Consider the following 72,089-nt stretch of genomic DNA (forward strand, 5'->3'; position numbering starts at 1 on the left):
AATTCATACAGGAGAGCTGATGCGCATCCTTTGGTGTCCCAAAAGTAAAGCCTTAAATGTGATGTGTGTGTGAGTGTGAGAACAGTGAGAATGTCTTAATCTCTTAAAGGCCTCTGTTTATCTCAGGTCTTTTTAAGTCTATATAAGGTCATCTCAGTTTTAAAGTGCAATCCATAACTAAGACTTGGAAGTTAACTAAAGAAATAGTTTATTTTAAAAAATAAATAAATAAATCAGTCTAAGGATACAGGATACGCATGCATGCTCTAGAGCTTACATAAATGCTGAAAATAAAAGTAGTGTATTTCTTATTTCTTTCTTTGACAGGCCCAATTCTTATTTGTATCAATTTTATTCATCAGTTTCTTTTTGCATTCATCATTCTTCTTTCTCGCACTGCTAATCCACTCTGCTTTCATCCTCTTCCCTTATTACTTACACATTCCATTTTACCTCCATTCGCTCCTTACTTTTGTAAATGTGAGGGAGATAACTCGCTCTTGTGACAAATCCCTCCCTTTCTGAGTGAACGTGATTTTACCAATGTTGCTGGAACAACATTCCAATCAACCAATCAGATTTAAAGGGGTGGTTGAACATGATTCCACTTTTCTAACTTTAGTGTGTAATGCTGCTGGTTCAGTGTTTGGGTAGTTTTTGTGTCACCCAGATCTAGGGTGGCCAACTTCATAAGGAAACTACGGGACAATTGTGGTTAGACTGGGGATGGTTAACACTTTTTGTTTCAGCACCTATAACTCACTGATTTTTTTTAGCTTGAGTTCTCAAAATTTTATACAAAGTACCCACATTTGTCTACTTCAAATAGGAACAATTCAACCCTCTACAAGAAAATCACAGACCTCGTGAGTACATGGTGTTCCTTTGTTACAACCTACCCCACTAGGATGTAAAAAAAAAACTAGAGATTTAAAAACATCAAAACTAGAGATTTCATCACCATGAGTGACAGCATGCTAAAACAGACCAAGACAGTGTCAGTAGAAGTAATCCTTACACAGATCTAAGATGTACCATCGCTTACACCATCCACAGAGAAATCTTATAATGGACAGCCCATCCCAAATCAGTTCAAACAAGAGTCAGACAAAGTTACAAAGTTCTTTTGATGCCATCAGGTAAAACTGATTCTGCTTCCAGCCTGGAAATTCTGTCATCATTTTTTACTCACGCTCTTGTCAATCTGGAGAACACAAAAGGATTTCAAGCACTGTATACAATGAAAGAGAAAAGAGACTGTGGTCTATCAATCTACATTTTCAAGGACCAATAACTTTTTGGCTCATATGGCTTCAAAAGATTTGGACTACTTTTATGATATTGTTTTACTTGACATCCCCAGTGTTTTGTGTTCCACACTAGTTTCGAACAACATGAACATGAATGGGATTGGGACATGAATGGGATTCAAAATTCAAAATGCCATGTCAAAATGTTAATTTTTGGATGAACTGTCCCTTAAACACAATATCCTCAGCCGGTGCACAATATCCTCAGCCGGTGGTTTGGCGGCAGAGACGGTCATGCGAGTAGCTCGGCAGCTTTCCCGGCAGTCATGATAACAGATTGCATCCATACGTGGAGGATGACAAGCTCAGTGGAGCTCTGAGCCTTTACTGTTAGGGGAAGCAAATGAGCAGTGATGCAATCATGAGACAAGCCCACTGTGTGTGAGGAGAGAGGGATAAAGAGGAGGAAATGGAAGGATTGGCAGGGAAAAAGAAGAAAATTGCTTCTTTATCAGAAAGACATAGAGGTGGGTCAGAATGTTAAGTCTGTTGTGAAATCAGCAAGAGGAGACTGTAAGAATCATGTGTACTACTAACTTGTTTGTGTGCCTTAGTAGCATCGAACTCCACGCACCGCCACATTGTAACTTTGTTTATTTGTCATTTTGTCCTCCCATTCCCAAGAGGGGGTGGGAGAGAGACAGAACAACAGTGATGACAGTACAGAAAATAATTATCCCTTATCTCAAAGGGACGGAGTCTCAGAAGGTTACGTGGTGTTTTAGGAAAATAAACAACAGTTTGAAATTATGCACAGAATTTGTCTGTGTTTAAATAACAATATATTATGCACTTCAATGGTGCCGCCAATTTTCATCAAAACAAACTCGAGTACACTCATCTAAAAGACAATTGCCCTTCATCTCTTTTCCATGCAGAGCAGCGGGAAGTGATTGTGAAACTGTAACTCTAATAGTAGTACGCTTCCAGCACAAAACTTTTTCAAAAAAATGATGTCGTTGTTTTGTTTATTTTTCAGCTTGCTACCCATCTCCCGAAAGACTGTGAGCAAGAGTGTGTACTGATTAACAGTCAGCCTGAAGGCACCACTCCCAGAGTCTGCCAAGTAATCAGTTTCATATGAATGCCAGCATGACACCTGAAGCAAGCAAACATCACCCTGAGATTAGACCCAACTCAGCCGTTATGGAGCTCCTGGATGCGTAACGAAAGTGATGTGCTTAGCTTCTGAAAGTCTATTAGTTCAAATTAATGCAAAGAAATAGATATAATCTATTAAAAAAAGATAGAGGAGCTTTCTAAATGACCTTTGTTTTGTTTCAGATTAACTGTGTATGTCCTGTGTTCACTGAGCTTGAGCTTATATGTCACAGATGAATGAAGAGGTTAATCTCAGCTCTCATCTCAACCCTAATCTCCAAAGCCTGGAGCAGAGCAAAAACACTCTACTATTCCACTCAATCTCTCCTTAATCATCAAGGTCAGTGTTTGTGGCAAACCCCTTCTCAAAAGAAACTCAGAAAATCAGAGAACCAGCGAGACTAGGGGAGGATCAGACAGTTATGCATGTTACAACAAAATTCATATCTGAATTCCCCATCCTCAGCACATCCCCATTGATCACCATATTCAGCAGATGGATGTGTGTGACTGATCGTACTACTATACATTTCTGCTGAGAAAGAAAGAAAGAAAGAAAGAAAGGTGTGAGTAAAAAAAAAATACAAACTAACGCTTCTGTCCTACTGTCATTATTATTATTTTCTCACTCCATAAGACATTGATTCATCCACGGGGGTGATTCGTGGGGGGAGTCGTGATTGTTTAGAGCTTTTAGAGTCGTCCATAATGGTATATCCTTTATTAGCGATCGACCGATATATCGGCCGGCTGATATATCGGGCCGATATTTGCGTTTTTTTTATGTGTATCGGAATCGGCCGATACGCGACTGCTGCGTTCACCGATAGTTTTTTCCCGGCACAGAAAAATTTACTTTTTAGGTAAATTAAAAAATTAAGTAAAAATGTACTTTTTAAGTTACTTGTTTTTTTTTATGTGTATCGGAATCGGCCGATATATCGACCGATATATCGGTCGGCTGATATATCGGGCCGATATTTGCGTTTTTTTATGTGTATCGGAATCGGCCGATACGCGACTGCTGCGTTCACCGATAGTTTTTTCCCGGCACAGAAAAATTTACTTTTTAGGTAAATTAAAAAATTAAGTAAAAATGTTCTTTTTAAGTTACTTTTAAAATGAAGTACAGTGTGCACTGTGCACTTTATGGTTGCTACAGTGTGCAATAGTGTAATTATTTCATTTATGCTTACATTTTTTTTTTGTTCAACCTCATGTTTTTACTATTTGTTAAATATTGTTTTTTTAAAGTTAAATTAATGTTACTTTTGTTAAATTGAGACCTGAAACATTTGTTGACATCATGTAATTTCTATGAAGTAAATTTAGCGAGCAAAATGTATCGGCTCCAAATATCGGCTCAAGAAAATCGGCAACCCGTATCGGTCATCAGCTAAGGCTGATGGGAAAAAAATCGGTATCGGTATCGCCACTAAAACATCCGTATCGGTCGATCCCTATCCCTTATGGACTCGCAGAGATTGTCTTTCTATAAATCTTTATTTGAATTGATCTGAAAAATAAAAAGACATTTGGGGCAGCATGATGGTGAGGAAGACAATTTTCATTTTTGGGTGAACTATCCCTTTTGGGACCGTTCACACCAAGGTGGATAGGCCTAACTATGACAATAAAGTTTGTTTTTTGCTCTTAGAACTTTTTGGCTGTTTTAAGGCCGTGATGCAGGTTAACCACCACTGTCGATTAATGGGTACATAAATCTATATCATTTTTAAAATGTCTCAAAAATAGTCTTAAAGGCCAGTTTTTTTTTATTAAGTTTTTGGTATTAACAGGGTTTTTTTTATGCAATTTGGTGATGATGTCACGTTGGGGAGAAGTGGAGGAAAGGTAGCCTCAGCCTAGTATTAGAAATAGAATTATGGCGACGGACTGGGATGAAGAAGAGGTGGCAAGAGCAAACATATGATTGATGGCCCCCAGCCGTATAATTTAGAAGGGGGGAAATGAGGAATTGCAACAACTGTTTTTATTTCACAGTTTGTTCTCAACCAGATAATAGGCCTAGGCTATTAAAACCAAATAATTATAATTTAATAAAGATCAAAAAACATTTAAAAAAAAAGTTTAAAGGGGCAACATTTTAATAACATAAAATTTACTATGACCAAATTCAATTTTCTATCAGTGATGAAAGAAACGGAGTCCAGATGAGACATTGGCAAAACTAAGTCCTGGCTAGGACAGATGCATATTGTAGCATGTTCTACAGTCTGAGCGCCCAGTGCTAACTCTAGTAATTATAGTCATGGAGACAGATGTGCAGAGCAGATGATGTTGGGGTAGGCTACACATTGTTGACCTTTTCCACGTATTGTACATGTCCATTAGACAGTTTCATGCATAAATAATACAACCATTAGCAAGCAGGACAGCAAGTCAGGGTCATCATGCTCTTAGTTTGATCTTTTCACCTCTAAGTAACACAGCTGCTTCCTGCTATTATGTAACTGCCGTGTTTATGTGTCCCATCAGAGCTGCATGTGTTTCGCAGCCAACCGTAGTGCGAATTGATCGTAAGGAATTTTCAATTGTAGTTAGCTGGCTAAGGCAATTTGCTCCATGAAGCGCTTCCGACTCAAATAGCATATCTGGCTGCACACTCGTGGATTTATTTTGGGCGGGAATGATCATGAATACAACCCAATTGCCTCGGTCGGGAGTCCCAGAGAAAATGACAGGAAAATTATTCTAAAATGATATTCAAACATCGCAGCTCTTGTTTTAGCACAGATAAACAGGATGTCGCATGCAAAAGGAAAATGAGGTGAAAAGTAACGTGCCAGACGAGACTAATTGGTCAAAAGAAGCTAAAAAAAAAAAGAGGGAGAATAGTAGCTATAATTTGACGCTACCAAAATACAATTATTGATATTGCACTGTTTTTCACAAGCAGACTCTTGCTCTTTTATTCCCACAAAACACATTAAGAATATATCAGAGAAAAGCCTGCAATTAACTGCAGTTATTTGTTTTCTGCTTCTCAAGGAGAATACAGATATGATCTTTGTTGCCAAATCTAACCGAAATGGGTTTTAAGACATTTATAAACTGGCATTCACTGACAGAATATCGCATAAAGATGATGTATTATTCAACAGATGTCTCCACCATTTTACTCCGCCAGATATTGATGTGTTGGCCCTCCATATCCCAATTAATGGAGTCACCACAGACATTTATCCACAAATGTTTAGCATGCTGTTTATAGATGTTATCCTTTAGCAGTAAACAAATTCTGTTCCACTACTAATGAGAAATCAAGATTTGCACATCAATTCTGCAGACCGACTTAGGGATTCACAGCATAGGCCTAAATGCAAAGGACTCCGAAGAAAACACAAAGACCAGGATCTAGCTGGTCAGTGATCAAAGGGTGCTGCTCACTGACAGCAATGAGCGTGTGCCGTCTGGGACGATACGTGCAAACATCATTGAAAGGAATGTAATAACACTAAAGGATCAGAAATATCGGCCTTTAAAGCCTGAAGGACAAGGACATCCCAATGAGCAGTTGGAGGAGACCTATGGTAATCTAAGACTGTCTTTTCAATCCACTTCTAAACTACACAAGAGAATGGCCGCAAAAACAGCAAACACCAGAAACAGCTCTGTGAGGTTTGTTGTTCGCCGTTGACCATGATGGATTGGACCGGATCACAGCTGTGAGTCAAGCTGCATCCAAAAACAAGCAATAGACGTCAGAGACTGTTTGGACATCCGGACCGCCAGACAATCTCTAGAGATAAACAGGAGTGTGTTTCCAACATTCAATAATCGGTGGGGCTGAAGTGTGATGGAGGTCATTTATTTTATTTTATATAGCTGCAATGATTGACTGTGGTTGAAAAGATGCAGACACATGTTATTGATGTGATCAAGGATCTGGAGGCACGCTGCCTCCTACTGGTAAAACTACGGCACAGCATTGTATGCTAGATGCATTTTAAAAAGACATTAAATGTCAACTGAAATAAATGCAAGAAACAGGCAAATATGAAAAAGTATTTTTTAATCATCCATAGTGTTAAATATACACAAGGCAAACTATACAACAGTACCGAAAAAACAAAAACATTTCTATGTACAAGGCATTAAAATGCCATTTTAGTAACATTCAACAACAAAAACCTAATGACCTAATATATTGAACTGATAGAATGGTTTGTAGGCCTACTCTATCAGCTTTTGAAACATTGATCAGGGTCACTCGTTTGTATTTTGGTTTACTGATTTTTACATTTCCAAAAGGAATAACATGGTTTGTAAAATAAAGAACAGTTGAACATACAATGGAAAACATTTATATAAGTGTAAATTTACACACAAAGACTTTATTTAAAAAGATTACGATATAACATTAAATATAATTATTTACAATGTTTAAAACATTACATAAATTCCCCTTCAGCTTGCTTCAAAAACCCCTCCAACTTCTCCAGACTCGCTGTGGGGATCGACGCAACTTCAAAGAAAACCCTGTAATAAAAAATAAATCAATACATGCATAAACCAAGACATAATCAAATGCCACAATCTGGAGTATTTTAATATAAACAAACTGCTTCGTTAGTCAAATGCTTTCAAGAAATCAACATCTGCTCTAGGCAGGATTATGTCAAAATGCCAATCAGGTTTGGCAATAGCATCAAAACAACAGTCATGCTCAGAGATAAGAAAATGGAGTCAACATTTTCTAAACATGAATTTTGATTAAACTTTTCAACTATAGTACAATTTGCTCCAAATGTTGTTGGTTTTTTGGTATTTTTCTGCAAGGCCGACAAACTTTAAAAATCACATGATTTATATAGTAAAACAGTGAAATGTGCTGTAGGGTAAAACTTGAGAAACAAACCAGAAATGTTTAGACCATAAACCTACACAGCAAGAATCCTACAGTTCATTTGAACTGTTGAGATAAGCAATTTCTCTGAATATTGCTGTATAGCACTTTGGGGTAATTTTTTTTTAAATCTATTTAACAATTTTATGTATTTCCAAACATTAATTTTGCCATTAATTATAATAATCCAGTGAGATTTTTGTATGCACAAGGAGACTGACAACAGCTGGTATGATCTGATCTCACTTTTTTTTTTAAAGAAATAAATATGTTTATTCAGCAAGGATGCATTAAATTAATCAAAAGTGACAGTAAAGACATTTATAATTTTACAAAAGATTCTATTTCAAATAAACTTTCTAGTCATCAAAGAATCCTGACAAAAATAAATTGTATAACAACAACTGTTTTCAACTGATAATTAGAAATGTTTCTTGAGCAGCAAATCAGCATATTAGAATGATTTCTGAAGGATCATGTGACACTGAAGACTGGAGTAATGATGCTGAAAATTCAGCTTTGATATCACAGAAATAAATAACATTGTAAAATGTATTACAATTTAAAAAGTTTGCTATTTTAATATTATTTATTATTATAATATTAATATTATTATTTTAACATTATAGTTTTTACTGGATTTTGTATCAAATAAATGCAGCCTTGGAGCATAGAGACTAAATGCAGCATAAGAGACTTCTTTTAAAAACATTTTTTTTTTAAATCTTAAAATCCCAAACATTTGACCAGCAATATGTATAAAAATAAAAAGCTAACTTTAAAAGCAAATGATTTTAGATTAAAAAAAAAATAGCTCTGAAACTTTAGAAACAGAAACCAACCAACCAGATGTGTGTGTGTGTGTGTGTGTCTTGCCAGTTAAAAGCAAAAACAAAAAAAGTACTATGAAACTTTAGACTCAGCAAACAAACTTGACCTGAAACTGAACTATTTCAATGGTTGAGATAAACAATGTTATTAGTGTTGTATTTTGGGGTAAATAAATATATATATATAAAAAAAAAAAAACTATGCATGTACACAAAGAACATGCTCTTCTGATTAAAAATACACAATTTAAAACTGCATTGCTGACTTACTTGTGCGCATACTTGCTCCGAACAACGGCGAGTTTGCTGTCCGGCGGGCTGCTGAGCATGTTTTGGAGTTTTCTGACCACAGGTGCCAGATCCTCCACACTGTATCCAGAGTGGAACTGCAAACACTGTGTCTGGAAACAGAAGTGGAGCATCAGTCAAAATCTGCATAAGTGAAGTATATCCAGATATCTATGAATCTCAGAGGTGTCTAATGAGCGTTACATAAGGAATGTGTGACTAAGACGCTTGCCAAATATTTCATGATGTGAGAAATAAATGCCCTTAAGCTGTCAATAAATTAAAGATAAGACGGAAACGACATCCGGTGAGAATGTAAATGAATTTATGAATGTTTGTGTGTGTGGTTGTTTCAAGGTAATTTAATCCGTAGAGCCACTTAGGACAAAAAGCAATCACTCAAATGTTGGTAAACAGTCCAGCTTCACTTTCATTAACCAAAATACCCGTGTCCTCAACCCACAACTTAGTTTGAGCGTGAATGTGTGTGTGAGAGAACATAAATTAGCATCCATAATGAGCAGTCACTAGCCTATCACAGAGCTGTCTATCCTTAAGCTCATTTATAGTGCTATCAGAAGAGCACAGAATTTCCAAATATCAGCACACAAGGACACTGAACTCATTGTGAAAGTGCATGTATGTGTGTATCACCAAGGAACGGTGGCATTTTGTGAAAATAAATGGAATAAATTCATGAGCTCTGTGCTTGCGCAAATGTGCATACATTATAAAAGCATAAAGGTAAACACGTACCCATCCTCCCAGATCCTTAGTAACTAGAGCGATGAGCAGACAGGCAGAGGCGAGCAAAGACGCTCTCACGGGCACAAACTCCATCTCCAACAAACTCAGCTCACAAATAAAGCGTGCCAGAGTCAATGTGTCCATACCTGCGTTCACACACTGCCAGGAGACGAGAGACGGTAAATTATCACACGAATCGATACAATGGAAAACTGCAGAGAGAGAATTAAAGTTTATCCATTTACAAAAACGCACACACACTGAATCCGTAGCAGTGCCAGTGCCTCCAGGCCCTGCAGAAAGATTACACACAGCTCATCCAACCCGCCAAGATTCTGAAGGTTACATTCTTGGCAAATTCAGCACAAAATTACTAAAGGACGTGCTCCGGTGAGCCATAACAAAAAAAGCATTTCAATGTAAACATTTATTTCCTTGATTCTTGAATGCTTTATTCTTTAAAGGAATAGTTAAATCGAAACTTTTTGTAATTATTTCCTTATCCCCATGTTTTTCTAAACCTGTGTGCGTTTATTTTTTTTCTGTGGTGCACAGAAAAACTTATCCCTAAAGCAGCTCATAGAGACTATTGGTGTAACGCTCCAAAAATGGGTGAAAAAAAAAGAAAAATTAAATAATCAATAAACAGAAAAAAATGAATGTTATCATATGGTAACCATCACTATAAAACATCTTTATTAATGAAAGATTTGTTACTGAAAACGTTATTTTAACATACATTACGGTAATATTTTTTTAAACTCTCTGGGCGCATTCATTAAATCAAAAATACCGAAAACCAGAATTAAAATTAGAATTTAAAATAACTCTTCTAATGTATTTCTGAATAAATTTATAATACAATATATTTATGTGATGCACAGTTAAATTTTCAGTATCATTACTTCAGTGTCACATGATCATTCAGATCATTTTGCAGAAGAAACATTTCTTATTATAATCTATATTTCTGACCCCAAACGTTTGGGGAACAACAGTGAGGGTGACAAAGTAAACCATCCCTATTTTTGAAAGCATTTTACTAATGTATCAGAAACCACATTCAAGCAAAGGGGTAGTATGTCTAGCAAGTCTATTGGTATGCTATATAAGTGATCTGTTGTGTGCATGCATGCTTTTCTCCAGAAAACTAATTGAATATAACGGTATTAATTGATAATGCGCAGTAAAGAAGCTTATTACTTTGTAAAAAGGGCAATTAGTAAATGTAGACATTCTGCCAAAAAAAAAAAAAAAAAAAAAAAAAACATTGTTAAATCATGGAGCTTTGACTAAAGCTCAATTAATTCAAGCTGTTGAAAATGGGAATGATCAGACAGCAACCAGTGACAACTGGTCACACACACACACACACACACACACACACACACACACACACAAATTCTTCAGAGAATACAAGGGAGAAAAAAACAGGCTACACCTGACAAACACAAAGACATCCAATGAATGCTTCCCTGCATGGTCTGTCTCTCTGACTTTGAAAAAGACACACACACAGGGTGTTAATCCTAGTGTGTGTAAGGTGACTCCAAAGGAGTTCCACCTGTCTTTTCACTGAGGGGATATGCATGTGTTGTCTCTCACCTTGGCATAACGACGGAGGAAGCGGTATGGAACCGGAATATTGATGTCAAAGTTCAGCGCCTGCAGGATGCTGATCTCCATGGCGATGAGCTGGGAGCGCTTGTAAGCATCGTCACAAATATACAGGAAATCATCCACGCAAGGAGGAGCCCGCTCCTGTAAGGACCAACCAGAGACAGGATGGGTAACAACTGGCAAATCACAATTTTTTGCAGCATGCAGTATGAATTTTGTGCACAGTATGCAAAAATACAGCACACAGTGCAGATCATCTTGACTTGGATTTCAGAGAGTGGTGGATTTTTCTGTACCTCGTCGATTAACTTCTTCACAATGTGCGAGCCATTTAAATTTGTGTGGATTCTGATTGGCTGTCAGTGTTTTATAGTTCAACAGCTGAAAAAAATAGTTCTGAAAGTGATCCCAACGATATTGTTCCTTGTAACTTTTTCATTATAGTTGTGATCTAAAATCTACAATTTTTTAAGATGGAGAAATATTTTTAGAACTATATCTTTATCGTTATAATCCTTCAGTGGAGATTGATAACATATGACACATTAAAGTAATATCACATGACCAAGAGTGCTGTTTTCCTGGATCATGAATCATCACGATTGAAAATGTGACACTAATTTCATACAATAGTTCAATAACAAATAGTTAATATTAATGTCTAAAGACGCATGTTTCTTTACTGAATGATTCAGCGTTTTGAACAAATCAGCTGACTCAAAGATTCAATGTCCCATTCATAAACTACTGCTTCATTCTTGAATGGATCAGCCGTTTGAACAAATCATTTTAATGAATGATTCACTGACTCACTCATTTAGACGTTCAATTGCTGCCCCCCGCTGATGGTTTAGCTTCATGTTTAAAACAATCTTTTTTTCCCCAACTTTCTTATTTGTATATTCCCAAAAATATTTTAAAAAATCTTATAACCTTATTTAATGCAGTTGTATTTTTAAATGTGTAAATGATTTAATTTTGATTGTCCAAAGGACAAGCACTTGACTAGGCTTAATGCCAAGCCAGTGGTTTAAAGTATTTTGTGTACTGTTTCACATGCTTTCTTTTTTTTTTTTTTAAGCAGTTTACACAGAATAATATACAACAGGTGTCATTACAAATATATTCCATATCTATCCAAAAAATCTGCGTGACAAAAAGAGCAGATAAAAAATTTTGGACAAAATATATACATTTTAGAAATCAAAGGCAGGGTAGGCAATTTGTTCCAGAAACATTCTTTGTTATGCTGGTTGAAAGTCTCTTTGCAAGCTATGTGGTCTAAATATATATATATATATATATATATATATATATATATAATAAAAAAGATTCATTTGTGTTCCGAAGTTGAAGTCTTATGGGTTTGGAACGACATGAGGGCGAGTAATTAATGTCAGAATTTTCATTTTTCGGTGACCTATCCCTTTAATTATTATTAGATAAGATTGAGTCATTGACCTTTCGAATGATATATTAATATATATATATATACGCTGTAATGATTAACAACATTTCTATGAGGTTCTGTAAGTGTGCGTGTGAGATAATGGGAGAATGACTAAGTCCTTTAGTAATTACAACTAAGTCCAGAATCCCAGAGTCTAAACGAATGACTTTCAGCTATCATGAGAGAGCATATGTCTTACCTCAAATTTAGAAGCAATGAGCATGGCAGTGGAACCAATGAGCTGTAAAGACTCCCGCTTGACCGGGCTCACGGCCAGATAATGATCAGTCACTTTCACAGCCAGGTAAAGAGTCTCATGATTCAGCTCAAAATTCTCCTGCAGAATAAAGAGCAGAAATAAAGTCACATCAGTGCTTAAAGCACCAAAAGCCAACAAAATTCCACAAGACTTATCACATTTGAAACGATGCCTGGAACTGGAAGCTATTAAACATCAACAGTTACCTGGACCTCAACCAGCCAGTCCACCAGAATGGCTCTCATATTGGTGTTTAGAGTTGGTTGATCAGCCATGTAATCATGCAAGACAAACTTTTCCTGCAAATAAAAGAAATAAGAAGTTTTAGCTTGCAATTCCCTGTTCCTCTACTTGTAAAATCATTAATAAACACTACTAAACCAACCTCTCTGCTCTTAAGGTAGTCAAAAATATCTTTGGCATACTCTGCTGTGTGCGTGGAGTCACTAAGTTGCTCGGAATCAATGTCAAACTCTGGAGGAACCTGAAAGACAATAGATACAATGATGGTGTTTTTAAATCTGTAAACAAGGGGGGGGGGAAAACATCCAAAGGTTTGTTAACCCCTAAAATATTAAAGAACGTAATATGTCCCAGCTATCAACTAATTCATGCTAATTCTGTCATCACACCAATGCACCAAACCAGGGTAGGGTTGCACCAGCCGTTCGGAAGTTCTTTCTTAAAATGGAACGTAAAGCCCACACTAGAGTCTTAGTACCTACTAGGTAGTTTGTAACTCTGTACGTTATTCCGTTGCACCATTTGTTCTTAAGGCAGAACGTAGAGTAGGTTGTAAGCTCTCTGTAAAGTAATGCGTAGTCGCATAATATGATGTTTACTCTCAATGATCCAATAGCAGCCTTCAAGTACATTTGCAGAAGCTGTTAATGCTGGGATTTCAGTTTATCCTTCATTTTAACTTCTTTTGCTTCACTTATCTAACAATAAAAATATGTTTCCATTTTATAAGACACTTTTATAAGAGAGTTTTTAAAAAGCAAATAACACTCAAAAACTGTATTTGAAACAAAATTAATAAGAATAAACAAGTGATGATACAAAAAAAATAATAAATTACATTTATTAATTATGATTTTGTTTGACATGCACAACACATGGGACAGATGCACTCAGCGGTGCGCTGTAGGACGGGTTCGTGTTGATGAGCCGCTAACAAAGTGATCTACTCTCTCTTAAATGTAAGCGAGTGTAAATGTCAGCATTTTCATATGTCTAAAGAATTTAAGTCTGTCGGGTATTTTATTCCTAACGTTACTCCTGATCAGAGGCCTCCGTAAATATTTATTTTATAAATAGAGTTAGGCTTCAACTAATTTGAATGGTGCAATGCAAACGGCCCCAGGGCCTTACCTCTGGAGGCAGGAGGTGTGGAGGAATTGATGGTTTAGGAGAGGGCTCTTCCAGTTTCTCAAATGACTCCACATCCTTCAGTTCCTCCAACTTTTCCTCTGAACTAACCACAGATCTGACAAAAGGAAAAATAAGAAATCTGCAAATTCTGGTACAATCATCTCAAAGCACTCTCCATATATGGTAGGTTAAAAGACAAAGATGTAATAAAAATATGACTTACTTTAAATTGACATCATTCTTAGAAAGTACTGAAATCTTCTTCTGCAGCTTCTTAACAGGATCCTTCTTTTTGATGGGATTGCTTAGCTCAATCTTGTGTGCCTTTAATAAAAGTGCATTTGATTTTTAAGAGCACATTTGTCTTGAATTTAAAATTCAGCCTGAATGTCAGCCAAAACTGTACTTCAGGTTTAATTTGTTAAAATAAGCATAAGTCACCAAATCAATCAACTTGTTTGAATCTGAGACACGGAGAGAATAAATACAAGGTGTTAGACAACAGTGAATAGAGCCATCATTATAATTTGCATCCGAGAGCACCTCACTTGGAAACCCAGAACCACTAAAGGAGTGCCCATCAGAGCTATTAAAAGTTGAGATCTCCTGCTTTTGTGTGCACTGTAAATTACTGCTCGGGCATGAATAGGATTTCAATGAGGTTATGACTATCAGGCATGCTGATTTGCATCATTCATTTAAACTGCTGGTGTTAGTGGGGTTACAAGCAGCTCAACACTTAACTTACTGGTTTGACATCATCAGAATCAAACCGAGGCGCCAAAAAACACTGAGAGACAGCCTAGTCGGGTAACATATGAAAGCAATAAAGCTGTGGTGAATGTATACAAAATATATATGAACACAAATTTGATTTGGCATCCTTACATTGGTAATGTCCACAAAAGCAGTTCTTTTCTTAGGGGCCCCTTGGGGAGGAGAAGATGAGCGCTTGGTCTGGGGGCCATCCTGCTTAAAGACATCAACACAAGATGGATCAGGTCAACAACAAGCAAAAAAGCAAATATCTCATTCATTTTCAGATCTGATCTCATTGTAAACCTGGTTCTCCAGTCCTTTGGGGTGAAGTTTGGGGATTTTACTGGTGGTGGGCTTCTTTCCTCTGGAAAACGGCATCTTATTCAGTTGTTCTGATCTTTCAGTTATATCCTGTTTCAAATGCGAGGTAAACAAATAATATAACTTTATGCAACTTAATGAACTTATCTGCATAGTGCACACTTCCATCAGACACATACAGTCTCTCTCTTCTCGTTGTACTACAAGGTTACTAAACATTCAAACAAAGATTCGTAAAGAAATTGTTTTGATCGCAGGAAGCAAGTCGGTCGTTACAGAACAACAACAAGCGGGCAATGTGTCGTGTATTTTTGCGAGTAATTGCAATTCTTACCTTTTCACGATACGCTGAACAACCTCAATTAAAGCAGGGAAATATTTTCAAAGACAATATGTTCAAACATTCACGAAAAGTACAATAGAAAGCTTTCCAGGCTGAAACAGACACACCGGACTGCAGTCTGCATGCGTCCAAAACTACACGCAGTGATGCGATTGGCCGAATGCACTTCGCTCTAGGCCAATAAGGGTCGAGCTAGGATGCCGTTGTTAAGGGGCGGGACAATCGAATTTTCAAAAACACCTTAGCAACCAATAGGAAGCGAGCTCGCGTTCTGAGACTTGTTTTGAGTAAGTGGACAGTGGATGTGGGAGAGAGAATGTGTTTGGTAATGATACCAACAGAGCTTCTATTTATTATATAAAATGTTTAAATAATGTTTAGTAATTCGCTTCGCTTATTTTGTATATTACTGATTTTATTGACTTTACAATGAAGCCACACCCATTCACCCACCCACACAGACACAATAAATGTCTTTCACACAGGAAATCAGCATTCTGCAAAGTGCAAACTGCCCGTGGCCCTGTCACATTCTCAAGCCTATCAAGCAGAACTTGTTTGACTGATATCCTTCTACAAGGTAAAGAAAACATATATTTTCCCAAATGTTTGAAGGGGCGATTTGATGTATTTAGTTAATTATAGATCATTATTATTAAGGTATTTTCCCAATTTGTTTGGGCTGAAATTATATTTCCTTTTTTGTTTTACTACTTTACTTTAAAAGTTGGTCCTCCTGTTGTACTCTCACATTTTCCTTCAGCAACATCAAATTTTAACAGTGCAAATTAAAATGTATCTTATAAGTATAAAGCTTGGGGATGAAAATCACAATATAACCAATATAAACTTTAAAGCCATGTTACGTGATATTTGATATATAAGGTTACATCTGATTGCTTGTAATGTGTGTTTCATTCGTATAAGCAGCAATCTCTCTCCAGCTTTGTTCTACAACCAAGTGTTTTTACGTATTTACTTCTCAATATCTTTTTAGCAATACCATGAAAATAAATTTAACTGTGCATCCCACCCTCTAAACTTTCACTTGTTTAATGGGGCATCTGATGTAAAATAGCTTTGCATTTCCTTAGACCAGTACAATTACACACATATTTTATTCCTCCAAATCTCCATCATCTGTGGCATATCAGATCTCCATTAAAAACACCAAAGTATCTTGAATAGTAAAGACTTTTCAAGGTTACGTCCTCCACGGCACTGCCCAGGAGATCTTTTATTTGCAATTCAATTTAAATGTACTCTAACTTGAACTGAGTGCAGCTAACAGTTTAAGTGTGCTGAGTGTGTATTTAGCATTTATTGCCAAATTAAATAAATATGTGTGCACTGACACAAAGTGTTAGGCTGAGCTGATGTTTATCAAAGCTTTAACCAATGTTCCTCTCAAGCTTCTTCATTACATATTGCGTTGGATAAAGGTTGCCCCATGATCTACATGTCTTGTCCAGTATCACTGCCTTAATTATTAAATCAAATTCTGTGGGAAAATGTAAATGGAAACAAGTTTTTTTTCCAGCACCTATCAACACACATCATCTTTTCCTGTCAGCCACGTGACTTAGTTCCTGTAACAGCAACTCATCTGGTGATCACTTGTGGTTTTCTTTTTCTGCTCATTTGAGACCTGTTTTTCTTTAGTTGTTCTTGGATTAATTTAGTTGGTCATGTATCTTGTTTTGATTTTAAATTTATTTTCCTTTGCTTGTTTTCATTCCGAACTTCACCATTATCAAATTTTCAGCACTCGGGATGTGCAAATACTTTACAAGCTAAAATATGAAAACTGATAGCCCGAATCAGTGGAAAAATAAGGTGTTTATGTGTGACGGTGAGGCGGATGCCAATCAAACCACCACACATTGTATTAAATGGCTTATTTTGTCCTCAGCAGTAACTGAAGAATATTATGTACACCAAGAGGATTGCTTAATTATGCTCTTGAAGCATAATTAGCATTTTTTTTTCTACCTCCAAAAAATCACGGCCTTCTAGTTCACTTGAATATCATTTGCAGGTGGGAAAGAAAAGAGTTGAAACAAAATTATGCAGGTTGTTATACATTATTAGGCAACCGTGCACTAGAATATCAATGTATTTCTATTAGCCTGTTGTCCTGAGGTGCAAAGTAAACTTTATCATGCCTCAGAAATTATGTTTTAAGGATGATGCAAAATACAATTATATATTTAATTATAATTATATATAAAAATTATGGCTAATAGTGATAAGGTAATAATTGTTATGGCCGATAAGAAATCAATAAAATCATATTATATTTTGTCTAAAGATAAATTATTTTGTGATTTAAATGCTTAAAATCTAAAGTAGGCATCACAAAATTCTAACTAATGTACAGTATGAAAATTTGATATTCATTATCATTTTCTGAAGATTACATTTAACAGTGAAATTAACTTTAAGTGCACATTAGATGACAACAAAGTTCATTTAAATGCTAAAATAGGTATGTAAACATGATTACCAACCATACAGATCAATTAAAAAACTATTCTGATAACCAATATGGTTACATTATATCTTGTTCCATCTCTTTTTCAGATGATTAACGAAGAGTGGCTTTGCAGCTCGTTTAAACTGTGTGATCTAGTCACCGCCTCACAATCTGGTCACTCTAATGTAAGTACAGAAATGTTAGTATCCTATTCAGTATAATATAAGTATATTAAAAGTCTAAATAAATAAGACTTTTCATTCTCTTATCAATTTGGTTTGCACATTTTTAACAATCATTATACGGAAAAAGTAGCTGTTAATAAGTTTGTTCACTGTATAAAGTGCAACATTATCCAATGAAAGTCAAGTCTTCGTTTTTCTGTTATGACCATTTTCAGGACTCCACGCAGATCGTAATCAACGGTGATTCATACCCACGACCTGCATACAACCTGTCATCGATCCAACACACCATGGAAACATACAGCCGTTTACTGGATGGAACATTAGAACAGAACATAGAGCCCATTCAAACCTTCGCGCACATGACAGCCAAAGCTATTCTAGATTCATCTATGGGGATCAGAGGCCCAAGTGAATCTGTCAAGGTGAGACAGGATGAAGTTGAGATGCTAGCTGAAGAGTTAACTGTAAAAGTCTGTTGCAAAGCACTAGAAGAGATGGAGAGGCAACATCACTCTGATGATGCTTCCAAAAATATAAATGATAATGGGGTTAAGGAGGCGACTAATGAAAATGCATCGGTCCTGTGCTCCTCAGGCTACAAGTGTGATAAAAACGCATTTGAAATAGAAACGGACAAGATGGAGGACTATGATGACACACTGACCACGGTATATGCCAATTCCTTGAAGAGCATGTGCAGTCTGGGGTCTCTCGACTACCCTGATGCTCCTCCAAGCACCCCTTTGCTTCCAGAGATGATGAGGAGTCGAGCCAGTTTCACAAGGAAGCTAAAGGGAGGACTTGCTAAAGAGTTTCTTCCTTCACCCCCTCCTCCGACCCCCAAAGACCACATGCAACCCTTATTGGAGAACCAAATGACTGACACGTCCGCTGACTTCATGGTGAGGCTGATGCGCTCGCTTTCACTGGAGTGTTGTCGAAACGGAGGTCTAGAAGAAGTCAAAGATGATGGCGGACTCCAAAATGACATTCCTAGGCTGACTGACTATGCAGCTCAAATATCAGCAGATATCCTTCATTCTCTCACCACAAACGAGCTAAAAGTAAAGGATGAGGGTTGTGTGAATCGCATTTTTGATCGACTAGCGAGTGAAATTGTCACAACGTCTCTAGCAGAGGTGATGGCGAGAGGGGAAAGGAAGGTTTTGAAGGAAGAAACACCATCATACCCAATGCCTTCAGACAAAAGATCTAGCATGCAGTTCTCTGCAACTGACGAGGTGAAATTTTTAGCTAATGAGCTAATCATTGAGGCTTTGGTTCATGCTTTTGCTAAGCTAAGACAGGGCGACGTGTATGAACATGGAACACAGCCACATCTTTCGGGCCAAGCAGCAGAACCACAGCCATGGGAAGAAGAAAGATGTGCAAACACACTGTGTAAAGACTCAATCAACTCCCTCAAAGCCAAAATATGCTGTAACGATAAATCAGAACTGAACCCCATTACACTTGACGCCAATGTGACATCATCGGTACACACATTTTCCAACGACTTCGCAGAAGACGTGATTCAACATTCTGTATGTGATGCTTCCAGATTCCTGTTTAACTGTAAGCAATCTGAGGGAGCAGAATTTGGCTCCCAGAAAGACATTAAACCACAGGTGATTAAGATACATGCTGAGGAAAGTCGTCTTGTCCAGGAACTGCAGTGTGCTCTACTCTGGGCCGCGGCCTCACAGAACGGGACTTCAGCACTTCAGTTTGATCTACCAGACACAAGCCTTCAGCAACAGGTACAGAATATTACAGTTTTCGCAGACTGAATTTGACTATTGGGTGGTTGTAATACTTTTTGCTTTAATGTCTAAAGGCCCTGTTCGAACCAAGGACAATAACTATAAAGTTCCATGAGAATAGGGAAGCCCGTCACCCCAACTATAACAGGTGTACCTATAGAGTGCCGAAGTTATGACGTCACTCTGTAGGCCAAAACGTGGAATTGAGTTAGCATTTTAGCACTACCGGTTCCCTCGCTCTAAAGCCTATGGGATTTTTGAATGGGTTTTTTTGCTAAATAAGGACTGAAATAAGGTCAATGGTGAACAAAGTCTCTAAATATTTTCACGTTTTGATCTATGACATAGAACACACAGTTATAACCTGCAATCAAATTTATAAATTTTGGATTAACTTGTAAAGATTATCTTCATAGACAAAATGTGTAAGGATCACAACTTTTTGTTGAAAACAGATCTTATTTTTTGCGATTTTCCAAAAGTCTATGGGGAAAATGCATAGATTTTCGATCGAGGGAACCCATGCACCGCTAGCTCCCAAGTTGTCCTACAAAGTGATGTCATCACTTCGGCATTCTATTGTCATGGAATTAGAACCATTATTAAAACTTTAAAGCAATCGTTATTGTTATCATATTTGATGTGAGCGGGCTTTAACTCAGTATTTTCGATGTAAGGTGGGGAAGACATCATGTATTTTTAATTTTTGCACATGCATTTATACACTGTAAAAAAATATTTTCAAGATTTGTTATCACAACATATTTTCTTTAAATAATTTATTTAGTTGAGATAACTTATTATTTTGAGTTTCTGATGATTAAATTAATCTCCTTCATTGTATTAACTCACTTTTTCCAGTTCAACCAACTTAAAATTTTACTTAAAACTTAAACTTAAAAACAGGTTACTTACTTTTTTTAAGTTAAACCAACAATATTTTTTACAGTGTACTAGAATCAAACTTTTAGGCTACTTGTTCGATATCATTATTATTCCAACTTCCAATTAATTTTAATTTAAAAAAGTTAAGAAGGTAATATTTTATCCTAAAACAAATTTTTGAATACATACATAAAACATGGGTTAGCAATTAAAAATTGTTTGGATTGTTGTTTCAATATGGAAACCTTAACCGCAAATTGAATTTGAACACCAGAATTGACTTTTTATTCCTGGAAAGGTTTAGTCTTATAAATACTTTCATTATTATTATTATTATTATTAATATGTGGTTAAACTGACAGTTTTACTACAATCTAGTAGCTTGGATTTTATGGACATCAATTTTAGCTCTGCACATGTATTTATACTTAGTCTGAAAATATAATTTTTTATACCAACCCCTAATCTATCATTTTAATTCAAAAAGTTAATTAAAAAAGAGACATTTTAACCTATAACAAAATGATTGAATAATTTTAATAAAGCATTGCATTGTGGTTCCAGAATTAAATGAGAAATGTTATCACAATTCAAGTTAGATTTTTCTTTCTGAAAAGGTTTATTATAAAAAAAATAAAATTAAAAAACTACAACAATCCTATAGTCTCCATCTAATACAATAGCTACATAGAGATATGAATTGAATCTTTACAAATTATAAGCAGTATAATTATTTGATGGTATCATTGAACTATCATACTCGCTTTGAAAGAGCCAATCAGTTTAATTACGAATGCTCACACTAAAGTCTATCATTTTCATTATAAAACATTTGTATTGCTTTTTATTTGACTAACATGTTCCCTTAGCTTTGCAGACTCTCTCAGAGCGCCCGTCTGAATGGCTGGACAGTGGGCGCTTTAATGGCTTCTCTCGAAGAGTTTTGTGACATGCAGCGAGCGACCAGCAGAGGACGCTATAAGAGCTCCGATTCTCTCCTGGAGCATCTGCAGCACCTGATCGACAATTCACATTTAAACTGACCTGGGACCAGCTTCGCCCTTGCAGAACAGGTCATTGATCCGTACGACACCCCCTGATATGAAGACAGAAAACAGCACACATTAATCTTCATCCACAATCTTTCACATACCAAACATTAATACAAGAAGACAGAGTCATAAATTATAAACAATCATTATCAGTTTCATTCTCAACCATTGAAAATGAGCCATTAAAGACAAAACAGCTGTACACACGCTGTCTGTTTAAACTGATATCTGCTCTCCCAATCCAAGCCGATATTAGGTAAGCGGAAATCTGACCGCAAATCAGCTTTAGAAGTTACCATCGTCCAAAACACACTGACACATTCTTGACCAAAGATTCTGTATAATATTTTTCAACAACATGTCAGTACCAATAATAAAGTGTGTCTGAATAATGATAAACAGTGAATGCTGTATTGTTGGAGCGGATTGCTGTAAAGGGGTGCGCAGGGCTTTGCGGGGTGTGTAAAAAGCAGGACTTTTTTATTGCATCCCATTAATACTCCCAAAGCAGTGATACCTAACATGGCAGGAATGCGCTTTAGCCAAAACCTGCATCTCACTCACTCCCACTCTTGGCGACCACAGATTGAAAAATCAGGGACACACACAAACTCACACATCGGCCTACTCATTCTTTGACCCTATGTCTCGCTCTATCAGTCTCCCCTCCCAGACATGCTCTCTTTCACTTTCTCTCTCTCCCGCACACACATTCTCGTACACAAGGGGGGCTGACTTCACAGATGCAGTGTCAGTGAAGACACAATGGCTTTCAGTCCAGCCCCGTTAGACGCATCTGGAGAAGCGTTTGTTCCAATGTCTGAACCATCGCTGCCAAAAATGAGAGACGTCGAAAAAACATGCATAAGGAAAGGGGAGTGGGGAAGAGAGAAGTGATTGCAACAGAGCTGACACATGGAGTCAAATGGATCATGGGGGCTCTGGAAAATCTCCCAACATCCCCCACCCACCCTTCCCCCAAACTATGACGCATCGATTTATTCTCTACAATATAAGAGCCAGACACATGTGAAGGAATTCCTTACATTAAACAGGCCTCATAGACTTAATGTACTCATATATTTTCTTTTCGTATCACTCATGCTCAGCAAAGCACTGCAGTGCCGCGACTTCAACAGGGATGGCCAGCAATCCTTTGTATTCATGTGATCAAACGAGCCATAAAGTAGCCAGCGGAGAAAGGAAAATGTATAAAAGATTAAATAAATTAAGTTAAAATGAGTACAATACGTTCAGCATGTTTGCTCTGGAGAATTGGGATGTGTGTTTAAGGTTATGGAGTTTTCAGGTTCGGGCTCTTTGTAGCCCCTATCCATCGTGAAGATAAGGTCAATGTGTGTAAAACATGACATGTTCTCTTTGATATGAGGTCTGTAATGTGATCCAATGTGTGTCACACTATATTAAAGGGAAAGTTCACTCAAAAACATAATTTACTCACCCTCGTGTCGTTTCAAACCTGTTTGACTTTCTTTCTGCAAACACACACACACAAAGGTCTTTTGAAAATTGTCTCAAATGTGTCCATACAATGAAAGTTAAAGGAGTAGTTCACTTTTAAAAAAAACTTTTGCTGATAATTTACTCACCCTCATGTCATATCTTTCTTCAATCGAAAAGAAATTAAAGTTTTTGATGAAAACATTCCAGGATTTTTCTCCATATAATGCACTTTACTGTTAACCAAACGGTTCAAGGTCCAAAAGACAGTTTCAGTGCAAACTGCAAACTAACAAAGTATATAAAAAAGTTAAGTTTTAAAAGCTAAAATGGTCGCCTTGCTCTGTTCTGTGATGCGCGTTCGTGACTCTCGTGTTCGAACTCGTTAATCAAAATGAACAAATCTTTTTTCGAGTCGTTTGGTTTATTCAATGAACGAATTGACTCAGAAAAATATTCGTTCATTTTGACGAACGAGTTCGAACTGGAGAGTCACACAGAACAGAGCAAGGTGAGCATTTGAGCTTATAAAACTTAAACTTTATTTTTAAACTTTTTTTTTTTTTTTTTTAATGACCGACCGCTTTGCTTGATAAGACCCTTATTCATCGTCCGGAATTGTTTAAAGCCCTTTCAACAGTTTGTAGTTTGCACTGAAACTGTCTTTTGGACCTTGAACCGTTTGGTGCCCAGTAAAGTGCATTTTATGGAGAAAAATCCTGGAATGTTTTCATCAAAAACCTTAATTTCTTTTCGACTGAAGAAAGAAAGACATGGACATCTTGGATGACATAGGGGTGAGTAAATTATCAGCAAAAGTTTTTTTTTCTTTTAAAGTGAACTACTCCTTTAAGGGGGTTGAAAACAACACTAGACCACATTGGGCGAAAAAAAAAAAAACTTTTGCGAGTCTTTTATTTTATTACTCCTTATCTATTTACCAATGTAAATTTCAATTAGAAAGGCTGTTTTCTTAAAATTAGTATTTATTCTCATGCTGAGCCAGAAAATCTTCAGTTATAGCACATATACACCAAACTTTAGTTTTATTACTATTTATCTATATTATGAGGATTTTAAACATGGGAACCATGTTCATATATCCTTCCCCTAATTGATATAATATTTTATTCTTAAAAATATGGCACAAATATTTTTCTGTATTTATTTTCTAAATTTAAAAAAAAAATCTGACTTTAATATTTTTTAAAAATTAAACAAGTTTTGAAACTGTCTTATCCAATGTTGAGATTTATTTTCCGGGAAGGTAAATTGGTAATTAATTAGATACAGTACTTCCACATTTGCATACTTAACATTTCAGAAACCGTTGTAATACAAAACATTGTCATACTGTGATTTCATATAGCTGTTCTCCCTGTTGATTATTTGATAGACAAATCAGTATCAGACCATGAGTTGTTATCTCATATGTTCACCCGTTTTAGTGCACTTCCATCGTAGAGACCAGCGAGGATCCGTGGTTGAGGAGCGAGCATTGGTCTGGTTGGTTTCTCCAGCTGATTTGAAGAACCGGATGGCCGAGACATCTGTCTTCCATCTCCACTAGTACAGACAAACATGCAACTGCTCACACACGATGTTCAACTCCTGCTGTTTATGGCTGAAAAAGACAGAAAGACTGCAAATATATTTACAGTGTGCAGAGAGGCATGACGTTTCATTTCCCTTCAATTTTACTGTGGACCGTTTATCTCAAGACGACTGGACTTTTCAAGACAGGTGAAGAGTACATGTGATAAACTTAATTTATTTGACATACTCATAGCCTTTCATCTTCAGTTGTTTTAGTCAGATGTACATAATTTTAGGTCATCTTTCTGCCTTAATATTTATTTGACCTTTACACAAATAAGGCTCTGTGAAGTAAGTAAGGGCCATCAAACCAGATCCTCTGCATTTATTATCTTGACCTTCTCAGTCACACAAACAGCCCAAAAAACCCTCCATAAAATGAAATTTAGTGTTTTCATTATTATCCAATAACTTACATGATTGCATGTTTTAAGTGAGTTTTTGCAAGAACCACCATACAACACCAAAGATCTTAAAGGGATAGTTCACCCAAAAATGAAACTTCTGTCATAATTTACGCACCCTCAAGTTGTTGCACACCTGTAGGAGTTTCTTCTGCTGAGCCCAAAGATATTTTGAAGAACGATTGGAACCAAGCAGTTGTGGGACACCATTGACTTCCATAGTATTTTTTTTTTTTCTACTATGGATGTCAGTGGTGTCTCACAACTGTTTGGTTCCAATCGTTCGTCATATCTTCGTTTGTGCTCAGCTGAAGAAAGAAACTCCTACAGGTTGAAACTTGCAGGTTCGTAAATGATGATAGAATTTTAATTTTTGGGAGAACTATCCCTTTAAGAAAAACAATAAGTTTTTTAAGAAAATATCTAAAAACTTTTAAAGAATTTTCAAAAAATTGCACTTAATAACATTCTTACAAATTTATAAGAATGTTTTCATTCGTGGATCTGACCCCAGGTGTATCTTTAACTTTTTTTTTAAAGGACTATAAATAAAAATCAAATATAAAGCTTCCACATACCTTTCTGCAAAACAAAATCTTAAATCAGCCTTATGTTTTCCTGGTTTTAACTGGTCCCCAAACCTGGTCAAACTGGTCTTTTGGCTGTTTTAGAGGGGTTTTGGACACTTTAACTGGTCATCTAAAACTTGCTAAACCAGCTGGTTTAAACCAGTGGTTCTCAACCCAGGGTCCACTAGGGGGCCCCAGAAAACTTCCAAAGGGGCCAAAGATTATTTTCAATTATTTAAAGTAAAAGACAAAACAAGCATAAAATAATCTAAAACAACTACAAACAAGATACTTATTTAATTCACTCCTTCAGCAACTGTTTTATTTTTTCTTTGAAGGACCTGGATTCCTTTGACCTTGAACTTGGCCACCCACATTATGTGTGATTTACAGTCCAGGAAATCTCATGCAATCTTATAACAATCTTATGCATTTCATTATGCAACACTCTTAAATATTTCATCGGGATAAAAACATTTATTTAATTTAATACATTCATTTATTATTTAATCCTTATCCAGTAAATCATAAACAACTTGAAAAGTCACGGACGACACTAGCAATTTGAAGTAATATACAAAATAAAACATTGATTTATTAACGATATCTTCCGAATATGTATTTATTCATATTGCAGGATATCTTGTGAGGAAAAGGGTTAAGGAACTCATGAGGAATTGCGGTAATGTATCTCCAGATACTCGAGGCTCAACCCCTTAGCGTCTCACATACACACACTCACACACTACTCCTGCAACATTAGTGAGTGACTGACTGCATGAGAGTGTGTGGGACAGACTCTATACACTCCCACGGCCGCTCAGCGCCAACAATAAGGAGTTTATTCAACGTCCCGCTGCTGCTTTCTATTTGTTTGTCACTAACTTCGTATCTACTCACGTCTTAGGAATGCCATGGCTACTCAGAATAACCAGGATTACTTCAGGTCGGTCAGCAGCGAGTCCACCACATACATGATGGTTCCGGCGAACAGCCGTGGTCGAGACTCGCCGTCAAAGTTATGGATCGCAATGGTCGTGATCGTGGTGGTCGTGCTGCAAATAGCCTCGACCACAGGACTCTTTGTCTACTTAAACATGTCTTTATCGCAGGTAAGCGGTGTTATGGGGTTGCAATGATTTTTTTTTTTTTTTTTGTCGATATATATACCAGATGAACAGGCCGTGTCTTAAAACTTTGCGAGTTTTTTTTTTTGGGCATCACAGGCGCGTTCGCGAGGCGAACCTACTAGTGCACTGACTAGACAGCATGTTTACTCGTGTTAGTGCCCATTACTAGCCAAAATGCTGTCAAGGAGGTAGGCAGCTCACAAAGACTTTTACAGAAGAGAACTTTTACTAAGTTGCAGATCAGTAATGTGTCAGTGGATATTCCAAGATACACAAATAATGAAAAAAGGCATTAACTAGTCAAAGGAAGCAAAGCAGTAAATTGTGATCGGAAAATTGATAATTTAATTTGATCATTTCAGGCTTTGAATTCACAAATAATCAACACCATAATTCATATCAAACTGATTTCAGATGACATTTAATGTGTGCTTTTGGGTAATAAAAACATACAAATAAAACAATTATTATTATTACGTATTATCATCATCATAAAAAGAAATCAAAAATCAAAATGTTTGACTTGTCAGATTATTAAAAGTGTTCAATATTCAAAACTGCACATTAACAACAAAGACATGATTACCCAATCAAAATACTGAGACAAGGAAGTTGTGTACTTGTTTTGCAACATTGTATTGTGTTTCCATGCAATAGTTTCCATGCTTTACCGGCTAGCCTGGCTGTCAGCACAATAAATAGATAGTGTTAAGGAAATACACACAAAATTCTATGGGTTACACTTAATTTTACCATCCTGCTTCGCATGAACATACTTAAACTGACATACTAGGTACTAACCTGAACCTAAAACTTAACCCATGTTGTTACCCTACATTACCCAGTATTTTCATGGGTAAGTACACGCACTGTAAAATAAAGTCCAACCATTCTATGAATCAGAATCACATTGTTGAGATTATTGAATAAGTGTCATTTTGACAAGTGTACTCAACAATATGTAGTGCATATCTCTCATGCTCTGCCGTTTTGTGTTGCGTTTAGTAATACTCAGACCCAAAACCCAGGCTTAGCTAGGAATCTGTAAGCCCTGTTGAATATTAATAAACTTTGAACCCATAATAGGGTTATTTCAAAGTCAAATATGACCCAAAAAAATCTGTAGTTACCTAGGCTATAAAACTACCTTCCGATCAGCAAAGCCAGTAAAACGATAGCGCTCGGTGAGATAAGACTGATTGTTTCAAATAAACACTCTACCTCTGCGAGGAAAAAGAAAGTGAGGTTAATTCACGGTCACACTGCGAGATGGTAAACACAACAGAGAGGATATAGAGGCAGAAGCTCCCACGCAAGTCATCACCGTTAAAATTGCACAGAGTTCCGGGTGGCCTATTTATAAATAACTACGATTGACACAATCAGCTTAGATTAGGTGTGGGACTGAGCTGGAAGGTAGTGCCGGGGCATAGTACTGTCTGGTGCCTTCAGTTTCTCCCAGCCTCAATCTCCTTCTCCCTCAACCGACACGATAGGCCTACATGTAGTTCCAGACTGGCCCCTCAGCAACAACAACAGAAATTCATTGGAAAGCAATACCCTGCCTGCAAGCAAATGTTTGTCTCCTCTCAGGCTCCCCATGGTAAACCTCCTGTGACATTTTCCATTGCCAAGATCTACAACATCTCACTCTCTCACCCTCTTGGTTCCCCTCTCCTTCACGTTTGGTCTTTATTCTTATTCAATTTTCCTCTGTCTTTCCCTTTCGTACTCACTGTAATAGCATGCTTTTTATGTAGAACATATAATTACATCTAATTGTGGCTGCTTTTCTCTGATAATTCTTTGCGGATTCAAGTTACGTTATGTTTGCCAGGCCCGAAGAAGGCATGGATAGTTTCCAGTCTTACACACTCTGGTTCAGCCTTAAATACAAAACTGTGGTGAAAGCTCTGTGTAAGTGTCACATATAAATCAACTTTGAGCTATAAATTTGATAAATGTATACATTTCATCCTGCATCTAAATTCATTAGGTAGCACAGAGTAGCTTTTTATTTTTCATCTTTGCTAAGTAAATTAAACTAGGCCAAGCAATGATTCACTTCTCAGTATAAATCTTGCGTAACGCACAAGTCGCCGGCTTTTCTAATAAATCTGAGCAAGGGTTTGATATATCTACCGGCCTATTTCATGGGCCCCGCGTTATGATGAAGTTTCAGTCGTATATGAACAAAAAGCCTTAGGAAAATATTTTCAAGGATTAAACATCAACTTGGTGTTAGTGAAGGATTAAAGGTTTTTTCCCCCCATATTGACGGTCATCAATTCAACACAATGACAAGCTGAAAAGAAAAGAAAAAAGACCCGAGCTATTGAGTGCTGAAAATAAAGACACATATGCACTCTCTCTCTCTCTCTCTCTCTCTCTCTCTCTCTCTCTCTCTCTCTCACACACACAGCTGTTGCCTAATGAACATTCTTTAGCACTAACATAAATATCCTGTGCTCATCTTGGTGCACTAGCCAGATGGGATGCTCACAGTGTTGTCCTAAAAGACGAGTAAACACCTCCATTTTACCCCATTATCAGAGCCTGCAAGGACAAACAAAGCCCCGGTTTACACCAACAGGACGGTTAATAAACAATGCTACTCCCTCATTTAGCGCCATTAGCAGAGTAATGAAAACTTTGCGGACTGAATGTTCCAAAGACTTTTAGGGGCAATTTATGTCTTTATTTGACAATAATCAAATGTAACGGTCTTTTCTGGTGTGATTAGCCCCAAAAAGGAAGCTAAAACGTATTCAGTCCAGTAACTTGAGTTAAACTAAGTTCATAATTACTCCAATCTGTTTCTGTCATGTTTAATTTCTGTATTAATTACGTGCAGAGAAAAAACAAAAACAAATCCTGCTTCTCAGAAGCGCTTAGATATTCTAGCAGGACGAAACGTCTGGGGCCCCATTTGGTTCGGGAAAAGGTCCACTGACAGGCACGTAGTTAGTATTCTAGAAGTGAAACATTCAGTCAGACAGAGCAGAACGGGACAGCGATGGCCCGAGACTTCATAGAACACCCAGAGGGCTTTAAAAACGCATCACAATGGACTCTTAATAAGGCCTGTCTTCATTGGCCATTTACCAAAGATTTATGGGCCAATGAGAGGAGCCAAGACAAAGGTGATTATGAGAAAAAAGAATAGTTGCCCTTGGCAACTGGGGCTTTTGCCACACACAATGGCACGGGTCATTGTAAAGTTGAATGTTTGTATGTACAGGTGTGTGCTAGTAGAGAGCCGATGGCATGCTGAGAATGCCCTCTATCACTGACTTTAACTCATTGTTTGTGTCACATGCGCTAATTTTAGAGAAACCCGTCATTAAGAGGAAAGCACCTACTGAACTTGTTTGGATACTTTTCATTGTGTGAGTCTAAATAAAACTTAAACTTTTATCAAAGGGCTTCCCGTTCTGACCGTGACATGATTTGTTGCTTTCAGAGACTGGTCGACCCAAAGCCACAGCATTGCTTTCTATTGACTAGACAGGTTTTGACTTCTGTGTGGTCTTCTAGAGAAAGAGAACAATCTCCTCGGAGTTTGTTCTTTGCCAAATGCACAAATTGAATATTTGGCTGAAGTTTCCTTTGAAGACCTGCTTAGACAAACCTGTTGTCCTCGGGGTATTCATCCGAAGTTGCAGAGCTTCAGCCCTCGCAGATCATTTAGATCACTACCAACTTTCTGGCTGCGTTCCTTTCTTTGAGACCGCAGGGGAGAACTAGAAAAAACATACACATGGATCAGGGATAGACGAAAAAGGGAGAAGCGAGAGGAAGGGTTAGACGTTATAGTGAGATGCAGAGACAGAGAGCCCCTGGCATGGATTTAAGTTACACGCCTGGGTTCTTTTTTTAATCCCTTCCCAAAAAAGCAATGGATGTGGAGTGAAGCAGAAAGTCCAGTGGTGGCTTCTTTTCCCCAGCTACAGAAACCAGGGCTAACACTGAAGCATTGTTCCCCACTTCCTGCTGCCCTCACTGGGATCAGAAACCCTCCTGAGCGCCACTAGTCTCACTACCAATGACTCAATACCAACCAATTTTACCGTGTATTGAGCTGCATGGTTTTTGTGAGTAGGCCCATCTGTGAACGATTACGTATAGCAATACTGATGGAGTTCACATCTATCAGGGTGTAGCAGCATTGACCCAGAGTTGTTATATCTATTTGGTGTAACTCACAATGATAAATGATGAATTGCTGGCTCACACTAATCCACACCCTGGCCAGTACTTCAGATTCCAGGTCATTTGTAACTGACCCATTTCTTTGAGAGAAGTAGCAGGAAGAAGAAACTTCCAAGACGAGAAGTTGTTTACAGTTATTAATGCTTTGAACATGTACACGCAAGCAAGTTATGACACATCAGATAAACTGGGTTTCGTTATAAAAACCGTTTCTGTTTTCCAGGTAAAAGTAGATCAGATGGCAATAGCTCAGGTGGTAAATATTGCTATTGAGTACAAAGTGAACCCTAATTAGAACACTTTAACAGTAAGGCTCAATATTTGTTAAAACTGAGAATCATGAACTACAAATGAACAGTACTTTTACAGCATTTATTAATTTTAACATATAGGGCTCACTTATTTGATTTTTTTTTCTGCTGGTCTCACCATAAATGAATGATCCTCTTTTATTTTTTGCAAAACTTGTTTGAACTACCGTTCAAAAGTTTGGGGTTAGAAAGATGTTTAAAGAAAAAAAGAAAGAAAGGAAATGAATGCTTTTATTCAGCAAGACTGATTTCTTTAAATTAACAGTAAAGACTTTTTTACAATGTTTTAAAAATATATATTTCAAACAAATGCTGTTCTTTTTGGACGTTATATTCATCAAAGGACCCTGAAAAAAAAAAGACTTTGTTTTTAGCTGTGATAATAAAGGGTAATTTATACTTGTTCGTCGGACCTATGCCTTAGCTTCTACGCTGTAGTAGGCTACACATCTTTTTTCATTTATACTTTGTGTCGTTGTCTGCGTTGACGGGCAATTACACATGCAGAGGAAGTGGGATGGGTTTCGAACAGACCAATCACAGTGCTTACGGTCTGCGTAGAATTGACGCATTGTTACATGTTTTGAGAGGTGCACGTTAGGGAAGGCCTAGACACGTGAATTCGACGCAAAAATATATTTTGGGTTTAAGCATCAAAGCTTGAACTTCAAAGCAGCAAATGATTTCTGAAGGATCATGAAGATGATAATGGAGTAATGGCTGCTGAAAATTCGGCTTCGCTATCACAGGAGTAAACATTTTAAAGGAGCTGTATGTAAGATATGTATTTCAAATAATCATAAAATGGCCCTGATATGTCACTAGACATTAAGAAATCATGTTCATTTCAAATCTTATATCACTGACAACAGTAGTCCAGCCAGGATATTGATGTTGTCAAGTTGTGTTTTGTTCTGATGCTCCACCCTCCACTGATCTACCAATCACAGAGTCAGTAGTGTTGCGGCATTCGGGTTGCCAGCTCTGCTCTAGTTACCACAGCTGCCGATATAAACATGTTGGATTAAAAAAAAAATGGATCCTGCAGCATATCTTAAGTTATTTAAAATTGTGATAAAATTTCACAAAAATTTACATTTTTACCAAATTTTTAATTAGTAAAAATATCTTATCAAACTCAAATTTTTGAGTTAAGTTTTTTTTAGCAACATTAGGCTCACTAAACATTTTTTTCCTGTACAAAAAAAAAAGCAAACATGCAACATGAATCCAACACAATGCAAAACATTACTGGTATTTTTTTCTAGTTTTTAATTCTGATGCTTTAAAAACTACTCAAAAAAACCCCATCTACTGAATGTTAGCCACCTTGCCATCTAGGTCACAAATCAAAAGAATTATAAAATACTATGAATACATAACAGAAAACCAAATGTTTAAGTTCGCAAAAACAGATGCACGAGATAAATAAAAGTAAAAAAACTCTGGCCCAAAACTATTTCCCTTGCATCTTTATTGTTGACCCCTGATATATAGTCAGTAATATTTACAAATTGAACCATATATAGTACACCAAACGTCTTAATGTACTTTTCTGCTTACGCTGAAGTCATTTTAATGTGCGGATCCAGGACCAGCTCAAGCTTACCCATGAGACAAAACCGCGAACGGGTTGTCGATCAACACATATGTACAAGTCATGGCCTCAGTCCCGTAAGTGCTTCCAGGACTAGCCTCGTTTGTGCAGTTACACAAGAAATAGCAAAACTGACCTCAGATCAGTCTTGAGCCCTTCCTGTGAGGGCAGCCCTGCTCAACATGGGGGACCCTCATTACCTGTCTGACTCCCTTTGAAAACCGTAACGCGGCGAGAGTTAACGAAACACACCTTCTGCTGCCACGCTCCGCCGGCGACTGGAGAGTCATTAGGAGCTTTGGCGGACCGTGACTCAAGGCTTCGAAATTGCGCACAGAGATCCTTAACTGGAAACATATATTTCTTGGAGCGCCTCTGAGTTTCTGAAAAGGGACAGAAAGAGAGTGAAAATAAGAGCAAGGGTTTCAGTGCAAGGTCATTTGAAGCACCTCGTTATGTAGGACATACCTTTCCAGCTGGCTCAAGGTCTTTGAGCTGAACTTGTTGCCCATTGGCTTTCCATAGCAAGCCCCGTTGTAGATGTCCTCATCTACTTTCCAGGAAAGGGTCAAGAGGGATACTTGCCCTTGGTTTGATCTTCAGCCTACGCGTCGGCCTTGAGCAGATTGTTTCCTCATTGAGCATGCCTTCAGCCCCCTGTTTCCCAATTTGCTTCCTAAACCTAAGCGCTGTTCTCATCATTTCTAGGGATGACGTGTCATTCAAACCACATTTTATTTTGCAGATTAAGGGGTTGTGATTTGGTTCTAATTTTCATCCTTTTGGCAGGTTAAGAGTCAGGGGGTTACAGAAGAGCTGCGGTGCCTTGGCTTGCTCAACGCCCTGGATAAAGACCGGGACATTCCCGAAGACCTGGCCCAACTGTTTGGAGAGCCTTGCATCAAACTAGCTGAGGGTATCAAGTCCTATATTTCCAAGGTGAGTTTAAGTCTCTGATTTTACTTGTTGCACAACATTCTGCCTTCGTTTGTCTTGATATCTGTCTAGGCAAGCCATGTCTTAATAACAGCTATTAAAAACATCATCTGCCTTTTTAATGCATCAGCACAGTTGTTGTAGACAACAGTTGCAAGTAAAGTTCCTCACTGCGTGAAGCGACTTGCCATTACCATAAATGTGTCCTGGCAAGTGATTACAATCTCCTTAGGGAAGAAAACTGGATGGTTGAGTCATGGGAGAGTTTTTCAGGCATTTATGCTTGTATATGCAGCATTGTAGAGGGTGACTCACCCCCTTGTCCTGATCATGAACCAGTCTAGCAGTCAGAGCTCAGATTTGTAGGAAATGTCTTGGTTTTCCCCTGGCGTGGCTGGTTATCCCTTCAGTGTCCAGCTTTTTCCCTTCACAACCTTCCAGTGGTTTTTAGATTAATAAAACTGACATGTTTGATAGCCTAGGGCTTGGTTTTCGAAAGTCTCATTCTAAAGGTGTGATTGGAATTGCAAATCATCAAGTAAAGTCAAACACTTATTTACATTAAACACACTACCATTCAAAAGTTTGAGGTCAGTAAGATTTTTTTTTTAATGTTTTTGAAAAATGTATTTTATGTTCACCAAGGCTGCATTTATTTGATCAGAAATACAATAAAACAATTTATTTAAAATAAATTGTAATGTAATTTATTCTTGTGATGGTAAAGCTGAAATTTTCACCATCATTACCCATGTCTTCAGTGTCACATGATCCTTCAGAAATTATTCTAATATCATGATTTGATGCTCAAGAAATATTTCTCATTATGATCAAAATTGAAGATGGTTGTGCTATTTAATATTTTTGTGGAGACCAATTGTGTTTTCAAGCTCAAATTGATTTCAATCAATCAAAATCTTTCAATACAGAGTTCAAAAGATCAGCATTTATTTGAAAAATGCAAAATTACTTCTTTTGGTAAATTTATTAATTTAATTGATTACATATTAGTTTATTTAATAAAAAAAAAAAATCAAACTGACCCTAAACCTTTGAACGTTAGAATTATATGTTAAGGTAGATAATCAATAAATGGACAATATTAAAATGTCATACAATTTTGTCTAAATAAATTAAATTTGAAACATGCACAATTATATATTCATTATTATCCACCAATACAATAAATGTAATAATTTTTTATTTTATTTATATTTTAATTTTTATTTTAAATAAATAGTGCATCCCTACTTGATTTTATCCACCAGAGACTGAATATATAGCTATTTGGCTATTGGTGAACTGAACATTATTCAATAGCCCACATAGAATAAGGGAGATCAACAGAAAAGTAAAAGTCGTTGCAGAAGAGAAAGATTTGTTTTCTTTGGAACAACCCACACCAATGAATCATTAACGACTAAACCAGGAAACATTTGTTTAGGAAGAAAATAGGGTTAATTTTCACTTCACTATAGGCATTTTGCATTATGGTGTCAGAACTTCTAAATGCCATGTATTTTTTATATATGAATTTTCTGTGCCACCCATTTGTTTACCTCTCAGCTCTCTCAGCTCCGGGAATATGTTATCAGATTTTATGGAGCATGTCTACCCTGTCCTACACCCCCTCACTCCTGCCGCTATGCGCAACAGCCCGTGCGTACCGTCAAATCTTTCACTACTAATTGTGTGAGGCTGCAAACAATTTATTGGCACTCAGAGACAGAGGCATTTGCCTCTTAATTAAAAACACATGCGCCACTTCTGAGAGACGCAATTATGGTGCGCTAAAGAATTCCCTGATCATGCTAAGGGATCGGTCAGTGGAAAAAGTAAACAAATAACGTAGAGTTTTGCCAGAGCATATGGGGCAGATTGTATGCGAGTCCCAAAGTACATAAATAGAGAAAAAATAAAGTCTATGTTCACGCGTCAATATGAATAAGAGAGTGAGATTCAGATTTACATGAAGAAAGAAGGCATTTACACAAAGACAAAGAAACAGGCCGAACAAGCACACGCCAAGGCTTCGGGCTCTTTTCCAGCTTCATGTCAGCGCAGAGGTAAAGCACACAGAAAAAGAATGAGAGGATAAGCAGGATCGAGAGAGTGTTCGCAGCGAAGGCAGGGAATGAGTGAGCGAGGAGAGATGAAGGAAATGCATGTTTCTGAAGCGAAGACCGTCAGAATCCAGAGAATGCCAGAACACCTGGTAGTTATTATGGAGGACTCCAAAAAAAAAAAAAAGAAGCAAATAGAAAAGTCATACATCCTCCAGATTCTCGATTTTATCTGGACTCAGCACACAAGTGGCGTACAGACGTGAAGGATATGTAAACCATTGTTGCTCCTTGACTTACCATGGCCCTTGTTGGGCTTTGATAATACAGAACAACTGCACGGCTAACAAGAGTGGAACCCTGCAAGAGTTCGGTTCATTCACCAAACAGATGGAATCACTGCAGAAACCCTAACGTGAGTCAACAAATCAAAAGACACTACAACATCTCGGCCAGAATGGATGCGATCCAGCCCGGAAATGAGATCAGCATTCCAAGGAATATTATATCCTCAAACTACACCTGAACAGGAACCCCGCAGCAGCCACTTGAGTCCTCTCAATATCCCTAAATCCCTCCTCAGTTTCCTGCAAAGCTAAATGGGAGGTTTTGTCCCCGTTCCCCGCCGTTCTCAGATTCTCCTAATGACTCATTAGATGAGGAAGCATCTCGTCTTCGGGGCTGAGGCAGCGCTGCATCACCACCGGCGTCTCAAACAGATTTACGATGAAAGCAGTGATCATACTCGAGTCGGGGCATTCCGCCAGCCTCAGAACAAACACAAAGGCCTTCTCTGTCTGCCCTCTGACCTTTATCTTCTGCATGATCATAGCTCAAGGACTGTTTTCGATGATGTGGTCGGTTTTACTACATGCGGTTTTTCTGGAAGAATGTATTGTTTGTATCGTAAAACTACTATCTTGTGGACACGGAGTGGGTTTGGTAACAAGTGAACACGAGATCTGCTAGGGTGGAAAGAAAGGAAAAGAGAAAAGTTAATAAAGTAATAAAGGCCGGTCCAGTCGGTGCTCTCATGTTGCTCCGCATGAGTACACGATGGCTTGCCTCCTGCCAAATATGTGCTGAGCTCTCAAAGCTGGTATTAGTTAGAGTCGAATTTCAACGAGTGCTCCACAGCGACCTTCCATCTAATAGAGTGAGAGAGAGAAAAAGAAAGAGAGATTAAATCGGGTTTAAAGCCTCGGAAGTCTTCGAGCCCATTCTCCACACCAAAAGGGAGACTGAAGACAGCCTGTCACATCTTCAACAGCTCATTAAGTGTCACCGTGGCAGAGATCCCTGACGAGAGAGAGAGAGAAGGGAGAGGAAGACACAGGCACAAACAGAACTAACCCCGACTGCTGTTTTTAAAATTGCGCCAGCTATTTGTAAGACTTAAGACCTAAATGCAGGCATAAATTTCACACAAATCAAGCTCTCACTGATGTAATCCAGTCTGTCATATTACTGGCAGACCGATCGCATTACATACTCCCGGTCGGAAGATTTCATAAATATTTAGTTTAAACAAAGGGTTGCATTTGATTTAAGTGCAAGAGTCCAATGAGCACATTTTAAGTGGTTGTAACATAGTTCTCATTTATGCTAAGCTGTACCTTACGCACAGCTGGAGCAAACCGGCCCCAGGTGAATAGATACAGACTTCTACAGAGGGGGTAGGGAAAAAAAAAAAAAAAGAGAGATTAATTCTCACAGGGCTTAAGGTCAAATCCAGGAGACTGTTGTGCTCTAGTGGAACGGTTGGTCTCTGGTGAAGGGGGCCGGGGGACAGAGGAATGGGGCCGACCTCAGACGGCAGCCAAGAATGGCAGGAAACAACTTGTAAGCATATACACACACCCCATTCATTCAAAGGCCCATAACAGGCGTGCACTGATTTTATCCAGCAGAGAATGTGTGTACACTATGTGTTTGTGTCTCAGTTCCGTGGGTTTTTAGCCTTTTACCTGAGTCACGCTCTGGGATTTATTGTTATACGCCTCAAAGAAAGCAACAGTTATTTATTAATAATCCTCCTGGAGGAGGGGAACTCGCTGTGCTTCAGTATCTCAAATGTAGAGCAATCTCTGGCACTGGTGGCCAGATAAAAGTATTGGATTGCCGTCTCCACTAAACTTAGCCGGAGAGAACGCTAATGGCTTTCTTCGCACGCTGTGTGCATGCACTCACCCCGCTTCCTGCTATGAATGGAGGAAAAATCTTCCTCGGCTGCACGCCTTTTCTGGCACACGGGTGTAGGGGCCAAAGGTTTAACTCTGGGTGTGTTTATTGTTATTGTTGAGGGCTTTGTATGGGTCTCCACCTTCTGAACTCTGTTGTGTTTTCCAGAAAACAGATTGCGTGCACACTCTAACTAGGCCTTACTGATAAATGCTTGTGTGAAGGATTCCTTCTGGAATATCGGTCATAAATGGGAACCATTCCAAAAGGAACATAATGGGATCCAACTAACAATTCCATAAGATCTTCCTGGATAAACCAGGAGTTTTCGATTCTTAATTGATTCTTACAGTCCTATATTATATTGTCTAGAACCTGACTTGGAAGCTTCCTTGCAATCTATCTATCTATATAGTGTATCTATATACTGTATCTATATATTTCTTATCTATCCATCTATATATCCTTCCATCCATCTAAATTATCCATCCAACCATCCATCCACCTAGCTATCATGTCCTAGCAACCACCCACAACACCCTAGCAAATGCATAGCAACCACCCAGATCACCCTAGCAACTGCATAGCAACACCCTAGTAACCACCCAGACATTTCTAGCATTCATCTATCTTTCTTCAATATCCCAGCATCCACTCCAAACACCATAGTAACCATTTTGCAGTATCCTAGCAACAGTCCAGAACAACATCATAGCAACCCTCTAGCAACCACCCAGAACAAATAGCCTATCCATTTATCCATCTATCCTTCCATCTATATCATCCATCCATCCACCTAGCTATCATGTCCTAGCAACCACCCACAACACCCTAGCAAATGCATAGCAACCACCCAGATGACACTAGCAACTGCAAATCAACACCCTAGTAACCACCAAGACATTTCTAGCATTCATCCATCTTTCTTCAATATCCCAGCACCTACCCCAAACACCATAGTAACCATTTTGCAGTATCCTAGCAACAGTCCAGAACCACATCATAGCAACCCTCTAGTAAAAACCCAGAACACCCTAGCAATTGCATAGCCTATCCATCTATCTATCCATCCATCCATCCATCCATCCATCTATATAGCAACCACCCAGATGACGCTAGCAACTGCATAGCAACACCATAGTAACCACCCAGACATTTCTAGCATTCATCCATCTTTCTTCAATATCCCAGCGTCTACCCCAAACACCATAGCAACCATTTTGCAGTATCCTAGCAACAGTCCAGAACAACATCATAGCAACCCTCTAGCAACCACCCATCCATCCATCTATCTATCTGTCCATCTAAAAATGCATTTAAATAAATGCAGGAAAGAAGATAATAATTTTGGACAAGGATAAGAAGACAATTGAAATGATTTCTATGAATCTATCTTGTTCTCTTTTTCATTCTCTCTCTCTCTCTGATATGCAGCATGTACACAAACATGCCAAAACATGCCTTTATCTGCTGCAAGATGTGGAATTGATTTCCGGACCATTTACTGCACCACAAATTAAAGTGAAAAAGTGAAAGCTTTGGTCAGAAACCATCGCTGTTGTGGTCTGGGTGAGATTATGTCACGTTATAAAGCCTGCAGGCGCTCGTCTGTTTGATGAATGGAGAGGAGAAAAGAGAGAGAGAGAGCGCCAAGAACAACAGAGACTCCATCACACACTCACGCTTGAGTTGATGATGCCAGACAGAGAGGGACTGGGGAGGAGAGAGAGAAAGAGAAGGGAGGAGAGCGAATAAATTATTATTCCTTAAGAAAAAAAAAACATCTTGTTTTATCAAACACAGTTATTTCGAAAAGCTTAAATTAAAGTGTTTGTTTAAAGAGCCATTCATATTTTAGCTTAGACAGTGCACAGCAACAGAACACAACATAATGTACTGCGAAATACGGAAAGGCAAAACACTATAAATTTTATAGACTAAAATAGATTGTAAAACTTACATGCCAAACTTTATATTTATCTTAACTCTGGCATTTAACCTTTATCCAAGAGGGATTCAAGAAAGTGGAAAGAAAATGTTGAGTTGGGTTAATGTTTGGCTTTTTTTAAAATCTGAACAGCTTTATGGCTAAAATGGAACTGATTTTTTTTTTCACCACTTCCTTGATGACATTTTTGAGTTGGATTAATGTTTGGCTTTTTTTAAAATCTGAACAGCTTTATGGCTAATATGGAACTGATTCTCTTTTCCTTGATGACATTTTTTTTTTTTTTTTTTTTTTTGCTGAATGAAATTAATACAGTGATTCAAACACTGACTACATTTTTAACAAATCATCAAGAGTTTTCAATTTGTTTAATTTAGTTCAATTAGGTGAGCTGAGGCTGGCCCGAGGCAGTGGAAATGAGCCAGTAATCAGGGTGTTTTCAGTTCAAGACCTAGTCAATGGAACAAATGATCTGGATACTGGGGTTTGACTGGTTGAAATATGGCCTTCACGGACTACTGAAACACTAACTGACCTCACAAACTATTCTTAGTCGTCTCGTACACCGGCTGACTTTCCAGCTCAACACATCCTTAGAAACTGCCGTCTTCAAAGGATGAAAGATAAATAGGACATTTTACAGTAGAATTGTTTCTGTTTTATAACTTGAGGTACATTTTATCTGCCTGTGAGACAAGAAACCAAAAGAAGGAAAGACAAGATTATAAAACTGAATCATCCAGTTTCACATTCCTGTTGACAATGCAGAAATTGTGAAGTCATCATGTTTTAGCTCACTCAGTTGCCTGTTCTAATGAAATGTGTGGTTTGTTTCTATCACAGGTTACAGACAGCATCATCTCCAAACAGGCTTTACATGGTGAGTATTTTATCAGTCATCATTTCTTAACAATTGGTCACAATAAATAATGCACCAGGAATAATGACACAAAAATAGACAATAACAAAATGCAATCCAGTTCAAAGAACAGGTTAAAATCTCTTGCGCAACACCGATGGCTTCATATTTTATGATGTATTTGAATGTGCTGACTGTCTACTGTCTGACTCTTTCTCAGAAGCAAGAGCCATGCCCCATTCATATAACACATCAGGGTCAAAGTTCATGACCACAGTGACACAGAGGCCATCAGCCCACCTGACCCTTGGCAGCCTACCAGGTGAGTTTACTGTATATGTAAACTAAATCATACATTTAAATATTACATTTAGTCTATAAAACTAATTTAATTTAACTTAAAGGAGTAGTACACGTTAAAAAAAACTTTTGCTGATAATTTACATTCAAGATGTCCATGTCATTCTTTCTTCAGTCGAAAAGAAATTTCGAAATTTTTGATGAAAACATTCCAGGATTTTTCTCCATATAATGCACTTTACTGGGAACCAAATGTTTCAAAGTCCAAAAGACAGTTTCAGTGCAAACTGCAAACTGTTCGGGTCTTATGAAGTGAAACGATTGCGAACTCGTTTATCAAAATGAACGAATCTTGTTTCGTGTCATTCAACGAATGAAATGAACGAATTGATTCGGGAAAAGATTTGTTCATTTTGATGAACGAGTTTGAACAGGAGAGTCACGAACGCGCATTACGGAACAGAGCAAGGCGAGGATTTGACCTTATAAAACTTAAACTTTCTTTTTTAAATGACTGATCGTTTCGCTTGATAAGACCCTTATTTCATCGTCTTGAATCGTTTAAAGCCCTTTGAACATTTTGTAGTTTGCACTGAAAGTGTCTTTTGGACCTTGAACCGTATGGTTCCAATTGAAGTCCATTATATGGAAAAAAATCCTGGAATGTTTTCATCAAAAACCTTAATTTCTTTTCGACTGAAAAAAGAATGACATGGATATCTTGGATGACATGATTATCAGCAAAAACGTTTTTTTTTTTTTAAAGTGAACTACTCCTTTAAGCATTTAACCATAAAGCTTTAGATCAAGAAGTCTATAAGCTCTCATGGTATCACATTTTATGTTTGTTGTGTTCAGAACAGCTCAAAAGTCTGTTAGTGTGTGCTCTTCATGTACATGACCCATCCAATGCCTTTAAAAAGCCTGGCAAACAGCTGCTAAGAAGAAATTGATTATAAAACAGCCTGAAATTGTTTAGTTATTTATAAAAATATCACTAAACATCCCAAAATCTCATCTGTTCCTTTGAAGTTCATGCTACTCGGATCAAAGTCCTATTTAGTGCATGCATGCCAGGAAAAAACATTTATTCAAAGATTTATTCAGTCACGCATCTCAGAAGGAAATGAAACCGAGACAAACCAGCTTTGTTTTTGGAGCACGAGTCATGAGTCTGATCATTAAACTGCAAGGTCTTCTCTTTTTTTTTTTTTTTTTTTTTTTTACACAGCATGCATTATTCACAAACCTGTCTGCTTGATGATGAATCACGTACAAAGAAAGTCTGCTTGATGATGAATTACGTACAGGCACTACGAAAATTGCACATGCCAGTATCTTCAAAACGCCAAAATTGTTAAATCACTTGAGAACATCTATATTAACCGCCGTAGTGGGCTTTCCTACACATCTGTACTTCATATGTGTTTTTCTTTATCACTTTTGTCAGAAGAACGGCCCTTTAAGAACTTTTCGAAGCAGTAAATCAAAGAGCAGGGCTAGCGTTATTGATCTTCTTTGAGGAATGTGGCTCATTGTGTTTGAGGAACACGCCGCCTGCTCCTCCATGTCCTCTATACCTCCCTTCCTCCCCAGGTTCTTTCTCTCTGTTCTTCGATTTTTCACTCCGTCCGTGACTTCCTCTCCTGTGCAGCCATACTTTCCTGTTCTGATCTCCCCTGTACTCTTAAGACAATCCACCAATCTTTCTTTCCTCCCTTTTACCTTCTGGATTATGTGCATTGCCTTAATCAGAACCTGCTCCTTGTTTTGTAACATTTATTCTTATTTTGTATTCTTATTTATTCTTATTTCACTACTGAATTTTTGGGAGGGTTGTTTTTTTTATTATTTGCTTTAACACATGATTTATAGTATATTTAATTGTGTGTGTGCTTATGTCCCCTATTTTAACATTGAGATTAAATTTATGTGACCCCCAAACATAATCTTTATAAAAAATTATATTTCCTCGCCATTGACAGAATTTTCTGTCATTCATGAGACAGTGCTTCCTCACCATTGACAGCAATTGTCAGAAAGAAAAGCGATAAAAGCATTACTTTTGGACGGCTTTTTGTTCAAATGTTTCCGTTTTTATGAAACTTACCCACATTCAAGTTTTTATGAAACTTACACGCTTCAATCATCTCTCCTTGGCCTGTTAAATTGAAAATGTATGTTTTACAATTTGCAGTATGACGTTATTGCTAAATTATGGCTCATCATAGACTAGCTAATCTGACATTGTAATTATAAGGTAGATTATAAGGCAATGTAGGGACTAATTATTATTTTATTTATCAGAACTTTAATATATTTTGATGTTCCTCTGTTCTGTTGTGACAATAAAAGAAACAAGTTTCTTTTTAAAATGCTTTAACATATTATTTCACTTAAAACTCATAATAAATAACTACAAATAACTATGTTAGGGAAATCTGTTAATGTTTTGTTGCGCGTTTCTGAAAAAAAATAAATAAAATAAAAAATATCGGCCGATATATCGGAATATTTATTTGTATCGGCCTTCAAAATCCTTCATCGGTCGGGCTCTAATATATATATATATATATATATATATATATATATATTTTTTTTTTTTAAAGCTATGTTCTTTTTTTATATATTGCATGTTCAGATATTCATACAACAAAATATTCTGGAGGCCATTAAAATTACCCCACCACCCTCCATACCCTTTTGATTCATTCAGTGTTATTATAATTGTATAGAGATAAAATTAAAGTATTTAAATTTTGAATGAGCTGTAAGTTTTCATTTAAATTTTAGTCAAACTTTATGTGCTTGTTATGAACATTAAAAAGTTTCACTCAAAAATACATACATATACTTATATATAAATATATTAGTAATAAAACAGTTTGTGAATGCTGTTTCGTGCTAAAAGCTCCAAAAGGTGTTTTCTAGTGATCCTTTAGACCTTGATTAGCTGGTTCTTACATGTTTAATCAGGGTTGGAGCTAAAGTTCGACAGTTTGACTCCCCTGTGCTAACCGAAAGTCCGTCTCCTGCCTTTTTTTCAGGTGGTGCTCAGTACTCCACCCCTCAAGCAGACCTGCACCAGTCCTGCCGCCATCCTGTACGTTCCTGGGCCAACCAGAGCTTCGGCGCTCATCTGCACAACATGACGCTGGCCAACGGGCGCCTTCGCGTACCCCAGGATGGCCGCTACTACCTGTACTCCCAAGTGTACTTCCGCTACCCCTCTCCCAGCGAGGGGGAACAAAACAGCGTGAGCCACCAGCTGGTCCAGTGCATCTATAAGAAAACCTCCTACCTGAGGCCGATTCAGCTTCTGAAGGGAGTGGGGACCAAATGTTGGGCTCCAGACGCAGAATACGCCCTTCACTCAGTGTACCAGGGCGGCCTGTTTGAGTTGCGAGCGGGAGACGAGGTCTTCGTGTCGGTCTCGTCTCCTACGATGGTGTACGGCGAGGACTCTTCTAGCTATTTCGGAGCTTTCCGTCTGGATCTATAAGAGCACGTCAGAGGAACTGGATCGGGACGACATTACCCGCCGGGTGGAGCGTTTCGGAGCTGCGACCCAAAGAGAAAAGACTCATTTTAATCGTTCAAATTTCCTTTCTTTGAGACTTTGAATATGTGAAGGATGCATGAATGAGAGACATTTCGGACAAGGTTATTTCTTTTATAGACAGAGGAATGTATGTATATTTCTACAAATCACATCAAAGATGTGAATCTTTGAAACGGTAGCAAAACAATGAACGAACAGGAGAGACAAAAACTCACAAAGTGAATCTGTGCCAACGGTGTGTAAACGCTTTGATGCGTCAACTCCGCTCGCTCTCGTCCGCTGGAGGGGAATATTTTTTGTGTACGGCGGATTTTTTAAAAACAGAGATATGAGAAGAGAATGATGACAGTGGGAATGTGGAGGAAAGAAAGATGAGAAGGGGAAGTATGTAGCTCTACCAGCCTCAAAGGAGCATCCTGGCAGGTTGCAGTAGTGTGGAATTCTCCCCGTCCTGTCGGACCAGCGGAGCAGCATGCCCGGACAAGAAAAGGACCTAAAAAAAGTTCACACGCACACATAAACACAGAGGAATTCAGCTTGTTATATAGACTGCATTTGAAAACACTTGTACTCCTCAGAGTATTTATGGCTTCCAAACATGCAAAACACAGCGATAAGATAAAAACACATTCGTTCAGCCTCAGACGCAAATCACTTTTACAGGTCTCCCTCTGCTGTCTGGTCCAGGGTGCAGGAGGAAGTACTGTCAGGGAGAGACACGTGCTCCCCTGCTCACGTGGTCACGGCCACACGAAAAGTAAAATAAACACTACGATACACGGTTTGTTGAAATATCGCGCCCATTTAATGCTTTGTTTTTTTTCTAGTGCTGCACACATAAAAAAAAAAAAAAAAAACACACCCTACGTGCCCAGAAAAACACTTTTCTGATATGTGGCGCTTCATACTTGTGCATCCTTACTTTTCTTTATGTGGTTGGTTGGTTCAACCTGTGTATATATTGTATTTAATTCAGAATCATGAGGTTTGGAATTGAATGTATGAGCGTTGTGATGTCGCATGAAAATCCCACAAAATGAGGCCCCCGCGGTAAACGTAAAAGCCGTGGCGCTCTCAAAACGAAACGGCGCTGTGAATCTTGATTTTTTTCGGAGGAAAAAGTGTTTGTTTTTTTTAAAGAGGAGTGGGTGGGGGTGATTACTTTCCACTGTAAATGATCAAGTGCTGTCACAATGGTGTTTCTGAGAGCGAGCACAAACACTCGCTTGGGTTTCATTCTAAACCACGAGTGTGTTTTCTTCTCTCTGGACTTTTCCCCAGTTTTTACTGATAAAGTCAGTGAGGAAAAGGGCCCCTGCCAAGACAGTGCCTTAAATCACATTATACAGCGAGAGCGATCGAGCCAAGACTCTTTGTGGCATTTAGCTATGGACATAACGCTAGTTAGACTACACATTACAAAACTTTACTGACTCTTATCAGCAATTTGTCTGGATAAAGAAACTCGGACTTTGATTTAAATCCAAAGATGGAGAACAAATTGCCGGAAGTGCATTTCTTTTGGCTGGTATAATGTGCCGCAATGCCAAAATGTCCCCAATCCCCATACAGGGTGCATTTTTAGGTCTAGGGAATGTGACGTCAGATACCACTAGGTTTTGTATGTGTAAAAGTGCCTTTAGGTTGTCGTTATGCACTGATCTGAGAACACTTTCAATTTAAACACTATCACGTTAAGGGAGGTACAAAGCGTTTTAGATCAGTGTTGAAGTCATACATGACCTCATCGATGCTTAGAACCCATCATTAACCACATCATCTCGCAGCCCAGTGAGCCCTAATGAAAAATTGTCATCATTTACTCTCATGTCCTCCCAAACCAATATGACGAAGATGAATTGTAGATTTGTTTTTTTGTCCAAACAATGAAAGTCAGTAGGATAATGAACAACATCAAACTGAAATGTTTGGAAAAAAGCATTCTTTAAAATGTCTTTTGTGTTCTGCAGAAGAAAGAAAGTCAGTCATACAGGTTTGGAACAAATTGAAAGGAAAGTAAATGAAAGAATTTAGATTTTTGGGTGAACATTCCCCAATGGAACCTGGATAATCCCACTAATTCGCACTAACTGAGCTTATTATCCCAGTCAATCTGCTCCGGCCCGTCCAGGGTCATGTTTGAGTGTGCACATGTGTAAACAAGTCGAAATATGTAACTATCTGTACAACATGGAGGTCATAGTGGGGTGAGGGGTGGCCAAGAAAAAGAAATATGGCTGAATTCCATCGGATCTAGACGGATTACTGCAGGACTTGCCCTCTGAACCACGAAGAACCACAATGTGAACACAGAAGACTAATGTACGTTAGGTGCGTATATACGCGAGTGTATTTTTTTAATGAATTGCTTGACTGGTTTCGAAAACAGTGGATATGATAGTTTGCATGCTATAAATCTCACGGAGTTCTGTGGATACTTTATGGGACTGCTGTGAAAAACTTAAGGGGGGAAGAACACCGTGAAATCCAGTGAGCAACATGAACTGTCAGTTAAAAACAAAAAGACTATTGTGTTTCCTTTTCCAGCGAGAGGTTTTTTTTTTTTTCTTGGGATTGTTAAATTCTCTGACCACCGATCTGTGGACTGTTTTCCATTTAAAGAAAGCAGTTATGCACTGTTTACCAATGTTGCGTCTCCATATTGGTAAGAATGTACTGATATCTCTCACACTCTCCATCTTTATTGTATCATTTTACAATGTCTTATCTGTGTTGTAAAAACAGAAGTTCAAGGTGTCATTTTCAACAATTAAAGTGCCTTTTTGAATCATGAGTCACAGTTTGATAATCTCTTTAGTTTGTGCTTTTTGCCCATACTCATGACTTCCAGCAGGAATTCTACACCATTTGTTTTCTTTTGCCAAACTTGCACAAAATACTACAACCACCCACACACCCAGGACACACATGGTTCTCCCACACAAAAGATGATTTCACGCACACAATGTTTGTTTTTCTATCATGGTGGGGACTTCCCATTGACTCCTATTGTTTTATACTCTTTACAATTAAAATCTGGGAAGATTTTAATCAGATTTTGATTTTATTACGAAATGAATGCTACTTTTTTAAGCAGCACAAGTGTTTTCAACATTGATGATAATGGTAAGAAATGTTTCTTGAGCAGCAAATCAGCATATAAGAAGATTGGGGGTTTTTATACATACAGTATATACTGACCAAAAACTTTTGAACAGTATACATAAAAAAATATACAATAATATTCTAATATGCTGATTTGCTGCTCAAGAAACATATAAAACCATATAAAAACAACTCTTAAAAAAAAAAAAATATATATATATATATATATATATATATATATATATATTACTTATGAACAGGGTATAGGAAAGATCTGAGAAGTGGGGCACATACAAACCTTACCCAAACAAGAATATGTCTTGTCTAGAAGAAAATATATCTAGAAGAAAAAAATATATATATACACTAAATATATCTCGCAATTGCGAGATATGAAGTCAGAATTGTGAAAAATAAATTTGCGATTGTGTGATATAAAGTCAGAATTGCGAGATATAAAGTCGCAAGTATCTTTTTTATTTTTTATTCTGTGGCGGAAACAAGCTTCCATTCTCTCTCTCTCTCTCTCTCTCTCTCTCTCTCTCTCTCTCTCTCTCTCTCTCTCTCAATAATGGAGGATTATTCACAGGGCAATAGCTACAGACAGACATGTGGCACACTTGAATCCAGCTGTGGGTGGGGAATGTAGGTTTTGTGGTGAAGAGGAAGACTTGGAACACTTGTTTTTAAAATGTGAAAGACTACAGAGTCTTTTTAATCGTCTTAAAGAATGGTTCAGGAAATTTGATCAAGATTTTTCAGATAAAGTGTTTATTGGAGGGTTAAAATATAGCTTTTTGATGAGGAAGAAAGTTTGTTTATTGAATTATATTATTGGGACTGCAAAATTGGCAGTGTGGAAGACCAGGAAGAACAAAGGCTTACAGTTGGCATCTACGGATCCGGAAGTGATGGTTAGGAAATTAGTGGAAGGGAGGCTAAAAGTGGAGTACGCATATTATCATATTGTAAATGATGTCAGGAGTTTTATTGAGATATGGTGTATTAATGATGTTTTATGTACTATTTATGATGATGTGATGGTTCTGAATTTTTGATTATTATTATTTTAATATCTGTGGGTTTTGTACATGTTCTATTTTTAGAATGAGTATATGAATGTATGATTTTTGAAATGTAAAAATTAAAGCATTTTTGAACCTCTCTCTCTCTCTCTCTCTCTCTCTCTATATATATATATATATATATATATATATATATTTTTTTTTTTAAGCTCTTAAAATGTAATGCCATATCTATATAATGACTGCTGGTCCTCTGCTTATGAAGCATTTTTACCTTTGATGACATTCCTAGATGGATGTTTTGTCAGGCAAAAAAACCCACATAAGTGCATAGTCTACACTTCAAGCCAAGTTTAAGATCACTCCCCAGCTCTCTGTTCTCATAAGTCTTCCAGACAACCAGCTATGAGTCATCGTCATTCTCACTTCTGCTTGGGATCCCAATGTCACACAATCTCAAAAACAAAACACACTCAGAGGCCACACACACTTACACACCATTTGACTAACCCAGTGTTGACCACACACCAGTCTATTCAGTTTTAGATGTGGCCACACACACACACACACTCGTTAAGACAACCCGCCTTGAGCACCCAGACTGCCCTTGTTCCTGCCTGCACAAATATACCCTCACTTCATCATACATTCCCCTTGCCAGCGCTCCCTAGCAATCTGTCACTCAAATGTGTCATCGTTAAAGCTTTTCTGCCATTCATTAAGACCACCAGGCATTCCTCTTCACAAACCTAAGTTTGTCCTCCCCAATTCCAAGAATCCACCAGAACACTCCGGAATGTCACAGGAATCGCATCCAGGCACTGACCAAATCAATCAACATCTCAGTACACACACAGGCCTCACTTATCTCATTCATTCGTGCAGAGCCTGGAAAGAATAAACACAAATAAACAAATGGGACAGTTGGCATGAGGGGAGCAGCGGCCGGGCTGTTGGCATGTCAGGTCAGGTCGACGTTAGTCTCCTTTCCCGTTTAAGGCACAGAAATTAGGCCAGTTTGTGATTACTTAGACATTAACAAGCTAGGTCTCTAGACATGAGGAGGATGAACCTCGTTGGTTCTTGCGGAAGCTCAAATGTGCAGCAGAACACAAGGATGAACCTCATTGGTTCTTGCTGAAGCTCAAACGTGCTGCGTAACACGAGGATGAACCTCATTGGTTCTTGAACACGCTTGAGCTTCCGTTTACCACAATTGATGCTTGAGTTGATTCATTTTTATATGTGAATAAATGCCTAACTTTAATTTGTTCATAATATAAAGCATCTTCGGAAAATTTTGGACTAAACCGCTCAATTCATATTGGATTAGTTTTACAATCTCTTTATTAACTTTTTGAAGTGTCAAAGTGTCAGTTGTGTGGCAGTCAAGGGAGGAACAGAAAACTCTCAGATTACCTCAAAAAAGATCTTCATCTGTGATCGAAGATGAACGAAGGTCTTACGCGTTTGGAATGATACGAGGATGAGTAATGACAGAATTTTTGGGTGAACTACTCGAACAATTTAAATCACAAATCACTGGACAGAAAATTTGCAGAAATTGCACAAATTCTGTATTAAGTAACATACCTTTCCAAACTTGCAGACTGCTTTTTACAGGAGGAAGAGTCAGTGTTGTTCCTCGGTCCTCACAATGTTGATGGCTTCAAACAGTTCATGAGTAGTTGAGAAGCTCACCAATACCAGCAGCAAAAAGACTCCACACATGCCAGCTCTTCCTCCATGCTTCACTGTAGTAGAGATGCATTTATTGTTATATTTCGCAGCATATTTTCAAAGATACCGCTCTTGAGCATCATCAAGCAACTCGTGTTTCATTGCGACTCATCACTCCACACACAGCTTCCCATATTCTGCCAAAAACGTCATTCTGGTGTGTCATTGAGGTTTTTCTGAGACAGCAATGGCTTTTTAAGAAGGGCATTTCCTTAAATTTTGCTAATTTCCTGGGCAATAAGGGGGAAAAAAGCTTAATGTTGGACTCTGCCCTTTTTCTTTCTTTCTTTCTTTTGCCCTGGAGTGTAATCAGTGTATTTGCATCGACACATTTTTGCCCATACAAAATTCATTCCCACAATGCCATGGTGGTGTTATATGGTTGCTAAGATGTTCAGTGTGGTTAGCATGTGTTTGCGAAGATGTTCTGGGTGGTTAAGATGTTCTGGGCTAGTTATTTTGAAGGGAAGATAGTTCCTATGGAGGAGTGTTATTTTAGTATAATTTCTAATACTATTATATCATTTATTCATATTTTGAAATCACTTTTATTTTTGTTTTCCTTTTCATTTCATTTAGTAATTTTAGTGTTCACAACTATACAGTCGGAATCATGAGATATAAAGTCACATTGCGAAATTTTGGTCTTACATTATGAGATATTAAGCTGTAATTGTGCGATATAAAGTTAGATACCTTATTATTTCTATTATTCAGATATTCGTCTCAGCAAACACTATCAATGAATGAAAATGAACCTAAAATGAAGATTGATTAGGGTGTGTTTCGTTCAAAGATCCATGTAAAATTATCCTCTAAATCATCTGAACACAAAAAGTTGCCCAAGACGGATCATTTCACATTGTTGCTACCTCAAGAAGCATCTGTGCTTTTTCAAAAGAAAATACTCCTGATAATAAAGCTACAAAATAAGTTATTAAAATGTTGGCCTTCAAAAGATGTGAGAAAGTCAGAATTCAGTAAAATCAAATAAGACTCGCCCTAAAATCCTGTGGTGTTTTAAGAGACCCTCAACAATTCCATCGAAATACCAGATTTAACATGAACCAGTGTGGGTCTCTTTCTACAGCCACCAGAGCAATTTAGGATTTTAGGGAATAAAAATACTCATATTTCTGGAATTTTAATGTTTGATTATGTAAGATCCCCCCCAAAAAATACATGAGGCCACAAGCGATTCTTTACATAGCTGAAGCATTTGACCTCCAGAATGAATGCAGTCTGCATGGTATGCATCATTCAGATTTATTCAAATGGACAAAAGTTAATTTAACAATATGATATAATCGTTACGATATAAAAGTTACGTACAAATACTGCAATAGAATTTTTGTTGTGGAAAATAAATACATATTAAATTTAACATGTCATCAATAAACAGACAAACACATCATCTCGGAGGAGTGCTTTGGAATAAATCATGCACGATTCTTTTCCTTCCAAACAATTTGGTAATAACCGTATTGCCTTTTTGGCGAGAAAAATCACAGGTTTCTTCGGATCTACATCGTAAACATGCTCACTGACGCCTGTAAAAGCAGTTTACTCAGGTTTAGCATTTGTCCTCGGCCCTAAACTGGCTATTTACAAAGAAAAAGGCAGACACATTGGCAAGTAGATGCAACCTAAAGAGCTGTTTACTTGCTGCTTGTTTGCCTTCCTGACTTCGTTAAAGCCCACGTTCTGTAGATAAGAACATAGGAGGTCCTGTTTTACATTAGAACATTTCATTTGGTCCCGGTCCTGGCCCGGCTCCATTTGCACCAATGGAGTGTTGGGTTACAGCACAAAGAGGCTCAGCACCCACCCGGATTGCAGGAATGAGTGGAAGTCCTTCGTGCCAAGTCTCTCCAATAACCCCTCGAGTGACACAGAGGGGACCTTTGTGAAATGATCCTTGCACTGACCAGTGAACACTGTTTAATTAACCTTTTCTCCTCTCCCTCCTCCCATATTCCCATGTTTTCCTAGGGAGGCAAAAAAGAAAGGCATAATCTCTCCTTCCAACACCCCTACGGCCCCCCACACAAACACACACCTTTTCTTTCAGTAATCAGTTTTCCCTCCCGCTCTATTATAACATTTCAGAATCGCCCGTTGTTTAAAGACTGGACCGGAAATTGTCTTTCTAAGAGTGGAAGGCGGTCAGGGCTGCGTGGCGGTGCTTGAGGGAAGCGGTTGGGGGACATCCTGGCGACCGGGAGCCCAGACGAGCAGGAGCGAATGGGAACAATAGCCCTACCCGACCTCCACGCCCCGAATCAAACTCCCGGGAATTACGGCTTGCAGGGAAAGAGAGCGTTTAGAACAGGCATGGAAATAGTCGAATACCTTTAATAGGCCATAAAAACCCAAATACCAATGCAGGGGGGGGGACAAAACCTGTATTGAACAGGAGGGTGGAAGTTTTCAAATGCACCGAGACGAAAGCCGAGCGAGTACGCCAAGGAAGAGGACTTTAGCCCTTTCTTGACAGGGAGGATCTCGTTATGTCATGATCAGATCCTCACAGCCAAACAAGGGCGGTGCCGAGAGATGCTTTGCTGAGGTTGTCTGAGGACGACAGCGTGGAAACATGGGAAAGAAAGTGAGGATGACGGACGGAGGAGTGGATTCGCATTTCCAAAGACTGTGTGTAAGGGTCCTGGTGCTCAATATGAGCATAAAGATGTTTGGGGAACGTAGAGTCCCGAAGATAATGACATGAGAGAATGCCGCAACACACCCAGTGAGTGAACCGGGCCAACAGTCAATCAAATGGTACAAAATATCCATAAGGAACACGCTGTGAGATTGTGAGTGCCTCCTGGTGGTGCCGAGCGGGAATTGCAGCTTGGATTATTTAGGAAACTGGCAGTCACAACTTTTTTTGGAAAACTAGCTTTCCGGGAGTAAAATGAGCTGAGAGTGAGGGAGACTGAAACAAAGACGGAGGGAGAATCCGCACTTCAACCCAAAGTGAAGTTTTGCATAGTTGACTCTCGAAATGAGAATTCTCATCATTTACTCACCCTTGTGTTGTTCCAAATCTGTACCACTTACTTTCTTCTGTGGGTCACAAAAGAAAATATTTTGAAGCATGTTGGTGAAGTTGAGGAGTTTTTGTTGCCATTGACTCTTGATTGTATGATGTAATGTCTTATGTTCCACAGAAGAGAGTCATACAGGTATAGAATGTCACAAGGTTGAGTAAATTATGGGGTGAACCATCCCTTTAGACACCTTATGTCGTAAAAAATAAACTAGTTTCTCTCCAGTTGAAGTTGAAGAGAAGTTACGTGATCTTCAAAACTTGTCTCAAAGTCTTCAGAGTGACTTATGGAGGAAGTTGAACAGCACTATTGTGGGCATTTTGTTAGTATGTCTAAGTGAGAGAGAATAAGTGTGGCTTTTTCAACATGATACACCAAATCTCACTGCATTTCTACAAAAGACGGCACAACTTCCCACAGGGATCATTCGACGCACACAGGTTCAGACAAGACAACCTCAACGCACGTTTCACAGATCATTTCAGGAATGTTCTCACCCTTCTGAAGTTCCTTTCGAGGTCAGACGTCACTCCAGGGAATGAAATCCCTGCTAAAAAATTGCTTAAACTACTGGTCTTGGCTGGTTAAGGACTCAACTGTTGGTCTGGTAAATGTAAAAAAATATATAAACCCGCAGTCCGAGACTAACAACCATCTTAAGCTAGTTTAAGCTGATTTTTTTAGTAGAGTAAAGCACCATAAATTAATTAAAAGCTCGAAAAGAAGTCACCCCAAATTTGAAAAAAAAAAAAAAAAAAAACGTGTTGGCAGGAAAAGCATTTGGTCCACATACAGAAAGTCCTAATGGCAACCATTCAGATCAGGACTGAAATGAGGTTCACAGGTGTGAGAGAACAGCATTTGTCACATTAATGTCTCTGTAGCCTCCGGACAGGCTAAAGGACAGCTCCTGTCTGAACATGTCCAGTTCTGGAGCAGCAAAAAGCTGCCTTAGGCCAATCTCATACCACTCTAGAATAGCAGTACCTCAGTGACACACACAGTCCAACCACCACCATTATCATCATCATCATCATCATCCATCACCATCCTCACAGGATGATTCAGTGTGCATGTGGGTGTGTGCAGGAGTGTGTCCTGAGAGTCTTCAGTTGAAGAGGATAGAATCCGGGTCTCTGTTGGCCATCTGCGCCATGTGTTTAAGAACATCTTTTTTAGTGATGATTCCCAGCATACGCCTAAAAGGGCGACAAAAGGGAGTCAGAAAAAAAGATTCTTGTTTGTAGTTCATACAAATTACTGATCTGTCAAGTCAGAAAATTATTGAACAGATGGTCCTAGTTAGCATATGCATGAGAGAGACTGTTTGCATAAAATTTCAAGGCCATGTGTACTAATTGTGTGCATGTGCGTTTCAAGTCTACTTTCTTTTTATATGATGTCATTTCCTTTTATTGTTCTAGATAGACTTGAAGGGTGGATCATAGGGACCGAGAACGACCAACAGCCACGTTGATCTACTCCACATCGGGAGCTGATTAACACGCACACACACACACACACACTTTAAAATGCAAAACAAACTGCAACTAGAATCAGCTTCAGCTGTTTTGAACAAATATGGCAGGGAGCGCTCTTATAATAAAGGACCTTGGAGAAAACAAAAGAGCAGACACTCAATATGGCCTTTTAGAAGAACATAAAAAACATACGGATGAAAAATCTCAGAGGTGCTGAGATCATTCTAAACTGCATATTTGCAGTGTATTTCTTGGTTCATTTTAATTGTATTGTATTGCGCTATTCACAATGCATATTGTTTCAAAGCAGTTAGTGAGCGAAAGTGGTAAGGAAAAACTCCCCAAGATGTTTATGTAGTAGTGAATGCAAAAGAAATCTTGGGAGGAACAAAGACTCAGTAGGGGAAGCCCTCTTGCTTGGGTTGGCATATTAAACAAAGTATATTTTAATAAACAGTCTAAACTGCAAAGGGGAGACAACATATCTGTTCCCAAACGTAGTGAGCTAACTTTTGACACTGCAAAACACAGCAAGGCAGCATTCAAACTGAGGCAGAACCTACTAAATGACTGATGTGAAATGCTCAACACCTCACTCGTGAGTCAACTCTCCCATATTTGTATAATATTAGCATGTTGCTAAGATTATCTATTTAAGCTAATCTAGAGCTGCTCAAAAACGTATTTACAGAAACAAAGAGTATAATATATATATATATATATATATATATATATATATATATATATGAAGAGCTCTTTTCCAAAACGCTATACATCCATTTCAATAGTTTTCAGGAAAACTACATTTTTTACCTAGACACACACATTTTGTGAATATTCAAATTATCCTGTTTAAATGTTTTATTGGTTCAGTCTGAACATTTTGAACAATAATTATTAAATCAAACAACAATATTGTTAATGATAATTTAAAAGTTAATTTTATTTTTTCCCAAAACGCTATAAATCCATCCATTTTTTGTATCATTTTTAGTAAAGTCATTTTTAGTAAAGAGTCAAACCTCAAACAAATAGTACCAATTTCAACATATGCATGAAAAAAAACGAATTATTAAAAATGATCAATATATGATAACGATATTCAAAAATAGGATGGGCACCCCTCCAGCACATGCACACACACACAGGCTACATAACATGTGAGCAAAGCGGAGCAGCATGACGCTTAAATATAAGTTAAAAAAAAACAAAATAAACATAAAATATACGTTTCACATTTGTTTTTAATAATATTACATTACTTATTTTTATTATTTCATCTATGTTGAGTAGGCTATGAAAAGGGAACCGCATGAGATGAGTAAGATAGGATCAAAATTCAAAAGCTGCCCAATATCGGAAAATATTTGGAGTGCGTCAGACATGATTTTGACCACTTATTAAGTTTTGTTTTGTAGAAAGCTTGTAAATTTCGTTTCATATAAATTGTATCTTCATTTTAATAAATGTTTCATCGACAAATTGACTGGATTAATACATTAGAAGTAAATATCAGACAATATAATCAGGACACAGAGGCGCGCAGGTGAACCGGAGCGCGTCTCATAATATGAACCGAAACACCGCGATGCTTGCCTCACACAGGCCTGAGAACTAAGCTACAGAAAGCTTTAAATATCTACTTTTAAACAAAACAATTAAAAACTAAAATAAATTGGCAACTCTCTGCGTATGTAGGCTAATTCGAAGTATGCGTTTCTATAGGCCTATGCGCGTTCACTGCGAAGATGGCGAGTAAGCATCATCAACTTTATCTTTGTTGCCGACACTGACAGAAAACACTAGTTTATTAATAAACAATTCAAATGTTTCATGCATAATCATTACTTTTTGCCGGTTCTTTGTGACAAGCTTTATGCATACGTTGAAATGCGCGAATAGGCAATTAAAAACGGTCATATGGTTTCTCTCCCATTTAATTAAATTAATATATGTGATTACTGATAATACAAATGGCTTAAATGATCTACTACTAGTCGACTAGAAAACTAGGACTCATTTTGAGGAATAAATGAACATAATAAACCTCTGTTCAGAGTGCCGCCGTGCTGGATTGTGTAGAGCGCTCATTGAATTTGAGGATTTATCGTGTTTAGGCTAAAAACAGGGCTGGCGCTTATCGCGGCTTGGAAAGAAACTATATCTTGCAGTACATTTTAAACAAGGAAATATAGCGATTTGGCATGAAACGTTGATGGAGCAGTGAAAGGGTTCTGTCCACAGCAGAATGACACGACAAACTCATTTTTTTTTTAAATGGCGTTTATCGCTTTTTGGAAAAGAGCTCTTCATATATATATATTAATAATAATATACTAAAATATAATATATTAATATATTAAAATAATATAATAACATAAAAATAATAGACTAATAATTCCATAATACTAGATGTTTCGATAACAATGTTTTCAGAGTTTATATTTTTATTACCACTTAATTCAAATTACTTTTTCTAGTTTTTTACTCGCAGCAATTTCTCAGATATTACTATCCAAACACTTGATATAACTATGAAAATGTACATTCATTCAATATGCAAATTTCCATTATTATACGGTTTAAAACATTTCCATGACTTTTCCAGGTCTTTGAATCACAATTCTTTCATATATCCAGGTTTTCCAAAACCATGGGGTTTTGAAAATTGAGTTGTTGAGAGAACAAATTAAAAATAATTATAAAAAAAAAAAACATTATTAGACCTATATACTTTTTTCAGTATGTAATGCAATTTAAGTATTAACATTATCAACGTTTCTCTTAACTCTTGTCTTGTCTTGTCATTCTAGGGTTGCCTTATCCGACTATGATGCTCAGAGTTTGGCCAAATGTTAAATGTATCTAAGAATGTTGCACAGTATAGACCTTATTCAGAGCAGCGCCATGACAGGTATGAAAGTGAGGCTGTGAGGGATAGACTTACCGTGTTTCCAATAGCATCTGCTGTAAAAAGCTGAATAAAGCTCAAATAACTGACAATTTTTTCACAGCTTACATTGTCGGGAGTTTTTTGTCAAATGAAATTTCTTGGAAAGATATTTTTACAGTGTTTCATACACAGAACAATCTGAAAACACATTAAATAACAGTACAGCCCATTGAAGAGATATATGTCTATCCCTCACAGCCTCGCTTTCACTCTCATTAAAAATCAAAGATGGCGCTGCCGTGAATAAGGCGTATTGCTGCCACAGATGTTGCCTTTAATGTTAGGTAGCTCAAGCTCACTAGATTTTGGAGCAGAGCTAAAATATGACTTTTAGGGTGAGATTAACATATTTCAATCTGACTAGCATTTATATAGTTGTAAATGAGACATTAACACTAAAATGCTGTTTATTTCAACTTGGTCCAGTTGAATCTAGCTTGAGATGCCACAAAAAAATTTATACCCTCATTCTGCTTCTCATGGGAGATAACAAATATCTGCTACACGCATATGTCATTGACTTCTTTAAACGGATCACACAGCTGTACATGTCACCCATTCCCACAGACTCACCCGTTCTGAGTGACGAGGCACTGCCGCAGGCCTAGCTTGCGGAAGATGTCTACCACGATTTCCATGGGTGTGTGCACAGTGACCGTGAAGGGGCTGAGATCCAAGATGCTGTGTAGTTTGACAGCAGGAGGAGTGTTGGGTGATGCGGGCAGATCACATTCACTGAACAGGACGGCAGACACGCTGACCACACCTTCCTGATGCCGACGTGCATTTTCTGAGATGATTGAGTGAAAGTCATGCAGGAAAAATATGAAAAACAGGAAACTTAGCAGTATAAATGCAACACTAATACATCAGTTAATTAGCAAAATGTCTGCTTGCGGCCCACGGACCATCATATTGCAAACAAGAACTGGCTGAAACCACTGCTTCCAATCTAATTGGCTGGCTGCTCTAAAATGTCTTGGAATAAGGATACACAGGTTTATAATTAGTCAGACAAAAAAAAAACAAAGTTGCGCTTACAAGGCGCCAGGCTGACAAAATCTGTGTGCCATCAACTCTTTGACAGAGATTCAAGAGTGTGGTTTGGGACACTTAGTAGCAAGACAATGAGATATCTTCAGGCACAACTTGATCTCCCAAAATTTCAGATAAATATACAAAAACTGCTTTCAGACTGTGGTTGGTTGCGTCAGTCGGCTGGTTTGCAAGACTCCTAACAGTCAAACTGATGTCATATACTTGTTGAATCTACCGTTCAAAAGATCAGGGTCGATTTTGTTACATTTTTTGAAAAGAATTTTCTCTTCCTGCTCAGCAAGGCTGCATTTATTTGATTAAAAATTACAGTAAAAACAGCAATATTGTTAAATATCATTACAATTTAAAATGACAAAGGGATAGTTAACCCACAAATTCTGTAATTAATTACTCACCCTAAATACAGTTCCAAACCCGCAAGTCTTTTGTTCATCTTCAGAAAATAAATGAAGATCTTTTTTTGAGGAAATCTGAGAGCTTTCTGTCCCTCCATTGACAGTTACGCAACTACCACTTTGACGCTTTAAAAAGAGATTATAAAACTAATCCATGTGAATTGAGCGGTTTAGTCCACATTTTCTGAAGAGATCGCTTTATATGATGAACAGATTCAATTGAGGCTTTTATTCACATTTAAACATTGATCAGCAAACATAAACAGGAGTCTAACTTTGATACGCGAGAATGAATGTGGAAGCTCAAACGTGCTGCGTAACCAAGGTTGGCCATTAATTAATCTGCACATAAGTTATTTATTTTTATACCCCTAATATACATGTATATATTAGGGCTGTGCAAAAATTAATTGCGATTAATCGCATCCAAAATAAAAGTCTGTGTTTACATAATATATTTGTGTGTGCTGTATATAATTATTTTGTATATATAATTACCTATGCAAGCATGTATAGATTTATGAATTATTTGTGCTTAAATTCTGTATATATATATATAAATACATAATCTATATTATATAAATATAAATATTTTATATATGAATAACACATTTTCTTTAAATATATACATGCATGTGTGTGTATTTATATATACAAAATAATTATATACAGCACACACAAATATATTATGTAAACACAGAGTTTTATTTTGGATGCGATTAATCGCAATTAATTTTTGCACAGCCCTAGTATATATACATAAACAGCGTAAATACGTGGAGCACTGATAAAAACAAATACTCACCTAAAGATATGACCAGATCCCTCCTCAACACAAAGCCCACCAATCTCTGAGACTGGTGTGAGATCACCACAGGAAAGCCACTGTAGGTGGTGTCTACAATGAGTCTCTCCACCTCCTCTACAGTCATTCCACTCTGCGTCAGCACAGACAGCGGTGGGCCGCTCCGCCGTGGTCGCATCACATCCGTGGCAAGAGTCTTGTGGCGGAATTCCTCTTTGGCTTCCAGGAAGGGGTAACCGTTGAGACGGATGTGGGCCTCGTAGATGCCCTCACGACCCAGAGCGTCCGCGACCCATTTGCTGGTCATGGCAGCAGCCATGAGAGGCACAATGTACTCTAAACCTCCTGTCAGCTCAAACATAATGACCACCAGAGAGACTGTCATACGGGTCACACCACCTAGAGTGGGAAATTAGAAGGGGAAAAAAATCCCTTTTTAATACAGATATAAACCACTAACCACAAATATGAACAACAATAATAGTGAAGATTGCCTTGGCAAGCACCGATAAATAGGGTGTATAAAAGGAAATAGCTCATTAAAAGTGCGACAAAGTCGATGACTAAGCAAGGTCAAGCCATGTTCCTGAAAGCCAACATTAAATGCTTCTGCTTGGAAGACTGCACAAAGCAATTTGGTTGTAACTGCAAAGTGAAAAACAAATCATCTGGGAAACGAATCTTCAGTACATTTTTCACAGAGATGGAGCTAAATCACCCCTCACCCAGACAGGCTGCTGCGCCCACCATGGCGTACAGGCCCGGCGTGATGCAGTTCGCCCCAGGAGAGCACCAGCCTCTAAAAACACTCCAGTCATGGTGGTAGATGGCCAGCTGCTCCATGCCCACACCAACAAGCCTGCCTGCTATAGCTCCCACCGCCATACTGGGGATGAACAGACCAGATGGCACCTAGAGAGCAACAAAGAGCAAGACAAAATGAATACATAAAGATGGCAGAACTTACATGTTATACAAGCAGTGATTTGTCAAATTCTTAAGAAAGTTTGAAGGTTTGCTTGTGACTAGGGTTGAATCGATTTTGGCTTCGCCTCAGGTGATTCATTCCTATAGGCAATGTAACCAAGGAAAAATAAATAATGTGTCCACATTTATTTGGATGACATTTGAACATTTTTTTTACTCTCATTAAAATGTTGACATTTCTGACATCACAATTACTATTGTTTTGTTAAAAAAATGCTTGCCAAACTAACTCGTAGTCATGTGACAAGAAAAACAGAAAACAGAGCAATTCCAAGAGAGTCCTTACACCATCGGTGCTCGAGCCCTAAATGTTATGGTTTTCTACTTCTGAATTTCCAAAATTAAACTCTAACTGTACCATGGTAAATTTGTGGTGCTTTTAAGTGTTTGGCTATTATTACATTGTATAGACATATATATACATACTGTATATATACAGTATATATATATACATTTTTACCTGTTTAAGATAATGTTTTACCTCTTTAATGATAATGTTTCGGTGCCGTACAAAACTTATTCCATTAGATCCCAAGTACACACACACACACAATTTTTTAGTTCAGTTAATTATAGCTGCATAATTTATCCAATTGGCTCTAAAATATGCTGAAGCAGAAAACAGGAATAAAGACAAAGACTTTATAATTCAATATAATATAATAAAATACATTTTCCTGGGATTAAAAATTGCAGTCTCAATGGGGAAAGTTTTTTTCTCTTTTTTTTTAAATATCAAGCTGAAGTTTGAATCACAACTTTTGTTTATTTATGTTTCACAACTTTGATATTCTGGCAGTTTTTGAATTCAACATGTTTTATTAAATATATATAAAATTGTGTGTGTGTGTGTGTGTGTGTGTGTGTGTGTGTGACACACACACACACACACACACACACACACATTTATATATATATATTAAATTTTTATATTAATTTTTACATTTTATAATATAATTAAATTATAATTTATAATATTAATATAAAATTCTAATATAATTTTATATTAATATTAACATTTTTATATTAATTTTTTTATCTCTCTTTTTTTTTTTTTAAATATCAAGCTCAAGTTTGAATCACAACTGTTGTTTATTTATATTTCACAACTTTGATATTCTGGCAGTTTTTGAATTCAACATGTTTTATTAAATATATATAAAAATGAGTGTATATATATATATATATATATATATATGAAGAGTTCAGATGCAAAAGCCTCTAAATGCCATTTGAAATTTTCTTCTTTAATGATGATTTTTATCAAACTTGTATATTTATGTTCAGTAATTTCACTTAAATAACAATTAATAGGTAATTATCATTGCCATTTAAGTGAAATTACTGAACTTAAATATACAAGTTTGATAAAAATCATCATTAAAGAAGAAAATTTCAAATGGCATTTAGAGGCTTTTGCATCTGAACTCTTCATATATATATATATATATATATATATATATATATATATATATATATATATATATATATATTCTCCCATGCAGTCAAAACGCATCTAGGTCTCTTACCTTCATGCCAAATGTAGCCACAGTGATGAACATCTTAAAAACCAGTGCAAGAGCAAGCAGCAACATAGCCGTATAGAGCTTTGGCCCCTCCGGACGATCCGCCAGACCATTAGTGACAGTAACATTAGCACTTCCTGTTCTGCTTCCACTGTAGTCGCAGATTCTCGACGAGTCCAGCAGACTACAGTCGTTGAACAGCTCGGAGATCAGTTGGCTGCCACTCATCCGAGTGTACTCATTCGGGAACGCTAGCAACGCTGTGATCAGGGTGACCAACAGAACCTCTAGGACAGGGTAGTGCCCAAGGCAGGTGTTCTTCCGGAGACGGCACCAGGCGATGTTAGCACGAATGAAGAAAGCCCCCCAAAGGCCACCAAAGATGCCCAGAAATATGAAAGGTATGAGTTCTAGAAAATGCCAGGGAGTGTGGAACTCCACGTAGAAAAGCACCAGACGGCTGTTTCCGAAGGGGTTGATGGAGCGAAGGGTGAATGCAGCAACCAGAGCAGCGAAGAATGAACGCCACAGAGTCTTCAGAGGGAAGTAGTAGCTGACCTGAAAAAAGACAATGTGAGAGACATTTGTCACTGTCAGGTGTTAGAATAACATTCAGCAGATGTTTCAACGTAGATAATAATAGACCAGTTGGGAGCAGACACCACAGCTATGTCATTTGAAGCTGCGTGCGCATAGTGGTGGCAGAAAACAGTGGTAAAAAGTGGAGGAAAACGTGCAAAATCCAAGGAATAAGAAAAAATGTCTTGTGCCTCTGGATGTCAGAATCGGAATGCAAGTAAATATGGCTTTCTTTATTTTTTAAAATACCGTAGTTGAAGACGCCCTTTGAAGCCGAACGAAGACATTTATGTTTGCAAGCCATTAAACGGACAGACTCGACTTATGAAACCTGCGATCTACTATTAAAGCATTCATTTGATGTAAATCATAATATTCACATATGCAGTACATTGGGGACTATAGCCAAAGTTACAGCATAAAATGCCATTCAAACCAATAACATTTTTATCTTACATTTCTTAAAAAAGATATAAACATGGAATTGTGAGAAAAAGAAAAAAAAATCAGAATTTTGAGATTATTTTACCCATTATTCCTTTATATAAAACCTGTCATTTTTCTGCCACCAGGTAGGCTCCACCCACAAAACACATCATCACTGTGGTCTAATATCAGATATTTCTATCAATAGCGTGACTTGTTTTTTCTTTTTCTTTCAAGAATGAATTAAAAATGTAATACATTCAGAGAGTCAAATGACAAGAATGCATTTAAGATGTCTATGTTTCAACTTTTTCTTCTCACTAACAAATATTTAATTTTAACTATATTTTATAGTATTATTAATTTCTGAAAATGTTTTGTTGGTCAAATAAAATGATACCACAATGATATATACGGAAATTGAATCACAGAGATTTATTTTGAGTTTATTTGGCTGACTATATAATAACGCATCAGAAACAGTAGTATAAAAATAAACGAATCTCTTTGTTTATGGCAGGACTGCAGAAATATAAAGCGCTCACCTCCTCAAGACTGAAAAGCACCCCTCCAATAGGAGCACCGAACGCTACGGACACTCCCACTGCAGATGCAGCAGACAACACCTGATACACACACACACAATGAAAATTTACTTCATTTACAATCCATTTCATTTCTATTCCCTAACTAAAATGCACAATACAATACAATGCAATTTTATTTGTACAGCACGTTTAAAAACAACTGACGTTGACCAAAGTGCTTAACAAAGCAATAAAAAGGTAGACAATACATGCGCGAAACAAACAGATACACGTCAAAGAGAAAAGACGGGCACATCAAGGTACATTAAAAGCTAGTGAAAAAAGGTGCGTTTTCAGAGAAGTTTTAAAAAATGTCAGAGTTTGGCCAGATCTGACATTTGAGGGTAGGCTATTCCATAATTTGGGTCCATAAGCTGCGAAAGCACGGTCACCCCTGTTTTTTAATCTGGTCCTGAGGACATTAAGTAAGTTAGATTCCCCCGATCTTAGTGATCTTGACTTCAATTTTGGGTGAAGCAGTTCAGATAGGTACTGGGGAGCAAAATTTGGTAAAGATTTAAAGACAAAAAGCAAAACTTTAAAACCTATTCGAAATTGAATCAGAATTTAAGAGCATATAGCTCAATAAAGAGCATATTCAACCTCGTGAACAATGAATTATACAACTGAATTATATAATCCTGATCACGTGATTCAGGAGAACAGTCTAGAAAAAGCCTCTTCTGTTCATGATTTCTATTACCAATTTGGCACTGGCAACTTCCATCAGATAACAGAGACCAAGCCAAGAGGTTTATATCAATGTATAACATTACAAGTTTTGGTCCAAGACACAAAATACTTCTCTGTTACTTTTCTGTCAGTCTATCCCACACTCCCCTCTCCCTTATCACTTCATCATCCAATTCCTCCTCTCCTCATCTCCCTCCCCAGTTCCCCTCACCTCTCGTCTCTTGGCCTCATTTCGACGGTATTTGGTGAAGAAATGGCATAAGATGTTTGCACAGCAACAGGCTACGTGAACCAGTGGACCCTCTTTCCCCAGACTGAGGCCGGAAGAGACGGCCAGCACCAGCGTGATGGTCTTTATGATCAAAGTCCACTTTCCCAGATACCCACGGATTATGAAGCCACTCAGGATGGTTTTAATCTGCAAGAATTAGGGATAGGTTAAAAAGGAGTCAAAATTATTCCCCAAAACTGGCCATTTTCCAGACCAAAGTTTGAGGAGCTAGAATAATTCACTTAAGCAGTTTTTCTTGGCATATGAACATGTCTTAATGGATCGTTTTAAAAACGGTCCTTAAATCTCCTCTGACAACTCCTCCACATGAATTTAAATCAGTATTACAACTGCAATAATCTAACATGGTTTTTTTTCAGACAGTGTGACTTATGTCAGAAAGCCCTGCATTGTTCTCTCAGCCAAGGTTAGAGTGCACAAACAATTGTGGTTGAACATCTGAAAACATTTTGAACATCTGAAAACTAGTCTGTCTCTGTTCACTCTCTCACTTTATTCACAGTTTGAAATATAGAACTGAAACAAGGTGTTTTTAGTCTCATTTAAAGTGAAGCTGAAGAGTGTAATTTCTGCATCTCTAGAATTGCAAAAGTAACTTGAACATTTCTGAAGAAAGTGTGATTGTACGGCTGAAGGAAAATTGTATTATAGGTGGAAAGAGCTTGAATTTGTGAAAAGATACATGGCTCATCATATGCGAGCTTCTCACCTCTGGTATTCCTGAACCGCAAGCGTAAGGGGCGAAGGCTCTCACCAGAGTCACTGCCAGGAAGGCGAAGAGAAGAGCACAGCTCACATACATGAAATAGCTCACCACATACGCACTGGCCCCCTGCAGGACACAGACACGACACAGCTGAAATCAAGGGGGCTTATACACCATCACCCCCTACAGGACAGTTAGAGGCCACACTTATTCGTACATGCTATTTACTCACATTCTGATAATCATGAAATGAACAATGAGGTATTTAGGAGAATGTGACCTCCTAATTGAGGCTTGAAACTCCCTCCCTAATAATATGTATATCTTTATTCTAGATTTACATGCAATGTTGCTTTAAAGGTCTTTAAAAGAATTCATCCAATTCTCAATAGACTGGATACTGAAAATTTGGAATTACTGCAAAACAGTATTTGTGAATAAAATAAAATTAAAAAATTAATCTGAGATGAAGATGTTTTACTGTAATTTATTCAACTTTCTACATTGTAGCTTTGTCTTCATGCCACAAGGGGGTGATATACCACATCATTTCTGATAACCATTCAGAAATCTGGGGTTAATACGATTTTTTTTTAAAGATACTAATACTTTTATTCAGCAAGGATGCATTAAAGTGACAGGAAAGATATTTATAAAATAAAAATAAAAATCTATTTCAAATAAATGCTGCTCATTTCAATTTTCGGTTCATCAAAAAATAGAATCCTTAAAAAAAATATTAAGCACCACAACTGTTTTCAACGTCGTTGATAAGAAAAACTTAAGCAGCAAACCAGCATATTAGAATGACTTCTAAGAGTAAAGGTACCACAATTTAAGTATACTTAAAGTAGAACATTTTTTTTTAAATCTACTCAAGTACTGTAACGAAAGTATTTGTAATTAGTTTCTTTCCAGCTCTGGAATCCACATTCACCACATAATCGCGTTCACCAACTCCAGGAGTTACATTATCTTTAACTTTATGCGGCTTGCAAAAGAAAGCTCAGCGTTCTTTCCATCTTCTCTCTTTAGCTCTTTACATTTTTTGCGCTAGTTAGCTCCCCGTCACGTGACAACAGAGCGCAGTGAAAGGGGTGACTGATGGCTAATATTAACCAATCTAAAATCTGTCATAAAGTTAAGAATGTAAAGAGGAAGTATCATTGGTTGGGTAATGTTGGACAGAACGATGGACCCGTCACTATATCAACTCACAGCAGGCAGCAGGCACATTCTCTGTGCAGTAAATAGCAAACGTTTTGTAGAGAAGTGAAAAAAGGTCGCACCACAACAATTATTTGCACTCGCACAAATGCTTCCAAATATATTTTGAGGTAAAATTTCGGAAGCATATGTGTTGCCAAAATGGTTGTCTGTCCATGCGGGTTGAATATGGAACCCACCTCATTGACTCCAACCATGAGCTCTGCCCAGCTTTTCCACTGAGGACACCTGTCTCTTTCCTTGAAAGTGGTTTCATTGGATGTCCAGCAACAGTCCTCATGATTAAACCAGAAACCGTTTAGGCACACACCCTCTTTAAGGTCTGTCATCCAATGGGCGGCAATGTCTATACCTCCAGCCAAGGCCCCTGGTGAGGGAAAAGATGGGACACACACAACACATTCAAGTCACACATCTTAGAAATGCATTTTCACCTAAGTATTGCTTTAGGGTTGCAAAGGGTGTTTTAAGCATTTTTAGCTAAGTGTTTGCTTACAGGCCCAAGGCAAACTACCCCATCCTCAAGTCCCTAATGACATTCTGGTCCTTTCTTCAACGCAATTGTATTGGACATGTCAATTGATTTGTTGCCTTTTTGTTAATAAAATCATAGGTTTGAAAGCGAAACAAAAAGTAATAGCACACCTCTAATCAACTTTTGTGTAATAATCCTTAGGCTATGGCATTTTAAAATCACACTTTGGTAAACAATAATTAGTCATAATTATGACATACCAAGTCATAAATGTGTCATAATTTATGTGTCCAAATTATGGAATTGAGGCACTACAGGGTGACATCTGACATCCGACCAGCACGGAAGGTCTTACAATGTTTTGAGAGATCTGAACCATCTATTTCCATCATTTTTATACAATTTATGAACTTGAAGTAGACATCCTATTCAGAAGTATTATGGGTGGTTTGGCAGTATTTGATTTGAATTCAACCTCTAATAAACACAGAAAATAGAGCACATATGTGCATTATAGCTCGCAGCAGCATCACAAATCAAGAATACATAATATTTTTCTTTATATTTAAAACTTTTTTCTCATAAAATTGAACTGAGTTATCTTTTGAACTCTTGGCATGAAAATAAACTGAAGTTTCTTCCAATTTTTCATATTTATTGCCATTTCAAAATAAAGGCCTAAACAAGCCTAATGAATATGAAATGTTCTTGTTGCAAACATTTCTTTGCAACAAGAACATTGCAATGTTTTTGCAATTTATCTGTTTGCAAACAGATAAATTACTGCTTCTATGTAAAAAAAAAAAACAGCCGCTATGGAAACTAGAGACTGTAAGCTTTCAAATGATCTATAGTACGTCAATATTACTTTATATTTTTAAAAGAATAATATCTTAGTAAAAACCTAATGGCAACCGTCCCACACAGTCAAGGGGTTAATGAGCCGAGCCGCTCTGAGACACTGAAAATTGTTATCACAACAAGTCACACGCGCACGCTTCATGAAACTCAATGCTGACATATTCATCTAATTAAAATCGCACTAAGCACTATTTAACGTTGGTACATCATGCAACCTATTTGTATGCGTGTCATTTATGAAACGGAAATTTTGCTGCAGACAATAGTGACTGCGTGACCCACATCTTCCCAATCTGTGACCCACAGTTTGAAAACCCCTGAATTAGAGCGTTGAAATAAACAGGAAGTGGGCAAGACGTGGGCTGACCTGACATGAGTCCAATGAGGAGCATTAGAAGCCAGCCAGAAAAGGCATCACTGATGCGGATGAGCAAGGCTAGTGTAGACTGCTTACTCTTATTGGTGATCTGAAAGAAACACAAGGTGTTAAGAGCAGGAAATGTGGCTGGAGTTTAGTTTCACAAGCAGGTGGAAACCCCACTCACCTCTCTATGTCGATCTCTGTCTTTAGACTTCTCCCTAACCCAGTCGATGGTGTTGAAGTCCTCATAGGTGCCAATGCCAGGAATGGTGTCATCCAGTAGATCCAACAGCTTAGGACTGTTGTATAGTCTCCCATTTGCTTTACAGTGGCCTGTGGCTACGGGAACAAAACACAACATAAATACTCATGGGAAACCAGCAGACACTGTTTTTTGCGTGCAGGATTGCATGCCTGTGCTGTTTTTCGATTGTGAAAGCAGAATGCAAATAAAATGCCAATTAACGATGGACAATTGCCATTGTGGCCTGAGAGGAATTGCAGATAACCAGTTCACCATTACATTGTCAATCAGAGCTGTAAGTGTGTGTGATATCGCTGGCAGGGCAAAGCCTAACGCACTTTGAATGGCCCAGACAGATTTAACAAACAGAAAAGGACTGATGTTGACCTCAAATGCTGACCACAAAATAACAGTGGATGAAGTCAAGTCAAAACACAAACCAGTTAGGACAGGATACAAGTCACTGTTACATATGTTTACACAGTACATAAAGCACTTTTATTGTATTTTTAGTGTGTTTACTTAAAAAACAATGACTACCCTAGTAAATTATCTTATTCCAAGAACTGATGGAACGCTACATTCAGAGTCAATACTGTGAAATCACTTTTGTACAGATTAGACAGCAGATAACTGGACATTGCTGCATTTCTTAAAACCAGAAGCTTAAGCACCAATGGTCTCCATGATCAACTATGCTTTTAAACGGAGCCCAAGTCATTTTGGCTACCATCTAACTGACGTCAGTATGCAAATAAGTCCAATGACAATGAACTGAACAATTGTTTCAGATCAAACTAGTTTAGCTGGTTTAACAGATGTAGAGCGAGATACACCAGGCCTTCAATCACACATGTGTGACACAAATTGAAAAAAAGATTCAGGTTCAACTTGAAACAAAAGGCGTCTGACAGCAACATCTGACACATAGGACAGTAATGCTGCTGGCTATAAGGCCGCATTTCATGCTTAATAATAGGACCAGTTTGTGAAGTCAGAATCTTTGTCTAAGCAAAATAAAAAATTAATAAAAGGAATAGCTCATTGCAAACCTGAATGATGTGTTGCTCCAGTCCAGAGACACACCAGTGAAATTATTTCGAGGAATGTCTAAACTGTTCTCTTCCATACAATGCAAGGGAATCCAAAAATACAAAGCTATCATTTTTTGTCATAATTTTTTGGCAAACAAACAAAACATAACCAACATAAAGTCATTACTTTGATGATTTTTATATTGTTACAAAAAAATCTATTTCAAATCTTTCTTTTCAATCAAAGAATACTGAAATATATCGGTTTACACAAAACTATTAAAGTAGCATTTCACCCATTTCAACATTAATCTTTATTGAAAGTGGATCATATATGTAGTCGAAATGGAAAGGAATTTTTGAATTTGGTGCCCTCTTGACCGAGAAAAGACGTTTGTATGTAAGACAACAACTCCCACAATGCACCACATTGCACAGCTCTGCAAGCCACTCCCACTAATCCGGAACAGTGCAAACATTACTCTTTCGTCTACAAGGCTAATGTTAGCAGCACGCCTGTTCCTTATTTCTCCCATCTCAGGGGAAAATAAGGGAATAAACCAAGACCATTCAAAAATATGACTGGGTTCGTAAAGATACAAATCTTAATGCAAATGGGTGAAGCAGTAAAAATTAATTAATAAGAAATGTTTCTTGAGCATCAATTCAGCATATTATAATGATTTCTGGAGGATCATGCGACACTGAAGATGGGAATAATGGAGCTGAAAATTCAGCTCTGCCTTTAAAATAATAAATTACATTTTTAATTATATTGAAATAGAAGTGTTTTGTTGTTGTTTTTTCAATCTTAGCAACTCTAGACTAAACTCTTGTTAAATGACTACTGACTTCAGATGTGTTTTTTTTTCTCCTCAAAAAGAAGAAAAAAATCAACAATGGAACTCCGGAAAATAAAGTTAAAGGGGAAGTGCTGACTGTAATTTGAGTCTTGGTGGAAAAGAGGAGGGGGTTTAAGAGGAACCGGCAGCTCTGTAAAATGAGTCAGTGTGTTCTCATTTAACTGTGATATCACATGCTGTCATGAACAACGACAGCTCAAACTAAAATAAACTCTCAATTTACTTTCTTTTAGTTTCCTCTTTAGCTTAATTCTCTGGTGACTCCCTCAATCCAAATCGCCCAAGCAATGAAATTATGTGAATGCTGCCGATGCCTTTAACAATCCCACTGAATATGAATATGACAGCCTCAGTCTTCAACGAGTGGTAAAATGCATATGGTGGCTGTAACTACATTTCCTTCCTGTCACAGTGAGTCATGACTGCCTCAGACAGAATTGTGCTGACCTGGTTTGATTCTGTGTTCATGAGCTGCTAAACTATCTAAAATACTTGTATCTTCAATATCGTTGATCTCTGTACTTTATCTCTCAGTGCACCACAGAAAACTAAGCTGAAACACACACATTGCATAATGTTGGCTTAGGCTCACACAAGACTGCTCGTTAGTGTTTTGCCATTGTTTTCTCTGATTAAAAAATCATTGAAGCCTTCAAGCTAAAAGCTTTAACACTAAACCTAAATTAGTCTGAACAACCACACAAAACATTCATACCAAAGAAAATTGCACTAATATAATAGTACCACAAACATATGGGGGGGAATCTAACAAATTTTTCTGATAAAAGTTGTGATTATTATTTAAAATGTGACTTTTTAAGAGAGTTTCAGCAACAACAACAAAAAT

The 72,089-nt window shown here is 37.6% G+C and overlaps 4 protein-coding genes across 8 annotated transcripts in view; 2 read left to right on the forward strand and 2 right to left on the reverse strand.

Annotated features, from left to right (window-relative positions):
- Positions 1-6,430: 6,430 nt before the first annotated feature.
- Positions 6,431-15,423, reverse strand: ccnb3 (cyclin B3). 4 transcript variants are annotated; one of them, XM_089129701.1, is made up of 13 exons: positions 15,264-15,402; positions 14,912-15,019; positions 14,738-14,818; positions 14,598-14,651; positions 14,073-14,173; positions 13,850-13,964; positions 12,861-12,959; positions 12,682-12,774; positions 12,416-12,553; positions 10,752-10,907; positions 9,156-9,305; positions 8,382-8,512; positions 6,431-6,914 (listed from the first exon to the last, which is right to left on the reverse strand). In XM_089129701.1, exons 2-13 carry the CDS (start codon positions 14,984-14,986, stop codon positions 6,827-6,829), a joined length of 1,281 nt encoding a protein of 426 aa, XP_088985827.1. In that variant the 5' UTR covers positions 14,987-15,019; positions 15,264-15,402; the 3' UTR covers positions 6,431-6,826. The 4 variants fall into 4 exon arrangements, with proteins under 4 accessions (XP_088985827.1, XP_088985825.1, XP_039507122.2 ...); XM_089129699.1 differs by having other exon boundaries at positions 14,738-14,821; XM_039651188.2 differs by lacking the exon at positions 14,598-14,651 and having other exon boundaries at positions 15,264-15,423.
- A 292-nt stretch (positions 15,424-15,715) lies between these two features.
- Positions 15,716-21,797, forward strand: LOC120462593 (uncharacterized). Its single transcript, XM_039651186.2, has 4 exons — positions 15,716-15,852; positions 17,856-17,933; positions 18,149-19,696; positions 21,454-21,797. Exons 2-4 carry the CDS (start codon positions 17,856-17,858, stop codon positions 21,625-21,627), a joined length of 1,800 nt encoding a protein of 599 aa, XP_039507120.2. The 5' UTR covers positions 15,716-15,852; the 3' UTR covers positions 21,628-21,797.
- Positions 21,798-26,432: 4,635 nt separating this feature from the next.
- tnfsf10l (TNF superfamily member 10, like) lies at positions 26,433-45,071 on the forward strand. The gene is made up of 5 exons (XM_039651180.2): positions 26,433-26,778; positions 33,706-33,855; positions 40,888-40,924; positions 41,124-41,225; positions 44,251-45,071. Exons 1-5 carry the CDS (start codon positions 26,581-26,583, stop codon positions 44,703-44,705), a joined length of 942 nt encoding a protein of 313 aa, XP_039507114.1. The 5' UTR covers positions 26,433-26,580; the 3' UTR covers positions 44,706-45,071.
- A 6,811-nt stretch (positions 45,072-51,882) lies between these two features.
- Positions 51,883-72,089, reverse strand: part of clcn5b (Cl-/H+ antiporter 5b) — a 25,052-nt gene continuing 4,845 nt past the window's right edge. The window contains exons 3-13 of one of the 2 annotated variants that reach the window (XM_039651183.2): positions 69,286-69,440; positions 69,108-69,207; positions 67,584-67,771; positions 66,181-66,303; positions 65,391-65,597; positions 64,445-64,525; positions 62,898-63,452; positions 61,107-61,293; positions 60,382-60,780; positions 58,696-58,912; positions 51,883-54,887 (exon numbers count right to left, since the gene is read on the reverse strand). In XM_039651183.2, coding sequence (XP_039507117.2) covers positions 54,797-54,887; positions 58,696-58,912; positions 60,382-60,780; positions 61,107-61,293; positions 62,898-63,452; positions 64,445-64,525; positions 65,391-65,597; positions 66,181-66,303; positions 67,584-67,771; positions 69,108-69,207; positions 69,286-69,440 — 2,303 coding nt within the window. In that variant the 3' untranslated portion in view covers positions 51,883-54,796. Of the gene's footprint in view, positions 54,888-58,695; positions 58,913-60,381; positions 60,781-61,106; positions 61,294-62,897; positions 63,453-64,444; positions 64,526-65,390; positions 65,598-66,180; positions 66,304-67,583; positions 67,772-69,107; positions 69,208-69,285; positions 69,444-72,089 lie in introns of both variants that reach the window. The other variant, XM_039651181.2, reaches the window with a different exon arrangement.

Source organism: Pimephales promelas, chromosome 1 (assembly GCF_988280905.1).
Source record: "Pimephales promelas chromosome 1, fPimPro1.hap1.1, whole genome shotgun sequence".
NCBI classification, from domain to species: Eukaryota; Metazoa; Chordata; class Actinopteri; order Cypriniformes; family Leuciscidae; genus Pimephales; species Pimephales promelas.

Excerpts from the sequence above, each read along its gene's own strand:
- ccnb3 (XM_089129699.1), bottom strand. The coding sequence starts at position 14,986 with ATGCCGTTTTCCAGAGGAAAGAAGCCCACCACCAGTAAAATCCCCAAA. Across the intron at positions 14,652-14,737 it reads CTTTTGTGGACATTACCAAT|GCTGTCTCTCAGTGTTTTTT; the intron begins GTAAGGATGCCA and ends TTACCCGACTAG. Across the intron at positions 6,915-8,381 it reads CGGAGCAAGTATGCGCACAA|GGTTTTCTTTGAAGTTGCGT; the intron begins GTAAGTCAGCAA and ends TTTTTATTACAG.
- LOC120462593 (XM_039651186.2), top strand. The coding sequence starts at position 17,856 with ATGATTAACGAAGAGTGGCTTTGCAGCTCGTTTAAACTGTGTGATCTA. Across the intron at positions 17,934-18,148 it reads CACAATCTGGTCACTCTAAT|GACTCCACGCAGATCGTAAT; the intron begins GTAAGTACAGAA and ends GACCATTTTCAG. Across the intron at positions 19,697-21,453 it reads ACACAAGCCTTCAGCAACAG|CTTTGCAGACTCTCTCAGAG; the intron begins GTACAGAATATT and ends ATGTTCCCTTAG.
- tnfsf10l (XM_039651180.2), top strand. The coding sequence starts at position 26,581 with ATGGCTACTCAGAATAACCAGGATTACTTCAGGTCGGTCAGCAGCGAG. Across the intron at positions 33,856-40,887 it reads TCAAGTCCTATATTTCCAAG|GTTACAGACAGCATCATCTC; the intron begins GTGAGTTTAAGT and ends TTTCTATCACAG. Across the intron at positions 40,925-41,123 it reads CTCCAAACAGGCTTTACATG|AAGCAAGAGCCATGCCCCAT; the intron begins GTGAGTATTTTA and ends ACTCTTTCTCAG.